Source organism: Amblyomma maculatum, chromosome 2 (genome assembly GCF_055883805.1).
Source record: "Amblyomma maculatum isolate TAMU_Amacu chromosome 2, ASM5588380v1, whole genome shotgun sequence".
Classification (NCBI taxonomy): Eukaryota; Metazoa; Arthropoda; class Arachnida; order Ixodida; family Ixodidae; genus Amblyomma; species Amblyomma maculatum.
In genome coordinates this window covers 194698391-194770479 of record NC_139345.1, presented here as the reverse complement: position 1 = coordinate 194770479, position 72089 = coordinate 194698391, and the positions used below count along the sequence as shown (strand labels likewise).

At 45.4% G+C, this 72089-nt stretch overlaps 3 pseudogenes across 1 annotated transcript; all 3 read right to left on the bottom strand.

The window, feature by feature from the left end:
* Window positions 1-26571: 26571 nt before the first annotated feature.
* LOC146200820 (uncharacterized) lies at window positions 26572-33556 on the bottom strand (annotated as a pseudogene). The gene is made up of 2 exons (XR_014704683.1): window positions 33212-33556; window positions 26572-28757 (listed from the first exon to the last, which is right to left on the bottom strand). The product of XR_014704683.1 is annotated as an uncharacterized LOC146200820 (transcript).
* Window positions 33557-46057: 12501 nt separating this feature from the next.
* LOC146200819 (uncharacterized) lies at window positions 46058-48281 on the bottom strand (annotated as a pseudogene).
* A 21500-nt stretch (window positions 48282-69781) lies between these two features.
* On the bottom strand, window positions 69782-71660 carry LOC146200818 (uncharacterized; annotated as a pseudogene).
* Between the last annotated feature and the right edge of the window lie 429 nt (window positions 71661-72089).

Here is a 72089-nt window from a genome sequence, read left to right as displayed (position 1 = left end):
TCAGTGCTATTGTAGTTATAAAACTCACTTGTCTGAAGCAGAATAATTTTGTGCCGTGCCTCTTGGGGCAGGGAGTCAGCCATGTTCAAAATGTTTCCAAGGGCCTCATGCAGTTTTGTTGCTGAAGTTAAGTTGTATTTTATCTTTCTATTATGCGATTCCACGCGGTTAGTGGTGTTATTTCCACCACTGAATTCGCGGTCACGGAGATGTCGCACCCTCATGAGAGGAATATTGCCCCAGTTCTTGTTGAAATACTTCAAAGTTTCCTGACTGGCGTACTTTGCTATTCTTGTTGCTTGCTTGGCGTTGAAGCATCAACCATTTCCTGGAAGCTAGCCATGTTGTGAAACAGACAAATGTAACGGCTGCAGGCCTCCGTCTTTCCAGCCAGCAGCGACCTTCTCAGAAGAAGCGAAGCCGACAGGAAGCGTCGAACATGAAAAGGGCGTTCCCGGTCGTGGGGAGCAACGGGAGCGCTTTCCACGAAGGCTACTCACCAACGCCGCTCTGTAAACAGCCGCGCTCATAAATTGTGAGACCGCGGCGCCGGCGCAGGGCTGTCGGAGCTGAGGAGGCGAGCGCCGGCAGTGACCGGGAAAGGAGGAAGACGGCGGCCAAGCGTTTCAAGTCGGCGACGCAAGCCAGAAGCTTTTTTGTACCCCGTCCCTTTCGGACGTGCCATGTATTCGTGTGCAATATAGTCATCTGTTTTGTTTTCCTCTAAAAACGTAGTTGTCTCTTTACTTTTGTCTAATGTCGAACCCAAGCTCAAAAGTTATCTCACATATTGGTGCCGAAACCCGGGAATTAGATCAAAGTTTCTTGTGAGCCTTTCATCATTGTGTGTGAGCGGACGACATCGTACCGGCTGCCCCTAGGAAAAGCCTCAACGAAGACAACGGTGAAGTGACCGAGAACCATGGAGAAACTTAAAGTGAAGAGGAGAGCGCGGCGGGGACAAAATACAGTCCTGATCAAGGAGGTCGCAACACCAGTCCAGAGACGGGATGCCAGCGTCGAGACCCTGACAACTCTGTTGTACCGACTAGAATGCAATAACAATGAACTGCGAAAAATCAACGAGGAGTTAGAGGCTTCTATCCCAGAAGAGACGTTCGAGTCGGAATGCATGGAGACCATCCAATACGACGACAGAGCGATTCACGCCATCGGACAGCTAAAAGGAAGAATAGCTGCAGTGGAGACGACTACGGCTTCATCGCGCGACGTGGCCACGACACAAGCGATAACATCAGCGCCGCCACAAACCGGAATCAAGCTTCCAAAGCTGCAACTGCAGACATTTAACGGTGAGCTGTCCAATTGGCAACCATTTTGGGAATGCTACAGGAGCGCTGTGCATGAAAATGAGGGACTCTCCAAAGCTGAGAAAATGCATTATTTGAGAACGTTGCTCTCCGGACCAGCCTTGGCAGCCATCAAGGGACTGCAGGCCACAGAAGCATGCTACAGCGATGCTGTAGAAATACTAGCAAGAAGGTTCGGTGACAAGAGCAGGATTGAGCAGGAGCATCTCTCAAGATTAAGAACATTGCCAGCTGTTTTGTCATCAAGTGATGTACGCTCCGCCGTCTGCATGATCACGTGCAAGCTCACGTTAGCGGACTCAAAGGTCTAGGAGTCAGCCCGTCAACATATGCGGCGGAAATCATTTTGTCGGTTCTGCCGAGAGAGCTAGTGGTCGAATTTCATCGGCAGGCTAGCCGAGCGACAAGGAAAAATGTTGAGCTCGAATTGGCCACTGATTCCTCAGCTACGACAAGCGAAAAAAGCGAGGAAAGACTTAAAGAAGTGTTAGAATTTCTCCTATTGGAAACACAAAGCAGAGAGAGATGCATGGGAAATGACAATGTTGTGCATGAAAGTCACAAACCCAAGCGCAGTACCCAAGACGACCGCCAAACCCGCGTACGGAAATTCTCCCCGACTGCAAGTGCCGCGGTGCTGCATGCTAATTCTTCCAAGGCCGAAAACTGTTTCTTTTGTGCATCTCAAGAGCACAATACAGAAGGCTGCCCATCAGCCCTCTCCATCGGTGAAAAAAGGAACAAACTAGCCAAGGCAAGACGATGCTTTCGCTGCACAAAGTGGGGCCACCAAGCGAAAGACTGCAGACGACAGATTAGTTGCATGCACTGCAAAAAGCGGCACGCGTCGTCAGTTTGCAATCCCAATTGGATATCGGGGAGCAGAACAACGAAAGCAGGAGAGACAAATATGGCACCTGCTCATACCACAGCCAACGTACACGCTGCTATTGGCAAAGAAGAAAATAAAGAAGTGGCTCTGCAGACGTTCCGCGCATGGGCTGTTGGGGACAGTATGCAGGGATACATACGCGGAGTGTTGGATGGAGGAAGTCAGCGCACCTTTATCCGAGAAGACATCTCACGAACGCTGAAACTGAGAGTCTTGGGAGAGAAGGACTTCCAACTAAACACATTCGGCGGTGCTAACGCAGATGTCCGAAAATGTAGAGTTGTCGAGCTTCGCCTGCGGGGACAATACGACCAAAAAGAAACGAAGGTGGACGCTGTCGAAGTACCATTTATATGCAGCGACGTTATGCAGGTCCCAGTGGAGCACAACTTCGTACAAGAGATGGAGAAAAATGGGGCATTGATAGCCGACAAATTTCTATGCACCGGCATGCCAGCAGTGCCTGGCATTGGCATACTAATCGGATCAGACCACCTGTGGAGATTCGTAACAGGAGAACTTCGCCGTTCCAAAGAGGACGAAGGATTAACTGCCGTGAACACCACCTTAGGGTGGACTTTCCAAGGTCCTTTCAACGTCACCAGCGCATTCACTTTGGTAACGAACGTGTGTGTGCTGAAAATTGGAATCGAATCCGCAGACCAAATTACACTACAGAAATCTTGGGAGTTGGATGCAATCGGCATTAATGACAAGCCTGAAAATCAAACATGTGAACCGTCAGTTCTAGATATTGCACGGACAGGCGACCGCTACGAGGTTTCGCTGCCATGGAAAGAAGACTGTGCTGAGCTGGCGGATAACAAAGTTATGGCGGTGCATCGACTAAGCAGCTTGACAAAGCGCCTTAGTCGCAGCAAGGAAAGGATGGAAAAGTACGACTCAGCAATTAGAAGTTACATGGAAGCCGGACACGCGGAAAGAGTTCCTCAGGGAACGAAGACCGGCCAGGTGTATTATATGCCACACCAACCAGTTTTCAGAAATGAATCGACCACTACCAAACTGCGCGTAGTGTTCGATGCCTCATCGCACGCTCCCGGCAAAGAGTCACTGAACGATCATCTAGAAAAAGGGCCGAAACTGATCAGCGACTTGGTGCGCATATTAGTGCGATTCCGCCTGCATGAGGTAGCACTTGTTGCCGATATAGAGAAGGCATTTCTGCAAATCAGTGTCCGACCTGAAGACCGAGATGCATTGAGATTCCTTTGGTACAGCAGCCTACCTATTGCCGGAGAACCATTGCCCAACGTAGAAGAATGGAGAATGTGTAGAGTGCCGTTTGGCACTACAGCAAGCCCCTACCTTCTCACAGCCACACTTCTCCATCACTTCGAGAAGGAAACGGGCGCTCTGAAAGAAACAGCAAACATACTGAAGGAGTCATTCTATGTAGACGACTTGGTAACGGGAACGAAATCAGACGGCGAGGCATTAAAAATAGCAACGGAAGCAGCAGACATAATGAAGAATGCCGGAATGCGCCTGCGAAAGTGGACCTCAAATTCGGTCGCAGTACGAAGTGCCCTGAGCAGTGAGGACTGCGCTGCCTCTGACGAGACACATAAGGTACTTGGCCTTCACTGGGTGCCCGCGAATGACAGCATGACAATATCGCTCACAAGCGTGCTAACAAACGTGAGCACAGGCAACAAAACTAAACGTGCGGTATTGCAGGCGTCATCAAGTGTGTGTGACCCATTGGGCCTTGTGTCTCCATTTGTCGTCCGGGCGAAGATATTGTTTCAGAGAATGTGGGAAAAGGGGTTAAGTTGGGACGAGCCTTTGCCCCTTGATTTGGAAGCTGAGTGGACACATTGGTGTTCAGATCTCGTGAAGCTAAAGCAACTACATTTCCCACGCTGCATCGTGCCCAATAATGGAATTTCTTGGCAGTTGCACATTTTTTGCGATGCAAGCCCACAGGCTTACGGCTCCTGCGCCTACTTGAGGATTCAGGACGACAATGGGAAGGTGAGCGTCAGCCTTCTTTTTGCAAAGTCAAGAGTAGCACCTCTGAAGGCTCTGTCTTTACCTCGACTCGAATTAATGGCAGCCCTGATTGGAACAAGAATGGCAACATATTTGCAAGATATAGTCCTTCAGAAAGTGGAAACGTATTTTTGGTCTGATTCAACAATTTGTCTACATTGGATCAAGAGCTCAGCCAAAAACTGGAAGCCTTTCGTGCGGAATCGAGTTGAAGAAATACAAAGTGCCAGCCACCCAGAACAATGGATCCACTGCCCGGGTGCGGACAATCCAGCCGACTGCCTCACTCGAGGAATGAAAGCGGAGACACTCTTGACAAGCAGATATTGGTGGAACGGTCCTGATTGGCTCGCTAAATCCGCAGGTAACTGGCCATCGAAATGTCTGCTCGAGTGCGACAACGTACTCGTAGATGACGAAAGAAAGAAGCAGTCGAGCCAGCTCCTGATTGAGGCATCGCATCTGCCACCTTTATTACAGGCAGACACTTTCAGCAATTACACTCGCTTGCTGAGAGTCAGTGCATGGGTCATGAGATTTGTGAAAAACTGCCGCACTGAAAACAAAACCACTCATGCATACCTCACAACAGCAGAGATACGTGACGCTGAGAAATACTGGATAAGGAAGGCTCAGCTGGAGTGTTTCCAGTTAGAGATGAATGCTCTGTCTCTTGGGGAGAACATACCGACATCATCGCGGATACTACAGTTCAAGCCCTTCCTTGACGCAGACGGTTTGATACGTGTAACTGGCAGACTTCAGTTTTCACCATTTCCTGAAGATATCAAACACCCAGTGCTTCTTCCAAGAGACCATGCGATCACAAAACTTGTCATACAGGCAGCTCACCTGCGAACCCTCCACGGTGGGCTACAGACAACGATGACGGAACTTCGCGAGAAGTTTTGGATCCAAAGCTGCCGACAAGTAGCGAAGAAGATAATAGCCAGGTGTCCTGTTTGCCTCCGAGACCGAATAAAGCCGGCGACCGCTCCAACAGCGCCTCTCCCAAGTGATAGAGTGAGTGGTGGCCATGCTTTCGATGTCACTGGTATTGACTTTGCAGGACCGTTATACACAACGACCAAGAAAGTTAGCTCCAAAAGCTACATTGCCCTTTTTACCTGCGCTACAACGAGGGCCATTCATTTGGAGCTTGTCTCCAATTTAACTACAGAGTGTTTTCTGCTGGCCTTGAGACGGTTTGTTGCTCGAAGAGGAATGCCATCGGTCATTTATAGCGACAACGCATTGACATTTAAGAAGGCATCAAAGGACGTCAAGACACTGTGGAACATTACTCGCAGTAGAGAAACGCAGGACTACTGCAGTTCACGTCAAATCAGCTGGAAGTTCATAATTGAAAAAGCAGCCTGGTGGGGAGGCTGGTGGGAACGGATGGTTAAATCCGTAAAAATCGCCCTACGGAAAATCCTCGGTCGTCAGAGCCTCTCCTTAGAAGAGCTTGCTACCGTACTGACCGATGTAGAAGCCACCATAAACTCCCGACCGCTAACTTACACGACAAATGATCCGGGTGAGCCACCTATTCTGACGCCGTCACATTTGTTGACTGGCAGGAGGCTGACTTCCCTCCCGGAAACACGCTCAGCCCGTGTTCCGTCGGCCACTGCTTCGGACATTACTCGTCGCTTCAAGTACCGACAATCTATCGTCAACTCATTTTGGAAGCGATGGCGAAGAGAGTACCTCTTGCAACTACGGTCGGCTCACACAACGGCAGCAAGTCCGGCCAACACCCTTCAAGTAGGTGACATCGTCATTGTCCACGACGATAATGCACCAAAGCACATGTGGCATACCGCTCGCGTCGTGGAACTTTTCAAAGGTCGAGATGGCCACGTGCGTTCTTGCGCCATAAAGATGCCATCGGGAACGCAGCTACGGCGACCGGTGCAACTCCTTTACCCTCTAGAGACGAATGTAAAATGAGTATACTCATTTGGAGGGGAGTGTGTTGTGAAACAGACAAATGTAACGGCTGCAGGCCTCCGTCTTTCCAGCCAGCAGCGACCTTCTCAGAAGAAGCGAAGCCGACAGGAAGCGTCGAACATGAAAAGGGCGTTCCCGGTCGTGGGGAGCAACGGGAGCGCTTTCCACGAAGGCTACTCACCAACGCCGCTCTGTAAACAGCCGCGCTCATAAATTGTGAGACCGCGGCGCCGGCGCAGGGCTGTCGGAGCTGAGGAGGCGAGCGCCGGCAGTGACCGGGAAAGGAGGAAGACGGCGGCCAAGCGTTTCAAGTCGGCGACGCAAGCCAGAAGCTTTTTTGTACCCCGTCCCTTTCGGACGTGCCATGTATTCGTGTGCAATATAGTCATCTGTTTTGTTTTCCTCTAAAAACGTAGTTGTCTCTTTACTTTTGTCTAATGTCGAACCCAAGCTCAATAGTTATCTCACAAGCCATTAAGCGTTCCTGGTCTTCTGCTGATTTCGAAAACTGGCTGGCTGCCGACCTAACGCATTCATCACGTGGAATTGGCACAAATGCATTGCTGGCTGGTCTGGAAATGAATTTGTAATGGCGTTAATTTCTGTGAACTCCTTATCTACTATCACCACTTTTGTTTGTTGAGCTTCCTAATTTTCCCTCAAAAACATTTCGAGTAACTGAGAGATAATATGCTGCTGCTCTGATGCCACAAATGCAAAACGCAGCAACTTGGGAACCGCCAGTTCCATATTGAACAACAAAAACAAAAAGCGGCATGCGAAGCTTTTTAGTCCGGTATATGGTATCATGAAGTAGCACTTCGGGGAATCGATCTCATTGCTGATCTCGTATGTTGCGTTTGTTCCAATAGTGTCTCCAGTTCATGGTTTTTGTCGGTTGCCATGGTCACCTTGGCGTCGAACTTTTCTTGGCAGTGCTTTATTTTTCTCATTAGCTGGTCTGCCTTGTCACTTTGATTAAGGTCCATCTTCATATTGTGGATATCTCTTGCCACCGTGCTCTTTCCTGGTGGAAAAGTACAATAAACTATTTGCTTCTTAATCCTTACTTTCATGAAGATAAACCAGTATCGGAACAAGATTGCTTAAATGTAGTGGACCAGACTCCAATATACAAGGCGCGTTAATAAGAACTATGACAGTGACTCTGTGACCATTTTTGTGTGTGTGCTTTCAGGAAGCCGGGCACTAATATTTGAAAATAGGCTTTTTGAGATATAAGTACAGCCTCTGTGACATAATTGTACCAGTGTTAGCCGACATCAAGGAAGAGGAAAATAATGTCCACTAATAAAGTCGGCAACTACTTTTTGACCATTAGCTTTTTAAAAGCTTTTGTAGACTTTTCTGTGTCTAATTTCAATCAATGGTTTGCAGCCAATCATTTGTAGTATTCATATCAGTCTAGAATTTTTAAACCGAGATTACCTTTGGGATTGTGGCTCAAAAAATTGCCTCGGTGGTGAAGTGGTTAGGGCACTAACTACTGAACCCAAGGGATCGAATTGATTTTCGGTGGAAACTAAAAGCAAGGCGCCCGCATAATATTTTGTATCATCCAAAACGCTAAACTGATTTCATTCTTTATTGGCTTTAACACTTCCTCAAAATTTTGCCTGAAAGGTTTCGTGATGCTTTAAATTTCACAAGGTTGAAGGTTATATCCGAATACATTCGAAGCGTGCTTTCACAAAAGCTCCAGACTGTTCCAGTCTAGTAAATTTTCATTAAATTCCTCATTGATAGCATGCATGCTTACGCGCTACGTGAATTTCATTGCTGCTGGTGACACAGTTCTAACGCCGCAATGAAGCAAGCGCACGCAAGAACATCCTCGAAAACGGAACTATGCCGCAGGAGAGCGCGCGGCGGGCAGCACTCTGCTAGCTTGCATTTCGGACGGGTTATGTCCTATCTGGGGTTTCTGTTTTCTTCTCCCGCTTGTTCTTTCCTCATCAGAACTAAACGTTCGCTCTAGTAGACAGTATTTTACAGGACGAAGATGGTTGCCGCGAATTTACGGATAAAGTGCACGTTTGCCGCAGCTTCACCTGCCAGTTTGCATGCGCGGCATGCTTTGCGGAGATCGAAAATAGTAGCAGCACTGGCGTCTGTTCTTACTTTTTATTTTTTTTTATTAGTGCGTTCACGACCACATGCATATGTCAGCCGCATTTCTTCCTGTTTAAACACATCCGCCCAGCACAAATAATTAATTTTAAAAATAATCTTTTAAATCTGTTAAGCCGCGTTCAGACTACGTGGCACGTATCGTTCGTAAGAATCGTAAGCGTAAGCGAAAAAAAAAAACGTAATGTGTCTGTTCAGACTGCTGTCGCAGAGCGTAAATTGCTAACGTCCGCAGCCAACGCCAATGCGCACAGCCGTTTCGGTTTTCCCTTTCCAGTCACGGGGCTTCCGGTCCTCCCAGATTTCGCGCGCAAGCCAGCTAGTAGGCGACATCATCCAGCGCTCCTACTCTGCTGCAGTGTCTCGGCTCGCCGGTGTTACCGGTGTTGTGTCAGTTATTGTGTCTGTCCGCAGCTTGATCATGTGCAGTGCGGAATCTTCTTCGCTGTGGAATTATCAGCCTCTCATTAAAAAAGATCGGCAGAGGCCGGCTCTCTACTACCAGTAGCTGAAATCGCACAGAGAGAAGTGCAAAAATGACGCCTGGCTGCAAATTGCCAGTGCCCCTAGTCAAAGCAGTAAGTGGTTTTTCAATCCCTTTTTTCATGTGCGAACAAGCTCTCAACAAATGCTTCCTCTAGTTTAGAAAAGTGAGGTTATGGAGGCAGGGGATGCCCGCTTCATCTCAGTGCATTCTCGCAGCCCATCGGCTCCGTTGACAAGTGAGGGAACAGTTGGCCTGCAGCGAAAGGCCGATGGGGGGCGACGTTGCGGCGGGCCGCAGAACGGAGCTGGCGCGGACTCATCGTAGTTTGAAAGAAGCTCACCGTAAAAGAGAAAAAGAAAACAGCGTCTTCTGAGGGGGACGAAGTTCCGCAGACGTTTCCGTGTCTGCCGCGCGCCCCGGCTCATTGTTTGGAGTCAGTAGTACGACCTTTGAGTCACCGCCCCGACCCGTCTCCAAGGTTGAGTCACCGCCCCGGCACGTCTCCAAGGTCACTCCGGGGCACTGGTAAAATCGCAAGAAGGGATGCAGGTGGACCGCACGCCGGTACTACTTGCGAGCGGGGGTTGTTGAGAAAAAAAAAAAAAAAAAAAAAGATGCCGCTTTGTTCCATTGACCGAGTTTTGAGGGGTGGCTGCATCAGACGTTTGCAAAAAAAGTATTGGGGAAGCGAGAGGACGGAAGCTGGCGTGCAAGACCACTGTCGGACCATGCGGACAGGCATGCGCTATCGAAGATTTGACAAACCGATATTCTTGTATTATTCGTCGTCTACGTAGGTTGAGCGCAGAGACGTTTGTTAGCGGCTGACTTATTGCGCCGAGAATTCCCGCCTGGGCGGCGGCTGTATGAACCTTGAACCACACGGGAGCGTCTCGTGAGTGCGCCTTTGGAACATGTAAACTGACAACCCCCACCTGCAGCGTGCCTCCGACGAGTCGGCGCCACGGTGGCTGGCGCCGTGCCATCCGTGTTTACCTTGTTTTGGTTGTGACGTTTTGTTTTAGAATGTGTCTAATGCGCAGCGGCGTCCATGCTTTGGTACGAGAGAGGACACCGAGCAGGAGTGCGCGGGGCGTCGACAATGCGAGCGGGCACGTGAAGAAATGTGCGAAGGAGTGAGCGGTGCGTCAGCAGGGTGAGCGGAGGTTTGAAAACTGTGTGCGAGCGTGCGTGTGCGAAACGAAGAAATGTATTTGTAATCGATAGGTAATTTTTATATACCCATTGTACTTTTTCGTATTTTATTTTTGTGTCCAGTCTTTTGTGTCCAGTCTTTTCTTTCACATCTCATTTTGAGCTTGAAGAGCCCCGACCTCCGCTATCAGCCGCTTGCTAACCGGCGGCATGTTGAAAGCTTTAATTGGTCGGTCGTAAAGAACGTACCTTACCGAACGGGTTGAGTGTGGACATCTGCGGTCGCAAGCTACGTAAACGGGAGTTCCAGTCGCTATGCGCACTGCGATAAATACGATGCTTACGACGGATGCGTACGTAGTCTGAACGCGGCTTTACACTTAACGCGTCAAGACTGGAAAAAAAAAAAAAAACGAGTTTACAATATATACACATATATAAATTCACTTACCCGTCTTTTCGCTCAAGTTTTTCCACAATCATATAGGGTGGAACATTGAGTTACACCAGTGGCTCCACAAACTTCTTTTCCGGGCTCCAAGCGGCGGCATTCGGGGTATAATTTTTAATCTCATTAACTTTGTGGTTGTGGTTCAATTCCAGTTTCGTGATTCAAGCTGCTCGCTTAAGCAGAGTGCAGCCAGCACAACTGTTGCAGGACACAGCTTCGTCATAGTTCTACACAAACAACCATACATTATCTCAATAGTGGTTGAAAATCGAGATGAAATTAGCAGGACACTCAAGATTCCCTTAAGAGTGCGCGCGAAAGTGCCCTTACCACCGCATTTTCATTCCGCGAATTTTTCCACTTTTTTTTTTTTTTTTTTACTTGGCTTTTAGGGAAAGAAAGGCACAATACCTGACTCACTTTCCGGTGGATTCCTACACTTGCAATTACAGGCATACAGTAGGAGGCACATATGTGGTCGGTTCGAATCCATGTCGTAAGGTAGTCTTTAGTAGCAGATGGAACCTAGATGGGAAGTGAAATGGTGTGGCAATAACCTGGACAGTGTGCAAAGAACGGTTGCACCACAATTTTTGTATAAAATCAAATTTGTCTATCCGAGTTGATTATCGAGTTGCTGACTTTTCGGAGATATGAGGCCCTTGCATTGTCGCTTAAAACATGTGTCTCAATGTGCCCATGTGCACCAATTTTGGAGGGTTGGTATTGCTGCGACCTTTTCCACTGTTTGCATTTGTGTTAATCCGGATAGCCTATTGCGCTATAGGAAACTACCGGTGTGAAACGAATAACCATGAGTTGGTTTCTACGCGCGTGCACATATGATTGACTAGCGGGTAAATATTCTGTATCTCTTACCTCTGTTGGGGGCGAATCCAAGTTCCTGTGGTCCTCATGGATGTGGTCCTGAACCAATATATTGGGTGAACTACTCTTCATTATTAGCTTGGAGCCTGACTTTATTGTACTCATTTCCCAGGGCACACACACGTATGTAGCATGTATACTTTAGTGTTGAGCCCGCCTTTCGGTTTCATGTATTGGTAGTGAATAATTTCGTGATGTGGCACTTACTTGTACATTCACACATTTGCAACATAATAATCAGAGCCCAATTTTTACTCCACGCAAGAGCGCCCATGCGTACCAAATGCTTTCCTGCAAATGCCAAACGATTAGACGCATCGATCAGATCGCGTTCTGTCAGATTTGGCATGTGAATTTTTTCAAACCAATGCAGTACAGTGGTTTTGCTTCATGTGGTCAAACGGAAGCTTCCATGTCACTTTTGCTAACATGATATCGGACACCATTCAGAGCACAGGAAGTCGAGTTGCTTCAAAACAAGGTTCGAATATAAACGCAACAAATTGGGCGTTGAGACGGCGGGTGTGTGGACGCCTCGGTGACACGGTATCTACCTTACTCGAGATAAGGGCCCCATTCTTTTGGAAACGCGCTGCCTGCCGACGGGCTTTTAGAGCGTTAGCTCTGTTGTTCACTTCGCGAGCGGCGCGTTTTTCTAAGAATCGTAAACAGTGCCATCACCATAGCAACATCGCCGTCTTCGTTGTGCCAGGGCAAACCGGCCCGAACGCTCCACGCCGCCGGCCACAGCGGCAAAGCGCGGTAGCGGGCAATGCTAGGCAGGTATAGCATTAGAGCAAAAATGAACGCCGAACCAGCTCCCTGCCGAATGCATCAACGGTTTACCGTAGACGCCGTAATGCTTCGGACAATCCGCGGCATTGGCTTCGAGATCGAGCAGAGTCGCCACATTGCGGCTCAGCGGCGAAACCTACTCAGTGTGGATGCGTTTTCGCGTCGCGTGCCAGCCCGCAGTGATTTACGCGCGCGCATGCGGCGTGTACAGGAGTGTTTTTGTTTGTTTCGCAGTTCCTACTTGAGCTTTTGCTTACCTATATGCCTCTTGCAAAATAAATATGAACAGTCTATAACCCCCCGCTTCATTAAATATATATATATACTTGTCCGTATCGAGCATGTCATGCTTGGATAAGGACATCATCCATCGCGGTCTTCGGCGGTTGAGATCCTTTGACATGCAATGTCTCAAACGAAGTGGTACTGTCGTTACTGTCGTGTCAAAGCAAAACAGGTCGTTGCCGTGAATAAAAGTTAATGCAAACGCTCAGAAATCGCATATGCTCGTTTCTGTTTGGAATACCGCAGCTACTAAAACATATGCCACCGCAGACTGCTTCATATAGCAGAATGCAGTTTGAACAGACCACTCTATGCCTGCTATGCCGTCTGTATGCACGATAGAGTTGTGTAAGTACTTTTTTTTTAAACTTCTGTCACGGTGTCTCAATGGTAAGGGCGCTTAACAGTTGATTTCGAGAACGGGGGATTCAGTTACAACCGTTTCGAAAGACGTTCCTCTGCTGTGGGATTTGACAGCACAATAAACAATCCCACGTGGTAAATGTGCTGTTAATAATGAAAAAAAAAAAAAAAAAAGACGAAAACCAGCCTCTGCAATCATCCGTCATAGCCGATACCTGCAAGGGTGGAAGAACGGGCTAGTTGGTAAATCATCTTGGAAAGCAAAATAGCGCACTTCAAAACACAGACACAGGAAGGGTACAGCGCTGTGTTGTCGTTCCCTTCCTGTGTCTGTTTTTGAAGTGCGCTATTTTGCTTTCCAAGATAGCCGATACAGCTTTCATGCGTTAAACCCGGGCCAATATGCATTTATTTTCTTTTGTTGTTGAAGGCTTCTGTGCATCCGTAAAATGTTTTAGTGAGCACATTCTGCTTTAGAGAAATGCTCGAATGTTTCGGAAACATATTCCCTGCACCTAATTGTTACCCTAAATATTACATAATACACCTAGATCAATGTACTTTACTGGTAGCCTATTATAATCATTATAATCCCTTTTCGTCCAAGTGCTGACTTCCGACAAAACTCGTGATTTCTGACAAGGAGAGTAAAACAGGTTAATGCGGGCTTAAATATCAGTGTTTAGTTCGGGAATAAATACATTTTTATAGTCGTATGATAAGATGACCTCCATTTCTTTCGCAATAGTTTTATATCCGGCATCTGTTTTAGAAGCAACCCTAATATTTTACTTTGCATAAGATTTAGTCACTGCTAAATAATTAGTGATAAAGAAATTTTCAGCCTGTAAAATTGCTTCCCAGAACATGACAGTGCCCATGCGCAGTTTATAACGATGTCTTCGCAGCGAGTAATTCGTAGCTTGCACTTTAACGTTACTGAAAATTAATCGCTGATTATTGTAAATTCTGTCAAGTGTGTAAAAGTGCTCTGGCAGGGTGAGATTTATTCGCATTGCAAAACAAAATAATTAATCTACTAATTTACCGTTATATATTAACATCACACCATCAGAAATCCCTTATACTTTCCTCGGTTTCAGGAAATCATTTACAGTTAGTTGCGCATGCAGTACATACATATATACATACATACATACATACATACATACATACATACATACATACATACATACATACATACATACATACATACATACATACATACATACATACATACATACATACATACATACATACATACATACATACATACATACATACATACATACATACATACATACATACATACATACATACATACATACATACATACATACATACATACATACATACATACATACATACATGAACTTTATTGCGAGAAATATACATGCAAAAAAATAGCGGGTGCCCGCAGAAGCGCAAGCGCTTGTGGGCGGGCAACGGCAGTCACAGCGGTATGCATTCAATATAAAAAACGCTGATAGTACACAGTCAGTCAAAAAAGAAAAACAAAAACTGGTACAATGCATATATAGTTTTCTCAGTACAATCAATAGCTAAAAGACACTGAAACCTGTAGTCAATAAACGTAATGAAATCGGCAAAAAAAGAAAAAAACTAACATAAATTACAAAGAAGCTTAATAGCTTTCTTCGCGACCTGCAATCCACGCTTTCAGTGCAGATTTAGTAGCCTTCATAGAATCGCAACCCAACACATGTGCTGGTAGTTTGTTGAAATAGTAAGGAATATAAAACTGTCGTGTCTTTTTGCCATAATTGGTATAAACCCTTGGTACCTTGTAACGTGCTATGTGCCTAAGGGACTCTGGTTTTTTATCTGGTTGTTTGAACTGGTTTGAAAAGTAATTTCTTAGAATTACCACTTGCATGTACAAGTCATGCAGGGGACTAACACCTGCTTCAGCCATCCTGGTGTTGTAGTCAGCCTTCTCATAAGCAGTTCCATACAGTAAATTAGTGGAGATTCTGCACAACAACTTATCAACCTTCCTAATCTTACAGGGCGCACACGATCCATAGACAGAAATGCCGTATCTAAGCATAGATTCTCCCAAATATTTATACACAGTCTGACGCAACTTTACAGGTGCAGTGTATTTTATACGATACAGCTGCACAGAAAGGGAACGCAGTCGCTTTAATAAGTGGTCAATTTGAGACGACCAACACATATTAGAATCAAGATACAGGCCGAGATATTTAACACTGTTCGAGTAGGGCAGCAGCGAACAGTCACAATTGGCACAGTCATTACCATGCAAAAGAATCGACGCGGAAAGATCAACATTCTTGTGCGGATTTCGGAAACATATCAACGCAGTTTTCTTTTTGTTTATGTATATTTGATTTCCAGAAAACCAATCTACTATTTTTTTGACATCGTACTGAAGTAGTTTAAGTGCCTGTGGGCTTGATTCATGGGATATTACTAATGCCGTATCATCAGCATACTGAAATAACCTTGCATTTAATTTTAAGTCAACCATATCGTTTACATAGATATTAAACAAGAAGGGCCCCAAAACAGAACCTTGTGGTACGCCGTACTGAATATCAGAAAAGGTACTAAATGATTCATTAATTTTTACTACTTGTTTACGATTAGACAGATAGCTTGCAAAATATTTTTGATATGGACCACGGAATCCAACACTTTCCAATTTTTTAACAAAACAGAGTGTTCTACGGTATCGAATGCTTTCGATAAATCCATAAATAACCCAAAGTAAGTAATACACTATCACATTCTATGACAGTGGCCGCAAAAAGCATCTCGACAAATTCAATCCACTCAGCGATGTACACGTGAACAATCAGCTTTCCTGTGCGGCGAGGTTTCCTGTATAGTGTCGGCGTGATCTCATTTTTGGGGAATACTTTTGCGTGGTTGTCTGGGCCAGAGTTGAGGTGCCCTCAGTGTAAAGCAACTCGCCATGCAGTGCGCTGCCAATGCTACATTTAACCTGCTTAATCCTCGAGCCAATTACGATATAGTGAACCAGGCTGCCTCTTTCAATCTAAATTACTGCAGGTCAGAGCACGAACCTTGTATCTGCATGGGCTTGACACTAAATTCGCCGGTCTCACTCGCATGAGACACGTGCAAACTGTTTAAAAGTCGATAAGAAAAACAAAGCTGTCATTAGGCAGGCCCAAGCATTAGGCGCGTGAGCGCGGCACAACGCAAGAAACGTGCAAAGTAAATCTAGAAGACTGGTGGTTGCGTGCTTTGTTTTCCTAAAATCCGCTGTTCTTCTGCTGCATTGGCGAAATCCTTGGATTTTTTTCTGCAATATTGCAGAAATACTGCAGAAGACACGTTTTCATCGCCAACAAACCCGCCGTAAACTCGGAAGCAGACCTACGCAGCGTGCGTTTCTGCGAGCGCCACCGGTTGCCGATCCACACTACCGGAGTGACGGTGGCGCCACCTCTAGATCAATCTCGCGGCGAATATCCCCCTTCACGAAGCGGAATTGGCTATGAAGAGGACGGAACATCATGCACTTATAAAATAAATAAAATAAGCGCAAATAAAAGCATCGATTGGGAAACCAATTCAGTGTTCTCTGATAAAAAAAAAAGTATATAGGGCCACTGATCAAGTCAAATTATTTGAAGAAGATATAAACGAATGCTTTTTGTATGGTTTTTCTATTGTGAACAATGAAGCTGTAGGGCTTCCGAAACGTTAGTACGTTTTCATGAAATTTTGAATTGGTCAGTGACCCTGTATATTTTTTTTTGCCATCACCTGATCAGACTGCATTTCGTCGAACGCCTGTCACTTGAGCTAAAGCTCGACATTCAGCAGCGTTGAGCCTCATCGTTTTCTTTTTTAAAATTTTTAGTGAGGGGAATGATGGAAATGCAGTGCCAAAACCTGATTCAACATCACAGTTTTGTATTGGAGAAACTTCACAGGGCTGTTTCCTACTTGCCCATTCTCCGAAAACATCCCCGGCAGCTACTGCGGCGCGTTACCTTTACTATTATAACCGGAACACAACATTTGGAAAAAAAAAAAAAACTACTGAAACGCTGGTGATTATCATCGGCGGACCACTATATCCTTTTTTCTCCTTTTCTCTGGAGCCTTCACTGCTTGCGCTATATAGGAACTTCAGTAGGAAGGTTGAAGAGGCATGCTTGTGCATGTTCAGGTTTTCAAGTTGTACTTAGACTGTCGAAACATTTTATCTGTACCAGTAAAGTGGCAGAGAGTACAAGTATTCGTGCAATTTCTCCTAGGGAGACGCTGTTTGAAATTATAATATATTGATTTATGCAGTGTTATAGTTCCGCCCACTACTATTCATTTTATCGTAGGAAGGGGTATATATTTTTTCTTCTTGCCACTGAAAAAAAAAAATGAGTAAATTCCACACCCACACAATATATGCTAACACTGCGAATATCTGAAGATAGCTTTGTGGCGGAGCTAAGACGAGTAATAACCAGCTCCGACAGCGTTCGGGTTCGAACTGTTTTTTTTTTCGCTGCTTGCACTGAGACGCTTAGTGCCAAATTCTTCTTTCTCCAGCGCCGTGCCGTTGCTTGTTATAAGAGCGCGGCGCGAGGGGTGCTACAAGACTACAAAACATAACCAGAAAAAAATTTCAATGTCTCCGGCACGATTATATCTTGCTTAGTAAGAAAGTAGCTAATGACACATTCAGTACAGAATGGGGCGACATGTTTTCCAGCAAGCTTTCAATAAACTGCATCAACAGAGGCAGTGAGAAGTGTTTATTGAAGTCGGTACGAAAATTCGGTCGGTGCCTCCCCACAGAACAGCTTTACTGCGCTGTAACAGGTTTCCTGCTGACAAGGCAGATTTAGCTCCTAATCTCGAAATAACAGAGTATGGTTGAGAGTTGGATACACCTCGCTCAGCGATATCACATCAAGCTGACCACAAGGTAAAGCATATGCTTGCTTATCAGCATGCTGTGGTACAGAACTCTCTCTGCTTGCTTGACATGAATAAGGGTAGTTAGCATGTGTCGCTATTTTAGCCAGGAAGTGTGTTCCTGAATGAAAACAACCAGACAAGATGACAAAAAAAGATCGAATCATAGAGGGGCTTTATTCTGAAACGGTATATATTGCCGCGAAACCTTCAAAACTGTATTTGTTGTTTTTTTAACAGCCGCTGCCCTACGGCCTTATCACTGTGATTCTGGATCGCTTATCAGTTCTGTATTCTTTGCTTGTTAATGCTCGATGTCGCGAGTCACACCTTTATCAGTTTCGTTGTAGCGCAAGATGCACCGAGATCGGTCCCGAAGATTCCGGCCACTCGTGTGTCTTTCTACAATGTTCCAGCTTGTGCTGGTAGCTGTTTGCAACGTTATCTAGATTGTTCTGTGAATTGAGCGTTGACGAGTGTGACGAGCATTCTTTGTTCGACGACCGACGAGCACGTTTGTTGCTACCGCCGCCGCTGAGTTGCTTAGTTCTTTTGCGGGCGCAAGTCAGCCCAATAAAGAATTTTTTCAGTGCAGTCACCGACTCTTAATTTGTGTCATCGACTTTGTCACCACCACGTGACAATATTGTCACGGACAACAGGGCTAGACGTGACTAAAACGATGGGACGAAGCCGAACCAGCAGGCAAAGTTCCGCGCACAGCACGCGAGCCAACTTCGGCGTCTTTTCTTACAGGCGTCACCCAAGAACATCAGGGACACCAGGTGGCATTACTACCCCTCCTAAAAAAAACAAAAAAACGAAAGCACAGACTGGGCGCGAGCGATGGGCGATGCAAGTCAGTACAGAAACCGATAATAAAACGGAAGCGGTGGCCTACACAACTAAACGAGTGCATAGTACACGGCACATTACCGCGTGAAATACGGTTTCACGCGGACAACGTGCACCACCTCTGAGCGTGGTTGCCGACGCGAGGTCTGCACAGTACCCGCTGGAAGGACTTCGTATGTCACTTCTATGACACGGCACAGAACCTTGTAAGGTCCAAAGTAACGCGACATCAGTTTTTCCGACAAGCCGGGCCGGCGCACCGGTGTCCACACCCAAACTTGCTCTCCTGGTTGGTATGTGACGTGTCGATGACGGAGGTTGTAGCGACGCATATCCTTTCCCTGCTGTTGCTGAATGTGGATGCGGGCAAGGTGACGTGCTTCCTCGGCGCGCTGAGCAAACTGTTCAGCGTCTGGGATGAGAGGATTATCCGTGCAGCACAGAAGCATGGCATCTAACATGTCTGAACGTCGCGTCCATAGAGCAGGCGAAATGGCGTAAAACGCGTCGTCTCTTGGATGGCAGTGTTGTAGGCATATGTGACGTACGGGAAAATCTCGTCCCAGGTCTTGTGCTGGGTGTCTATGTACATTGCAATCATGTCGGCGATCGTTTTATTGAGTCTCTCCGTGAGGCCATTTGTCTGTGGGTGATAAGCAGTGGTTTTGCGATGGCTCGTGTGACTCAGCTCAAATACGTCGTGCATAAGTTGTGCCGTAAACGCCATGCCTCGATCGGCGTCAGCAAGTTTAGGCCAGATTTATACACAATGGTGTACTCAAATTCTTGGAGGCGAAGACTCCATCGTGCTAGGCGCCCCGATGGGTCGCGGAGGTTAGCCAGCCAGCACAAGGAATGATGATCGGTGACCGCTTTAAACTGGCGCCCATAGAGGTAAGGCCTAAATTTGATGGTTGCCCACACAACCGCGAGGCATTCCTTTTCCGTAGTGGAGTAGTTTGTCTCGGCGCGGGAAAGCGTGCGGCTGGCATACGCTATTACCTTTTTGACGCCAGCTTGGTGTTGAAGGAGTACAGCGCCAAGGCCGATATTGCTGGCGTCGGTGTGGACTTCGGTGTCAGCGTCTTCATGAAAGTGCGCAAGAATAAGGCTTGTTTGAAGTCGGCTGCGCAGCTCCGCAAAAGCCTCTTGTTGCTCGGCGCCCCACACGAACTGTGTATCATCGCGTGTGAGGCGAGTCAGGGGGGCGGCAACTTTGGAAAAATTGGCGACGAAGCGGCGGTAGTACGTGCAGAGACCCAGGAAGCGTTTCAAACTTCTCTTGTTTGCAGGAACGGGAAATTTGGCGACAGCAGAAGTCTTGTCGGGGTCTGGCCTAACGCCTGCGGCACTCACAAGGTGACCAAGAAACTTCAACTCTTTGTAGCCAAAGTGGCACTTCTCGGCCTTGAGCGTCAAGTCAGCTGACCGGAGGGCATTATACTGCGCGCAGGCGTTCGAGATGTTCTTCAAAAGTTTCAGAGAATACGACAACGTCGTCGAGATAGACTAAGCAGATTTGTCATTTGAGGCCGGCGAGAACGGTGTAAATCATGCCCTGAAAAGTAGCGGGCGCTGAACATAGGCCAAAAGGCAGCACTTCGAACTCGGGGGGACAAAAGCTGTTTTTTCGCGGTCCCGCTCATCGACCTCAATCTGCCAGTACCCGCTCTTCAAGTCAATGGAGGAGAAGTACTGGGCGCGACGACGCTTGTCGAGCGAATCGTCGATACGGAGCAGCGGGTAGACGTCTTTTTTAGTGATGGCATTCAACCTTCGATAATCGACACAGAAGCGAAGGGGACCATCTTTTTTCTTTACCAGCACGACAGGGGATGACCACGGGCTGTTGGATGGTTGTATGACACCATCACAAAGCATCTCTTGAACTTGTGTCTGAATCGCTTCACGTTCCGTCGTTGAGATACGGCACGCCTGCTGGCGGATAGGGCGGGCGTCGTCAGGATAATGATGCGGTGCTTCACGAGAGGCGTTTGGCGTACTTTCGATGATGACGCAAAACAAGTGCTTAACTCCAGTAGGAGGGCACGTAGCTCACTAGTCTGTGTGTCCGCGAGATTCGGACTAATATCAAGACGGTCAAGTGGGGGCTGCACAGTGCTAACAGCCCCAAACGTATAACATTCTGAAACATCCGCTAATGAGTCAGCAAACGCGATGGCAGTAGCACGAAAAAGATTCCGGGGTTCGTTGGTGAAGTTAGTCACCAGGAGCCCTGACCGGCCGTCGCGGAGGTGGATGAGGCTGCACGCTGTACAGATGCCGTGGGTGAGCAAAAGTGACTGGTTGCCTTCCGCGACCGCACGCCCGTCACGCAGTTCGTCGGAAGTAACAGTCACAAAAACACTGGCGCGTGGCGGAATCGAAACGCTCTCGGCGGAAATTCGAAGGGCGGCGCGGCGTTGGCGATTCTTGGTGTCAGTATCAGCAGCTTTCTCTGTTGAAAATGTCACTGTGCGCTTCCGGAGATCGATAATAGCTCCGTACTCCCAAGGATAAAGCTCCAAGGATAAAGTCACGGGAGCAGTCAGGTATAACGAGGTAGCTTACAATAAACGTGGAGCTGCGAATTTGAACTCGTGCCGTGCACAGGCCACTAGGAGTTACGACATGTCCGCCAGCGGTGCGAATCTGCGTGCCCGACCATGGTGTCGTTACTTTTTTAAGAAGCGCTGCTAGCTTCCCGCTTATAATCGAAAAATCCGCGCCAGTGTCCACCAATGCGCTAACCTTATGGCCGTCGAGAACCACGGTAATATCCAGCGAGAGTCGATGTTCATGCGTAGGAACTGTCGTCGGTGCCGTAAAATCCAGATCGCTCACAGGTCTCGTTGTCAGGGGGTCTTCGTCACGTCGATTGCAAGCGGCCTCGCCCTCGGAGGTCGCTGTCTTTAGTTTTCCCGGTGGGGACTTGGCGACCGTCGCTGCGCCATCCAGGATCCTGGGCTGCGGCGATGGTCGGCGTGGGGACGTGGATCGTGACTGCCGCTGAGACGTTGGCGCCATGCGCTGCTGCGCTAAGTAGTCTTCAATCTCTCGGGGTTTTTGGCCTATTGGAGGGCGACGCATGTCGATGGGAAATCCGTGAAGTCCAAGGTGTCGATAGGGGCACTGGCGATAGAGATGACCTGGTTCCCCGCAATAGAAGAGCAGGCGCTGGCGATTTGGGGCGCGCCACAGATCCGCCTTCCGCTGGGGTGGTCTTCGGTTGTCAACGAACGGCTCAGTGTGTGCGGAATACAGTGAGCCTTGATTGGGTGGCGGTAATGGCGCCGAACCAGGGGCAGGGCGTCGCGCCATATCTGCATAAGTTGGACGCAGGTACTCCGTGGGGAAAGGTTGTGGATCAGCGGACGCTACCGAAGGCTTCAACGCTTCGCGCTACCGAAAGCTTCAACAATGCTAGCTACAGAGCCGACCATCGGCTGTGGAGCACCGAAAAGCGTCTGGAGCCCTTCGCGTAAAACTGAGCGGATGATGTCGCGTAAGTTCGGGGTAGCCCCGAAGGCCGAAAACGGCTCCAAAACCGAAGCGGCGACCACCGGCCTGTCGTAAGTGGTAGACCGCTGCTGGAGCATCCTCTCTATTGTGACAGCTTCCGAAAGAAACTCGGCAACCGTCCTTCGTGGATTACGCGGACGCAGCCCGTCTCGGCTGCGGGAGGTGGTTAGTTCGAAACCCACCGCCGGACACCCACCGGTAAAAATGGGTACAAGAGTCCCCCGGCCTGGCGCTCGGCTTTTTCAGGGGTGTGCGTTTGGGCGAAGCTCCGTAAACCCCGCTGCGCGCCCCTCCTCCTCAGTGGGTCCAAACCCAGTTTCGAACCTCGCAGCCTGCAAAGGTGGTTCTGTTTGTCTTGCAAAGGTACTTCCTTTGAGCCCATGAACACGGTAGCTGACACGCCAACGTATGGCATTTAGGCCTTGTCGTCAGCCTTAGGTTCTTCATGCGACATCGTACTTCTTCCTTTCTTGTTCGCTTTTTCCCTGGCCTCAATGGCACTCCTGTTCCATTCCGGGCGGCGCACGTCCATGGAGCGAGCGAGGCGGGAGTCTACAATTTCTGGAAGAATGCAGTCCTTATAGATAGAAACGTACCAGAAACGGCTCCATTTTTTTGTCCAGAAAGTGTCGTCTCGGTGTACTTGCACATGTATCCCTTTCGTTGTGTTTCGAAACCACTTATAGGCAAACAGATCGGCACCCGCCGCCGACATTTTCTCTCTAGCCGCGCTCAGTATGTTAGCGATTGCCTTATTCACTTCCGCGCCGCAGCTCCCGTCAAGGCAGCGGCCATATCTCAGCCCATCTTTTCCTGACCGCGCGCATCGTATGTTTCGCTCGCGGAGGTTATCCGACACCACCCAGCAGCCTTTGGGCATGTGCGTCAACCGAGCCATCTAGCCCTCTTCAGCTTTTGTTTGCTATGTTTTTGCTGTAGGTGGTGTCTGGGTGAGGTGCGTGCTAAGGGCAAGGGTAGGGAATGGAGCCGCGCTATTGGTAAGGTAAGAGAGCGGGGGGAGGGAAGGCGCAGAAAGGAGGGGGGGGGGGTGCCCGGCGAACTAGCACGCACAACGGCACAGAATGCGCCTGCAAAAACACGTATAATCGCTCGCTGCCTTCACAACGCGCTCATGCAGCCTTGTGAATTATATCACCGCACCGACCTTGCTATATAAATCAATTAAGCACCCTTACGACACAATTAATTACACGCATTTCACCATGCAGAACCACGGGATATCGACCAGCTGCAGCTGAACATATTCATCCATCCATATGTTGCGATCCATTGGGAACGTTATGTTAGTTCTTCACATGCGACAGAGCGAATATGTTCTCCTTTGAATATTAGCTTAGGTTATGTCTCACAGCCATGGAAAAAGGCGCGTCGTTAATACGTTTGTACCGCGGCGAAATGGCCGGCAAGCCGACGAGACTGCCTGCCGCGATGGAGACACTGGTGTAAAATCCACTTATGGATAAACAGTTTGGATAGTAAGGGGAAGACAACGAAGGCGCTCAACCTGCAGATTTGTCTTCTCCAGGGGTGGAAGCAGGCTGGAGCATTTTGGAGCAGCTCACGCCGCAATAATAATACCATTTTGGAGCAGCTTTGGAGTAATGAAAGGAGAGTTTTGAGAAATTTAATTATGTTTTACAGCACGCGTTTCTTAGGGAAACCGCTTTCGATAGTTTTCTATTCCTGATATGCAAAATCGCTAATTTGATTCCTTTTGTGCAACATTAAATGCTTTTTCAGATTATGTGTGCATCCCTGACAAAGACAAATGGTCGAAACATGTAAAGATGTTTAAAGTAACACATGCTGACCTAAGGAGCAATTAGGAATAAACTAGTAGTTAATGAAATGCTTGCTTGAGCACTTCATAACTGAACATCATGTTTGACCTATTGGCTTTCCCCATTTTGTTTGTATAGATTCAAATGTGCAGTATATCACTTTAATGCATTCAAGCAACTTCCACTAGATTGAAGACATTTCTGCTCTCTATATTGTGCATGTACTTTTGTAATCCTCACCTCTGCTGATAAATTCCCAAGCGGTAGTGCCTTCAGGAAAGATAGATGGCACTCAAGGGTATACAGCCTTTTCATCATTCAGCTTCTTTACTTCACATTTCTAGCAATTGGCACCTTCTACACACCACCCCATAATACTTCAAGTACATGTATGGTTTTTTGTGACGAAGGTTTGACATGCTTGTCTTTGACAAAGGTGCTTGGTGTTGAAGAACCAGCTTGTTTTCACAGCAAAATTATTAGAATTGCCATTTTATTTGTATTAAGCCCAGCACAAGACGTGTTACACCTCTGCCACCGGTGCACTGCCGTCATTCCCATTTTCAAATAATTTTGATAGCAAAAACATTGTGGCAGTTGCTTCGAGCAATTTTGGAGAAGTATTCTTTTTTGTAGCAGGATAGAGCAGGGAACGGAGTTTGCAGTAGAATGAAGCAAATGGAGCAGTGCTTCCACCCCTGCTTGTCCTAGGAGTTGCAAACACAGAATTTAGCCACACGCATGTTCAAGGTTTGCTTGAGCTGAGCGCACCCCCTCCTCAGACGCTGATGTCACTTGTACGTACACGAGCTGAGATATATCAGTTCTCGCTTGGTAGAAGGTAGAAAATATATGCCTCGCGATTCCATGGAAATAGCCAGGAGTAGCAGTTCAGTGCTACTACTCAAGGACATAATTACTGCAACCAGTACACAATAATCAAAAGACATCATATGTTTCTGTGCACTTCGCAGCACCAACAGCTGCTCGTGCACTCGAAATATACAAACGAGCCTCTATCGCAGACTGAGAAAAGCAGTCGTTAAATTGGATTGAGAATGCTATCGTACCAGAGCCTCAAAGTGTGAGATACATATGTACAAAGGATTAATGATGTAGTGGTGAAAAAATGCACTCGCTCATCAGACATACCTTAACACAGCTTTAAATGAATGAGTTTATTGAGAAAAAGAGGGTGCAGGGCCACTGCATTGCATAATACAAATGTGCAATACAGAAAGAGATGAATGGTAAATACATGGACACCCTTGTAATCTTTCTGAAGAAACAAGCAACACAGATATAAGAACATACATTATTTATGAGGTAAAAACATTGATTCCTGAGTGCACACTTACACACATAAAGAATAGTACTTGTATCAACTTGTAGGCAGTTATTTATGATATCATGCAATAAATGAAATGTCTAAAAATATGAAATCTAATAGAGTACAATGGGGTACAATGGGGGGGGGGGGGGGCTAGTTGGTAATGCGTTATTGAAAAACTGGACTGTGCCAAAAGGACGGCACAAGAGAAGAACTAAGAGCACCGGATGAACGAATATGTTCAACATAGCCAGTGAATTGTCATTAAAGATATGGCTGATGTTACTGTAGCCCATGGCTAAAGCCATGTCCAATATATGCCTGTCATGGTCATGCTGCTTGCTATGCACATGCTCTGTCCAGCAAGTGTATATGCAAGTATACTACTTTCAAGAAGCTGCAAAGGTAATTTTGCCCATTCTTGCACCTTTGCACCCCCCCCCCCCCAAATCATACAGATTGATGGCTTCTCCACAATTGGTTGTGCGCAGTCGGCATGCAACTGATGTATAGCAAGCAAAGACACATTGCTTTTATTTGCCTCCTTCTTTATGCACTCGGTGAACAGTCTTGCAATCTGTCAACTGCATTTACTCACAAACAGTTAATTACCCTAGAAGAACTAGTATTCAATGCCAGTTGTCATTTTCTTGGAAGTGAATTGAGATATAAATAAAGTAGTTGGCACTGCACAACAATTTTGCAACTCGATCCCTTTAATTTTTCTTGTTATGATGTAGCCCAGCACACCATTGTACCCTTGACACCAAACCTTTGAGAAAAATTTGTGATAAATCAGACATTGAAAAACATTGACTTGATATGTCCTACCCACCCAAAGAAAAAATGCATTCGGCCCACCTAACAAACATTTATCAACAGCCTTAGTTAAGTTATATTAATTATAAGAGCAGGCCTTATCTTTGACCAAACGTTATAACCTAAATTAACAAACACAAAACAATCATAGCCGAATCCACATCACAACTGCCAGCCAAACAATTTCATAATTGGCCTAGTATATATTATGGACACAAATGATTCTAAGTTTTGGCATTATAGGTATACACAAATTTGAGTGAAAAGTTCAGGAAGACCGTAGCAATTGCTGGCAGATCATTAATGATAAGTAACAAGTGGACTTTGTGAAAACTCTTCAGTAAAGTAGCATAATGAACACCTGAAAGAAAAACAAGAACAAGAATTTCTTCACTAACCTTAAGTATATTTATTCTCTACTGACATTGCAATTTAACTGTATGTACACTCTTCAAATATCTCCAACATTGCTCTGGCTGCACAGTATGTGCAATATAGATACTAAGTGGATATAGCTACACTGTTCGTTGGCACACATCAAATGGGCTGTCCATGCCACAGAAAATACAAATTAAATCAATGTTTCTAGTTAGATTCCAAAGCATATTCTTCTGGGATATAGCACAATATTGTTGTTCCTGCGCAAAAAAGAGCTATGCATTTTTTTGCTTCAATAGCTCTCACTTCAGAGGTGTCACTGGTTTCTTTAACAGTGACAAAGCGAACGGAGCCACAGCCAACTCCAGAGGCTAAAAAGACATCCACAACATTCAACTTTTGGACTGTGAACAGGACATTATCTCCTGAACTGCAAGAAGGCTCACTGTTCGCAGTCAGAATGTCAATAACTCGTCCGAATTCATTGTCACGAAACATAACAAAGGAATTCCTTCGTCGTGACTTGTCCATTGAACTGACACAATATGTGAAAGCACCAATTGTCGCCTTCTTGTACTTTATAGTGTCCTGTTCTATGCGCCCTTTTCCATAAAGGACTATACTGCCACTGTGGAACCTGGCCCTCCTCAAAGTATAACCCTTCACCAGGGACCAAACAAAGAGCCTAAGTTCATTGTTTTGCCATTTAGTGGTCATAGACAATATTCGTGGCAGACTCTACAAAATTGAAAACTTCTGTATAATCTGTGAGTGGGCATATCGTTCACTAAGCGTACAAGCTTGCCATTGACCGACTCGAATGGAAAAGCTGAGAATCCCCAAAGTGGTCCCCACAGTTTGACATGATCCACCATGTGGGATAGGATGTGAGCATTGTATGTCATGCTCTGGATGCCGTATAGCTGTTCATATTCCTTTAAGAACTCTGTTAACAGCTTTTTGATTTCTTTGATCCTGTCAACGAGAACGGAGGACTGCAAACAGAAATGCATAACCTGCACAAACTTTATCCAATTGCAGTAATATCTGTCTGGCAAGAAATCTTTTAAAACAACTGGAGAAAAATATAGCAGCCAATCCCTCCATTCCGATGCCTTCCAGTATTTCATTTCAGACAAGGATCGTGGTAAACGTGTCATTTCCCAAATGGGTGTTAATTGTCGCAGTCTTGCATCTATTTCTTTAATGTGGCCTCCAAGATAATATTGAAAGCGGCGTTTGCTGCCGAACCACATGAAAGCTGTTGACCTTACAAATCCATTGCATACAGCATGCATGTAGTCAACAACAAACGAATCCGGAAAGCTAAAAAACAGGATGAAGAACAGAACACTAGGGCCTTTAATACCTCTACAAGGTTTCCCTTCTCTCTGTGCCTGCTCTGCTTGACTGACAAAACTCTCTTGAGTTCTTGGTCTCGCAGCACTATCCACCACTGGATAAACACGGCTGTGACCCTTGCCTTTATCAACCACTTCTCCTGTTTGCTCGCACCATGGGCACCCATATGCGGCATTAAATTGCCTCATATTCATTATCATGCATCGCGCAACAGTGTCAACGGTGCACGGCCCTGAGTAAACTTTGCACACCTTGCATTGTCCATCATCTCCTGTCCATGTAATGCCTTTTGTGGAAAGGGTGTTCATTGTTTTTACAAATGGCCTGAGATATGTGTTCATGTTTGGTTTGGCTACACCAAACCATAAACCAAACAGCAGTTGCTTTTGCACTCTGTCTTTATATGGAAGTTCATTCACTTCCAGTAATAATGGCCACACACTGTGCCCCGAAGATTCAAACAGCGGAACACCATCTGTATTCCATGTGACAGAGATATCACCATCTTTTAGCGGCAAGCTACAGTATGCTTGGCTTTTTGTGATATCACAAACATCATAGGCAGCACCACTACGTCTCTCTATTAGCTTGCCACTTAAAAGCACTTCCTTAATTTGAGCCTCAATATCTAGCGTTAAAAAAAAATGACCCAGTTTTCAGGAGCTCAGAAACCTTGTGCACCGAAGTACACTGAGCACATTTTAGTTCAGTGCTTGCACCAGGTAGTGCATTCAAATATTCCAAACAGTTTGGGCAATACATGTGTGTCACATGCTCGGACTCAAAAATAGATGAAAAATTCTTGAAGAACAAAAATTTTGTCTTTGGAAAGTCAGCTCCTTGTGGCATATGTGCTTCAAGCAGTGTAAGCAGGCTTTCCATGCCCTCTTTCGAAGAATGATGCCTTAGTGTGTGTGCCATTACCATGACAATACTTTGGCCTCTTGACAGCTTTGCTGTGGGGTAGAGCAGCTCTTCCTGAAAGAGCCAATAAATAGCATGTAAGATAAAGACTTCAATTTACACAGGCCTGACCAACCATATTCTCAGCACCCAGTCTCGCACATTCTACTAGTTTATAGAGTAATCAAGTATCTAATGTTTTATGTTAAGACCTACAGATTATCCAAACAAATGGACCTGATATCCACAAATCACATATGCAATATGCCCACTGTGATTCTACATAAGACGAAACAAATGATGGTCGGTCGACGTTTTAAATTTATTTTAAATTTTATATTGTTGCCATGATGAGTGTGAAGAAGAGATCTGCAATTGGTTTTGCTGCCAAAAATTTCTTTAAGGTACAGGGAATTATTAATGACGGAAGAGGTGGAGTGCAGCGCTTATCTTCCCTGCCGTTTTAGCAAACTTCGGTTATGAATTACGCAAATTATAATACTACGTAGCTGAACATTTTCTGACTAAATATATGCATGTTTTTGTTGATATTCACTTAATTTTGGCTTTTCTGGGCAGTGGATATTTTTATAAAATTTCTTAGAGTGGGCCCAGGAAACGAAATATTACCTACTTGCATGGCCTTTATCTAAAAGAGTTGTGGCACAGCAGCAATAATCCCGCACTATGTTCTCAGCATTCTTATCTATCAAACTGCAAAAGCTGATATCTATGTAAAGTTTTAATACAGAGGTATATAGGATAATTTCAAGAAAACAGTACGAACAATGAAAATTTCTGAAGACAATTAAAAAAATATCAATTTTTTATATTCCTTAAACTTCGTCCACCTATTCTACTCTGCTTCAGTTTCCAGAATCATTAAAACATATTGTACAATTTTCTTGCATTAGTAATTATGGCGACTTCAACAAGGCACTTGCGCAGCACCACGCGGGTCTGAAATTCTAAGACATTTGTGAATCGCGCACAATTTTTCAATTTCGGCATAACATTGTATGTATATTTATGTCTCGACGTTAAATTAGCTGTGTGAGAAACCGTAGTGAATGACTCGGAATTTTTGCATTTCACCTTCACCAAAATGCGGATTACACAAAAAGACGATAAGAATTAATGAGCCAGCAACGTATTCCAAATAATTTTTAGTGAAATGGAGAAGGTTACGAAAGTTATAGAGAAGTTCCTCACTAAAACACAATGTTTTGGGCTGCAATCATTTATTCGAATCACAACGCACATTGCCTTCATTCCTGTACAGCCGTCCTGATTTTTGATAATAAAACGCGAGCGTCGACCAAACTGCTGGCCAGCGCCTTGTAACCGCGATAAGCGTGCAACACGGCGAGGGTTCGCGCACACGCACGAAGGTAGAGCATCGTCTACTATAGGCTGTTCTGATCGCAAGGACACACGCCCCGCCACAATATCTGTTTACAAAAAAAAAAAAAAGAAACAATGTCGTCCAGTAGAGCACACGTGCTTTGCCTGTTTTTATTTGCCTCTTCTATCATGTGCCCACCTAAGGGCTGCTCAAATCAGAAGGCTCGCTTTCCAGGCAAATGCTTTTCGCGTGCTGGTATTTTTGCTTTGTTTATTTTTTTTTTACATTAACTCAGTTTCGCCAGCGTGGCTTGCCGTAATAGGAAAAAAAAGAGGAAAGTCATGTCTGTTACATCTTATTCTTGTGCATGCACTTTTCGCGAACAGATATTGCGGCAGTGCGTGTGCTCTCGTGCTCGGAATAGCCTAGCAGACGATGTTGTCTCTAGCCGTGTTGTACGCTTATCGCAGTTATAAAGCGCTGACCAACAGCTGCTTGGTCGACGCTCACGCTATATTATTAAATATAAGGATGGCTGTACTAGGGCCATTTGTTTAATTTACACCTGCTACACCAGTGTAGCAAATCTTCTATACCTACAATGGATTTTTGTTGCACTGGTGTAGGTGGTGTAGCTTTAAACAAATGGCCCTACAGTTTCTTCCATGCAGTCCCGGCTATGCGGCATGATGTGTAAAGAGCAGATCGGAACACGCGGCGAAAGACGCAGTCCAGGTCGTCTGTATCTCTCATCCATATCGTCATCTGAGATAAGCGCGTGCATCCGGTTACTGGTAGCTTTGCTTTATTATTATTTTTTTTTTTTTGCGTATTCGATATCCCGCTTTGATATGGACCGCCACGCTCATGCTTTCTACCGATCGCATCTGGCGCAGAGCAGTTTCTCATGTGGCAACGGTTGGCGGCGTGTTGCCCGCGTGCGTGAAGCGGGCGCTCGGAGCTCCCCGATAGCGCTTTGATCTTGCTTCCTTCACCGCCGTGTTATCGGCGTCTAGTTGCGGTGTAAACAAAGGGAGAATAGAATAGCGAAGCTCCAGTGCACATGCGTTGAACAGCCACCCGAGAGGTACCACTGTTTGGAACTCTATCGCTCCGAGGACGCGAAAACGAGCTATCAGTGCCGCCTCTTAAAACAAACATGTGGGATGCGCGCACACCCGCGCGCTCACGGCCGCTCCGGCGGCCAAATCGTCTTCTTTTCCGCACTGTTGGGCTTTTTTCAACAACCTGATATCCAATCCTGCCTGCATTTTATACACTTGGGCAAGACGTCAGATCTACAATTGCTAGTCTCGGCGCAAATTTGCGCAATTTTGTTTATTAAACAATATTATGCAATATGTTTTTGATTTTGAAAGCTGAAGTAGAGGAGAGCAGGTGGACAAGGTTTCAGAAATATCAGAAATGTTTATTTTTTTAATTGCCTTCTGGAATTTTCATTGCTCGCTAGCTCCTTGAAATTATCGCGATCGCATCTATATATATATACGCTCTAGCAGTTTGATGGAGTATGCTGATAACATAGTGCGTGATCATTGCCGCGCTACAAACGTTTCTTGAGACAATTAGGCCTGCAAAGTAGTAAAGTTTCGTTTTCCGAGCCAAATTAGAAAAATATGAAAATATCTACACTACCCAGAAAAGCGAAAAATAACTGAATACAACAAATAAAACCATGTATATATTCAGTCACACAAATTTCAGCTATTTAACTTTATTATATTTTGCGGACTTCATAATCAAAATTTGCCAAAACAGCAGAGAACATAATCGTGGCACTCCACCTTTTCGTCATTATTAATTTCCTGTGCCTCGAAAACAATTTTGGCAGCCAAACCAATTGCAGATCTCTCCTTGAATCCAGTGATCAGGCAACAGTATATAGAATTTTGAAATAAATCTAAAAGGTCGACCAACTAACTTTGTTTGATTTACTTGGAATCAACCAGCTGTCACTATATATGAGTATTGTGGTCTCTTTGAAGCTTAGGAAAGAAAAAAAGTACTGAAAGAGGAAGGCGAGATTGGCCACTAACATTTATTCGAGCAGCATTTGCAGATATATATAAATTGATGTGCAAGTTGCAGGAAACTGGATCCTGCTTAAAATTATGGGATTGCTGCATCGCTCTCTGAAAATGCAATAGCTGTTCAAGGCCAGTACATGGCTATCAAACTCAAGTTTACTCAAGACACTAAACTTATCATGCTAAATTTAAAGCATCTGCTGAAGACAATGTGTTTTGGCTGTAATGCCTCCATCACAGAGCCAAAATCTGTGCAGTACACATCAAGCAACTCATCCTGAATACTGTCATCATTCCATTTTGCTCACATTATTTGTTACAGGTAGGTTAGGCTTGTAATATATGCCAGTGTATATGATTGAAAGGCAATTGCTCCCAAAGCATGACGCATGCCTTTTTTTTTTTTGAATGAGCAGAATTCTAAACCAAAATGAAGAAGCCCTTGTTCCCATCCCTCTACAGCTTACAGAACGTCCAATGGAAGTACCTAACTTAAAATTAAAAATGTCAAACTGTGTATGTTCTCTACAGAATTCTCCATAAAATAAAGGGATTTTATAGACCTTATAGATTTTATATACCTATGTGCCTTCAGCGCAGAAGCCATAATGTTTACATAAGTTTTACCTTCCATCTGACACACACACACACACACACACACACACACACACACACACACACACACACACACACACACACACACACACACACACACACACACACACACACACACGCACGCACGCACGCGCACGCGCGCGCGCGCACGCACGCACGCACGCACGCGCACGCACGCACGCACGCACGCACGCACGCACGCACGCACACACACACACACACACACACACACACACACACACACACACACACACACACACACACACACACACACACACACACACACACATTAGATATGTACTCGTAAGACTTTTTGCTTGAATGGTCAGCAAAACGAAAACTGGTAAGGAATTTCACTAAAATTTATTTCTGGGTGAGTGGTGCATATTGTGCATTATAAAGTTAAAGTAAAAAAAAAAGCGAACTGCGAGGCTGGGCTCTTGCACTCCGCATGGCGCCGAAAACGTAAATGCTACATAGGAAACCTCACTAGCGGTTTATAGATTTGAAATCGAACCTACCAGTTCGTTTCTTGCACCAGATATTTCCTCGGCTCCATAGTCACAGTCATCCTCATCGCTTGTCGATGAAGAATCTTGCGAGGAGCTGTCGTCAAGATGTTGATTCGCGGCTGTCGAACTTCCGTGGTCCGAAAGCGTTGTTGCACTGTAACTTTCCCGGGCTTCGGAGTAACTGTCTTCTTCAATCACTGCAACATCATGCGCGCTCGGTTCTGTTGTCTGGAGAGGGCCAGATGTCGATGCGTTTCCCTCAGAGTCTGATTCAGAGGTAGAGGAGTCGACCTGTGCCGCTGGAGGAGCACTGCGTCCCGCTTCTTCGCATTTCTGCCTATGTTTTGTCCGCATTGGTACATCACAAGCAGAATCGTAAAGATATCGCTTATACTTTCTTTTCGGCATGTCTGCGGGAGGTTCTTACGACTGACTTACGACTGAACTGCCGACCAGCCTACTGAACAGATACCTGACGTGATCTGTCGGGAGCACGCGCGGTGCGATCGAAGTCCGCGTACTCCACCTCACGCTACTGTGTAACGAGAGATCATTTAAAGGCGTCAAAACCAGACGCACGCACATCAATACAAGAGAAGAAAAAAAGAACAACGAGAGATATCGAGAGCGCGCGCGGAGCGAACGAAGTCCACGCACTCCACCTCAAACTGCCTGTAACGGGAGATGCACGCGCGTCGGCGGTGAGCATACACACGGAGCGGCATCGCTCGCATTCGGGTGCTTGGTTTCGCTGAGCCGCGCACCTCTACGTTGACTGATTCATGACTGATTTATAAGTGCAATCGAGATAAGACACTATGGCTCGATAACGCAACGAACGTGCGCAATGGAGCCAGAGAACACGGTTTAAGAGTTACAGTTTCGGTTTCACAAAACGGATATTATCAGTACTTGTGCTGCATGCAACTTTATTGGTGTTGACAAGATACAGTTATAAACTTCTAGCGAATGAAATAAAAGCACAATTTTCTCCACCATACCTAATGACCTAACATTTTGTAACATAAAATTCACGGAAACGAAACCAGACCAAATGAAATCCTATCCAGCATCCAGTAGCCTCAAGCCGTTATACGGATTCAATATCTAAACTTTTGTCTTGTGTCGCTGTGCTGACTGTGCTACGCTGTGCCAAGTGCTGTCACAATGCTGCACATTTTAGTGAAGTGGATCAAGGAAGATTCCTGGGATGTGTATCCCCTGCGGCACGTAGCCGACCCAGCTATTGGACTGGATATAACGAACGACCCTAAGGGCGCTTTGCAGCGGCTGCACGATGTTGCTGTCGACGTGATGTGGAAGGCAGGAGAAGCGCCCGCTCCCGCCAAAATACTAGCCGTGGGTAAGTAGATATGCTTTTCATCACAAAGACGTTTTCGCTGCGCTCTTAATTGTGCTTAGCTCGGACGTTACTCAATTTCAGGTATGTTGACGACACATGAGCACGTTATCGTGTATATGCTTTGACTATAGCTGGGAGATTTTTACCTTCATCGACTGTTACTGGCTCTTTGTTACGCAGTGTTCCGTATAGATGCATGTGTTGTTCTGCTTCGGCGTATTGTGCTTGCTGCCAACTTGCACGTAGGTTAAGTGCTGTACAGGTGCCGTAAAAAGTAAATTAATGGAAGGCGACTTCGTCGAAAAAAAATTTACCTTCTTTGAATCCAAAGCCCGTGGTGCATAGTTACCGGTGCCCTGTGCTATTCTTTCAATGGCCGTTGGCGCATGTACTTTCAAAAACAAAGTGCGAATAAATCGTTTCGCTAATATTGTCTTCCGTTAATTTATTTCAGCGTATGTGATCCGATTATAGAACTCGATCAATCTGAATACGAATTTATCGCCGCTCGGTGTTCATGTAATCAGTCATGAGTAGGGTAGGTGGGCATAACAAAGTTTATAAATCATCACTTCAATGTCATTTTTTGAATTTACCGCCCTCGAAGGGACAGTTTGGAACGGTTAAGTACGTGCAGGGTAGGCTCACCAGGAATCGTCAGTACAACAGCTCGAAGCAGGACTAATGCAACAATTTCATTTCATATTGTTTAGTTTCCCGCTCTTCGTCACTTTATTATATGCTGTTCCTTCCCCACAACTGTTCAATTTATATGCAGCGTCCTCGGCTAATGTGCCCGACTGAGGTGTACTGGGTGTACACGGTGCGCAGGAAATGACGTCAAAACAACGCGTGCTGCACGCGTTCGATCGAGTAGGACCCCCCTGCCGGATGTTCGGAAACTCGCACTGCCCCCCTCCCCATTCTGTCGATGGGCTCGAAGATTTCGGGGACCATTTTATTGTTTGTATAAACGCCGCATTTGCTTAAAACATGACCGCTTGAAATTCTTCGCCGTTTTTCCCCCTTTCGTTGGAGCTTGGATGGATAGATAGAATTAACTGTGTTGATATCGGCCGCCGTCGAGAAATGCCGCAGCGTCTGCAAGCGTGCTATACAACGGGAATGCGCCGCGCTCTGTCGTCGGTGGCAAGATGCGGCGCACTCATGCCTTGCATGTCCTGTCTAGGAGGTGTCCCAGCCTAACGCACGCCACTGCACGAGTTGCGGCCAGTTTTCAGTTACAACCCGTTCGAAATTTTTCGCTCTTTTAACAGCTGTCGCTTGCTGCTGAGTTGTAGAAAACGTTCTGGGTACCACAGTTGAACGCGCAATAACAAAAACGCCGACTCCATCAGGGGGGGTGGGCTTGCGCAAGCGCACCCCACAAGCCACACCAGACCTTGCCCCCCCCCCCCCCCCAATTGCTTTCCGCCAAAATCCCGCGGCCGCCGATGAACAAAACGCAGTTTGGTGGGAATCAAAGTTGAGGATCGCATTAGTTAATGCAGCAAGGCGGGAAATACAGACATAGAATGGAATCGGTTTCAGGATTGTTCTATTGATTACGCAACTCGAATTTTTTATGCCTAAACAAATTGGAAAGAGTTGCATTGCTTCTTTAGACATTTTGTTCAGGATGCGCGTAATAAACAACTTATGTGATGAGGTTTCCAAAACCAGAACCTGAAGAACTTTTTCCCCTCTTGCTGGTACCAAATTGATGCAATAATTTAACTATTTTTTGCATTTTGTTCTGTGATTGGCACCTGCAGTATACTGTTAACAGTTGGCATACTTTTAATTTTGTTCTTTTGCTGAGTTCTTCTAATGTATGTTTTTCTTAAGTGCCCTGATTAGCAACACATCCAGGTGCCATGGCATTTCCAGAATTACTTATATGGACATAATGCACTACTCTGTACAGTCCAGTCACGTGAATGTAGGGCTAGGCACATACCTTAGAATGTTTTTGAAAGTATTGGCAGTACAGAAGCCTCCACACACAGGCTCTGAGTTGCTTTGCTTTTTAGGATTGGTTTGGTTTGGGGGTTTAACATCCCAAAGTGACTCGGTCTATGAGAGACGTCATAGTGAAAGACTCCAGAAATTTCGACCACCTGGAGTTCTTTAACATACACTCACGTCGCACAGCACATAGGTGCCTTGCTTTTCACTTTGAACGAAAAGTGGCCACCGAGACTGGGGGCTTGATCCCCCATCCTTGAGCAAAGTACTCGAGCGCCCTAACCACTGTGCCATCACGGCGGGAGCTCTTTAGTAAATGCGATTAATGTTAGCATGTAGTGTTTGCGTAAAACTTGTTGCTGTGCCAGTTGGTTCATGATTGTACGGAAGAAAAGTTACAGTAAAACAGACGAACACATGAGGCAGAGTGGACAACATGCTACTGGCAAATGATTCTTTTATTGAAGGACACACATAATATATAGGGATACTGTCACACCACCTATCAGCTAGCGTAGGCATCATAAAGCTGTGCAGTAATCTAATAATAAAGGGATACATACATATGTTTAACGTAAGGTGGGCTAAAGCCAATACACATGACCGACAGTTCCTTAAAAACAAAATGCACGTGGTAAAAGGACCAAAGTAACATTTTGGAAGGGATCAGAAGACACATAATCGAAAGGCAAAAAAAAAAAAATGGCAACCCCATCAGAAATTTATAACCAAACCATATAACATCTTAAACCTTCGTCAATGCATTGTGCACTAATCACCTTGTGCCACTGCAGAACAGGCAAACAAAAAAGCCCTGTGATGATTGGGACACAGTGATAGGTTTGGGGGGTTGTAAAGGCAAGATACCGGATAAAAAAAAATTGAAAGCATACAAACCAGAAACAAACACATGTAACTGCGTAATACATTCACAAAGAGTTTCGTCCTCTTCGTACAAGAAGTATAGTAGCACTACTCGTACACTTGTTATTTGCTCAGCTTAATCTTTCTAAAAAGCTTTCTTCACTCTAGGGGAACGACTACATAATTTTGACTCTTTATCCTAATTCAAAAAGCTTCTTTCAGTGCACAGGCAATGCATTTGCGGTTTTTAGCTCTGTAAAACCACCATCTTTTCTAGAATGAGTTTTTACTGGCTTAGATTACAGTCATTGCAATGCAGCGGCAGATTAGACTCCATTCCAGAGTCCATTGAGCATTCATGCTCCCTTAACCTTTTGTTCAAATAGCATCCATTTGCCCAATGTACGTTTTACCTTAAGTCAGAGGAAACTCATAAATAACCCCTTTATTACACTCTATGTACCTATGCCCATGCTTTGTTCCGCAGGCTTTTTTTTTTCTGTGTTTATATCAGGACACAACGCGGCCAGTTTACAGGGGGCCGAGAAAACTCCTCGCACTTTAAAATTTGCAGCTACTTTCTTGAAGGTATTAGCTACTCGATGGCTTTAGAGAATAACAACTGGCCTTTTTATTTTGGCATTGGAATTAGACTGTTTATTTCTCTTTGCTTTTATGATTTCTCTTTCCTTTACGCAAGCTTCCAGCTACAGATAGCTATAGGCTTCAAAATGCAGGCTTCCCTCAATCAGTCATGATGGGAGTAGTGAAGTCGCTTCTTCAAAGCATAAAGGGAAAAAGAAGTAAACAGTATAATCACGATCTCAAAATAAATAGGCCAATGGGTATTCCCTACAGCCATCTAGTAGCACATAACTTGGAAAAAGTAGCTTCAAATTTTGACGTGTTGGAAGCTTTCTCTGCCCCCTGTAAACTGGCAGCTTTGTGTCCTCATATAAACATTGAAAAACAGAAAAAAAGACCCTGCAGAATAGAGCATGGGCATAGGTATATAGTGTAATTAAGTGGTTATTTATGAGGTTTCTCTCACTCTGGTGAGACTTACATTGGGCAAAGCCCCACTGGGGTGTTTAAATGGTTATAATAGCACTTCATAGCTGAACACGAGGGCACACGTTCATATCCCACCTAGAGGCCACTTTTTGATGATGCAAAGAGCAAGTCATCCCTGTACTGTGCAGTGTCAGTGCACATTAAACATGCTATGATGGTCAAAATTTCCAGAGCTCTCCTCTACAGCATTACCTATAGCCTGATCCGTTTTGGGACATTAAACCCTATGAAAAGAAACAAAATCTAAACTTTCTTCTAGAAGCTAATATTTATTAAGCTGACTGATTACTTAACAAATAAACTGTCTCTCTAGAAAAAAAAAATATGGCGAACCAGCTAGGCCACATGACTCTCAACAGTACTTTCACTTGCCTAAGACACCCCGCCTTCTTTAAACTCTTGATTGCTGTTAACTGGGAGACATATCCATTGTCCACAAATAAAACACAGCTAATTGTTAAGAACTGATCATATTAATGCAGTGTACCATCTCGCCCTGTTTTGTACTGTAAATTGTGACATGGACCCTCACGTGATGTTGGACACATTCCAGGCAGCCGTTCCTCAATGGAAAAAAAACGTACGCGTTTAGAGTCTTCATCTATGGAAAGTCAGCAGGCAAGCAGTACTTTTTGTTCTCTTTCCCTCTTTCTGAGGTAAATGCCGGTCATTAATCAAGAAGTTTCAATGAAGAATGAATTGGTGTTTTAACAGGAATGTTGTATATGTTGTCGTCTGCAAAGTGATATGTGCCCTGTCAGGCTGTTCTTTTTTTTTTAGTTTACATGGTGTGAAGTGCTGATATTTTGCTAGGTAGTAGTAGCTTTCAAGTATGATTAATCCATCACTTTTTGCATGATAACATGCCTACTGATGTATCGTTCAGCATGTGGCAGTGATCTGCCTTGGTGCAGAAGGAAGTAATATTAATTGGTTTCACAGAGATAGTTGCACCTTGTCACCGATAAATTTGATATTGTCACTTATTTCATGTTTTCCAAATGCTAAACCAAAACTCTCAGTGTTTTGAAATTTAACTTATTGCACAAAGTCTGCAGTGCTACTTGTTATTACATCTAATTATTGGTTGTGACAGTGTTTCAGCAAGAACCTAATTTGTTTCCATACTGTTGGCATTGGGCATCTTAAGCAATGAATATCACAGCAAACCTCCTCTTTGTTTCTCCCTGGTTTAATGCTGTTTCGTTATGATCAGCCCAGCTACAATCACTGCAGCAGAAGGGCCTCTCCCACTGAATTACAATTAGCTGTGTCCTGTGCTCAGTGCAGCCGTTTATCTCAAACCTCTTAATTTCATCTGCCTTCCTCATTCTTTGCCACTGCCTGCTATATGAGCCTTTTTTTCCAAAGCACCTCATTGCCTATAAATTAGCCATCAATATCTCCCATTCATGTCACAGGCTTTATGCTAATCTTTTTTTCTTGATTTCAGGTAGCACATCATTATATCCATTTACTCTTCTTTCTTCTAGCCTTAATAATACTTGCTGGGGGCCATTTTGTGCATGTTCACTTGAACGAAGTGCGAAAACAGATCATAGAGAAAAAGATAGACAGGACAGGGGCAACTTAAAACGGTTTATTCACACCACATGGAAGTGAATATAAGGCAAGAGAATCAAGATAGAGAGGAGAAATCAAAACATGTGTGCGAGATGTAGACAATGTGATCAAAGCACCGGATCTAGGCATGCATGTGTCTCACCGTGTTGTATCTAAAAATCTCTTCCTTATTATGCATGGAAATGGATGGTGTGCTTACACAATCACTACCTTTTCCTTTGGTATCGCATATCTCCAGCAGTTCCCGGGCTAGCTTAGCCCTACTCCTGTTTTTGTTTCTTTCAGCCTGGCTTCACGGAACTTCCTGTCTTTTCCTCTGCAAACTTGCTGTGCTAAATGGAATCCTGGCCCATTCTTCAAATCTCGTTATGCTCTGCTAGGTGATCATCAATACATCGGCCAGTCTTGCCAATGTACATCTTCCATCTGATACATCTAGTAGGCATCTGATGCACGATTCCTACGGCATAGTTCATAAACCAATCTGTATGCTTTTTCACATTCTTTTTTCTTGATCCTAAACGTTGGGGTCAAAGTACCCGTGGTGTTGTCTGCCTCCAAAAATCTTGCTTTCTTGTGTTGCCAAACTGTTCTTAATAAGATCAAGAAACAATTGTGTAAAAAAAAGCATGCAGATTCATTTGTGAAGGGCACTGTCGGCATCGTGCATCAGCTAGGTGCCTTTAACATGTGGGAAGATGTACAGTTGACGTCACCCTTGTGTAGGGCACTCGAGCAACACGTATCGGGCTACAAAAGTCGAAAATAGACTCCAGCTCCAGACTTCTGGGCCAGGTGCTAGTGTCCACCTTGGTTGCTCTGTAACAGTTGCTCTGTAACAGTAACATAGTAGCTCTGAGTCGGGACACATAAGATATAATGGGTGACCTGTTGGTCAGAACGAAGCCTTTACAGCGACTGCCAAGGTTCCTTCTGAAAGAAGGCAGTCCCCTTCTTGTTTTGATCACCTGTGTTTGGAATTAATGGTTTCATTCTCAATGCATATAGGAGATGCCGGAGAGTGAAGTGGCGGAGCTTAAAAGAAAGAATAATGAGCTCCAAGAAGAAAATGAAGAGTTAAAGCAAGCCAACTGCCAACTGAAATACGAACTTCAGCAGGCTCGAGATTCTCTTGGTAAGCCCAAATTAGAAGAAACATTGTTTTAAACGTGATTTTTTTCATTACAAGGTAACAGAAATTTGACAGTATTCTATATTTTCCTTTATTTTAATGATAGATTACTTAGTATAGGTATTCCATGCTGTGTAGCCAGGGCTATTTCATACTATTGTGAGTAAAAATGTTTTTGTCTCAATTAGTGGTAACTGGACATGACTGGTAAATAATTTGCAATAGCCTGTTTTCCAGTTATGAGGAGGCAGTGTTTTGTATAAAGTTTTCTGGAATTCTACGAGCATCTCAAACACCTTTTTACTAGCAATGAAATTTCCCCAAAATGAGTCATTACAGTTTCAAAACCTCAGGATTTTATCCTTGGAAACTACACATGCCACCATATACAAGCTCAGAACAAATAAGCCGATTTTCCTATCTTCACCCATTTCATCTAAGCTTGGTAAGAGAGCTTTCGTGAACCTTTGCGTATCTAATGCTTTGAAGAATCATACATACATGCCACTGCATTCAATATTCCTTATCAAAGATTTTTCCAGCATGAGATGTTTTATTGGTGTCTATAGATGAGCACCTCAAACTGAAAGTAGAATCTCTCCAATAGCCATCATCATGTCCAAACTGCAAGTACTTGAAAGGCTGTGGCTGTTCCTTACATTCACAGTTTATCACATTAGTTGAAAAAATTCGCCGTTGAGCTAAAGTAGATATGTTTTCTCTACACATGAATAGCCAATGGATCTGCATAGACATGCCAAGTGAGAGTGGGCTGAAAACTCAGTTTGCACTAGACACTGTCACAGTTGCTTCTTAGAGTATGCAGAGGGCTTGTTTGCCTAATTCCTTGACCTGCGGCAATGTTTACATCTGCCAAATTGGCCTGTGTAGCCATGAGAATATGAAAGATTATTATAATGATGTATACAGAGCTCACTTAGTCGACAGTGCTTCAGTGCCGAAAATTCTTGCATTTTATTGTTCACGAAGAAAGCTGGTGCTTTTTAATGGTTTGTACCCTTCATTTTTGTAGTTGTTCGCACTCACACAGGATGCCTTTTCTTTGTTGCTTCCTAGGTTGCTCACATATACCATATACATAATGTGCTACTTAAAAAACTTTTGCTGAGAGCCAGTGCTTGTGTCATATTGATGTCATTATAGAAGCCATTTGTGTGCTGCCTCACCCAACATAAGCTGCTTACAAGCCCAAACATCTATTATTAAAAACATTTATAGGCACATAAGCTTTGCCTTTACAGGCTCGATGTAAAAAGAATAGTGGCTCCCATCTGTTATTTCTCTCAGATCCTCGTTCATGTATACATGCACTTTTCTCTTTGTTAAATAACTGATTTCTTAATTTGTGGCCTTATTATCCCATGCATACTCGTAAGCTACCACATCATGTGAAAGGCCAACCAACATAGATATGAATGAAGCCCACTTTCACTGATTCATCCAAATGTGCCTGCATGGTCCATGAGCTGAGAGTATAAGAGTTTGACTCGGGATGAAAAGACCAACTATTATCTTACCTTCCCATCTCAAAATCCATACCATGTGGTTTAGTGACATTGTACAACCCGCAGACAGATCGGTGCCTGGCCAAATCACCTGCCAGCAGTGGCATAACCAGCAAATTTGTTTGGGAGGGGCTTCAGAAGAAGAATGCTGGGGGAGGAGGGGTGTTGATTAACAATTAGCGGAACCTTCCCCCCCCCCCCTCTTCTTTGCTATGCCCCTGCTTGCCATAGGCATGTTTATGGTCTTTTGTGCTCACATGACCACCACTAGATTTTCTGCAGAATGCGGCCTTTAACACTGGCACAGGTTATCCAGCTCTAAGTTAGCTTTGCAAGGGCTTTGTGTAGTTGCATAAGCAACTGGCTTGTAGGGAAAAAAAGTAAAACTGGCTACAAACATGGAAGGAAGGTGGTGTAGTCTGTTGAGAAAGTGAAAGAGTAAAATTGCAGTAAAGTAGATAGGGTAAGTAATGGCCAAAAGATTGCAGAAATGGCAGCACAAAGCACAATTAAGGTGGCAATGGCAAAAAGTGGAGGTGTGGCATGTGCGGTTCAGCCGCACTTCTCTGTGTGCTTTTCAGAACTATAAAACATCATCGTTTTATGCGAAGCTTTGGTTTTTCATGTGAAATGAGACTCGCATCGTCTTCATAGCCATGCAGTATTCATGCTAAAGTGGTACTTCCAGAAAATGCTAGTTTAAAATGTGAAAACTAACAGAATTCACACATGATGATAACAGAAAAGTGGTGAGCATTTCAGTGTTTCTTTTATAAATCAACAAGATGTGGCTACGAAGGGGCCATTTAATTACCAGAAAGCATCATCGGAGATTAAATATATATATATATATATATATATATATATATATATATATATATATATATATATATATATATATATATATATATATATATACCTAGGCGAGTAGCAGGGGGGACAGCGGCCGATGTAGCTCAGTTGGAAGAGCATCGGACGCGCTATTCGGAGGTCTAGGGTTCGGTTCCCATCATCGGCACGTTGTTTTTTCTTCTACTTTGTGTTTAATTATCTTTCCCCTAAACAGATTACATTACTAATTTCTGTGATTATCTAAGCAAACATCAAAGAAAAAAAAAGAAAGACATAAAGTACCATCCCCGACGCTTTCCTCGGCCTCGCTGACTGTTGGCTTCTTTCCTTCATATATATATATATACATGAAGACCTTTGTGGCTTACAACTATTTAATGTTTCAGCCTGGGACCTGCCTTCATCAGAAAAAGCATGAATGCTTAGCAGCATCCTAAATGTAGGTTGGCGATATCAACATGGCATGAAAATAACAAAAATAGAAATATGTCCCAAAAAGGCATATGCCAAAGCAGTAAAATGAAACTGCAATGGAGCAAACAAGCTGTGATTACATATAGTGATTCCAGGTCGGGCATTCAAACAAATCAGTGAAGGCGAAATGCAAACATAGCACAGTACGATATAGAGCATGCAGTGGTTATATGAAAGCCAAAAAATGGATGTACAAGAATGATGCACAGTAGTGAAAAAAGAAAATATGAGGTTACTGAGAAATTAATTAATACAGAAAAAAATGTGCATAGCAAAATCACAATTGAACGCTTACTTGGTTTGAAAATAAGATACCAGTCACGGCCTCATTGATATTTCCAAGGTCGTCGAACGGGGCAAATTAAGACAGGCAGGTTAATTTTTCAATGCTTTCATTATTGCCTGGTGAGGCAGCTTTAAATTTATGGATTAAGAATGATTCCTAGACTTCTCAGTTGTGGTGTGATTTATATCCTGATTCTAAAATTGTCACCTTTAGTTTATGAAATGAGTGACCCTGAATTCTTACATGCTTGTTGTGGTGTGATTTATATCCTGATTCTAAAACTGTCACCTTTAGTTGATGAAATGAGTGACCCTGAATGCTTACATGCTTGGATAAGGTAAAGAGAAAAGGCGATTACACACGTGACATCAAAAGTGTAGTCTATCTTCTTGAATACTCTGTCTGCCGGTATCAGTAAATCGGGCAAACTATGACATAATTTTGGGTGCGTTTTAATAACCACAAAGGTCATAGCACCAGCCTTTAGCATTCAGGGTCACTCATTTGAAACTAAAGGCTACAGTTTTGGAATCAGGATTTAGATGACACCACGACCGAGAAGTCGGGGTCAGTCAGAAATCGGTCACGACCAAGAAGTAGTAGTTTGAACTACTACTCCTGCAAAACTCATTGCCCCACTGTGAAATTTGCAAGGGGGCATAATGTTTTCTTAGCAGACGTTCTTGCTACGGTAATCGAGGCAAAATCATGGGCGTTTGCTTTTTCACTAATATTTAATGATCCAATGAAACAGTCTGAGCAAATGGCTGGCATTTTGAATTCATGCTTTCAGTGAATGGAACTTGTACTGACCAATCAGTCCACTAATTGTAGTCATTAAACACTACTTTTGATGAATATTAGTTTTGGTATATCATGGGCTGGCTTTTATCAACACAGATTTCTAGGGCAAGATATAAATAATTGCTGTAAAATAACTGCTGCTGTTTTTCTGCATCCTTTTTTTTAGATGCTGCAAAAATGGTGAAGCGGCTCAAGCGAATGATGGACAGCTATGCCCTCCCAGAATCAACTACTGTGGTGCCAGCACCAACAGTAAGGTTTTCTTTGCTTATTTTGGCACTAGAACTCTATTCTGACTGTTTAGCACATTAGTGAAGACAAAGTGAAAGTATGGTTATGTTTAAACAACTTCATAAGTTTAATAGGCAGTGAAATTTGTTGGCTGCAATAAGTGTTTTGATTGCTTTCTCTGTGCCTGTTAATGCAGAACAGTGTACCAGTATTCAGTTAATGAAGTGTGGCGTCACTTGATTTTTAAAAAGATTAGCTGAGGGGCTTGGTACTTCTTCATAGAGTGAAGTATAGTTTTTAAGTAATTTACATGCATTGCAAAATGATTTCCAGTTTTTTCCTGAATATTCATACTGGCATGTACATTAAAGGAGTGTATAGGCACCTATAGAATTCTATGTTGCATGTTTCGTTCTTTGTATTGATGCATAAGGCACTCTAATACACAGATCACCCTGTGTTATTTATTGATAACTGCTAAATAATTTATAGCCAAATTTGTTTTCTGACATGTTTGTTTCATTAGACAGCAATAGCTATATCAAAGTCCAGGTCACAAGGTGGATGAAAAAACAAATGTGTCATAATCACTAGTTTATGTCAGTTCATTAAAGCACTAAGCCAACCTTCTTTTAAAGAAAGAATCACTATGAGTGAAGATATGCTTATATCGAAGTTTTTCATCCTACCACATGACCTAGACTTTTTTTACGTCATGCCAATCATCATCTTCATCATCAGCCTGATTATACCCACTGCAGGGCAAAGGCCTCTCCCATATTTCTCCACGTAACCCGGTTCTGTGCTAGCTGCATCCACTTGACCCCTGCGAACTTCTTAATCTCATCCGCCTACCTAACTTTCTGCCGTACCCTGCTACGCTTTCCTTCCCTTGGAATCCAGTTTGTTACCCTCAGCGACCATCGGTTATCCTCTCTTCGCACTACATGTCCTGCCCATGTCCATTTCTTCTTAATTTCTACTAGAATGTTGGTAACTTGAGTTATTTCTCTGACCCACTCTGCACGCTTTCTATCTCTTAATGTTACCCCTACCATTTTTCGTTCCATAGCCCTCTGGGTTGTCCTCAACTTAAGTAGAACTCTCTTGGTTAGCCTCCACGTTTCAGCCCCATAGGTGAGTACAGGCAAGATGCAACTGTTGTATACTTTCCTCTTGAGCGATACCGGTAAGCTGCTTGTCATAATCTGCGAGTGCTTGCCAAATGCGCTCCATCCCAATCGTATTCTTCTTGTTATTTCCTTTTCGTGGTCTGGATCTGCGGTTACTACCTGTCCTAAGTAGACATATTCGCCTACTACTTCTAATATTTCGCTACCTAATGTAAAGTGCTGTTCCTTCCCGAGGCTGTTGAACATTACCTTAGTCTTCTGCATATTGATTTTCAAGCCTACCTTTCTACTTTTCCTGTCTAGGTCATCAATCATTATTTGCAGTTCATCCCCCCAGTTGCTTAGCAATGCAATGTCATCAGCAAATCGCAGATTACTGAGGTATTCTCCATCTACCCTTATCCCTAACTGCTCCCATTCCAAGTCTCTGAATACTTCCTCTAAACAAGCTGTGAATAGTACTGGGGAGATTGTGTCTCCTTGCCTAACACCTTTCTTTGTGGGAATTTTGTTACTTTCTTTATGCAGAACTATGGTTGCTGTGGAGCCACTATATATATCTTCCAGCACTTTCACATACGGCTCGTCTACCCCCTGATTTCGCAATGCCTGCATCACCGGCGAGGTTTCAACTGATTACGAAAATGCTTTTTGGTAATCAATGAATGATATGTATAAGGGCTGGTTATATTCCGAGCATTTTTCTATCACCTGATTGATGGTATGGATATGATCGATAGTAGAGTACCGTTTCCGAAACCCTGCTTGATCCTTTGCTTGATTGCAGTCTAAGGTTGTCCTGATTCTATTAGCGATTACCTTAGTAAATACCTTATACGTAACAGACAGTAAGCTGATTGGTCTGTAATTTTTAAGGTCCTTAGAGTCCCCTTTCTTGTGAACGAGGATAATGTCTGCATTCTTCCATGGTTCCGGTACCGTCGATGACACCAGGCACTGCGTATACAGGGTGGCCAGTTTTTATAGCACGATATCCCCCCCCCCGTCCTTCAGCAAATCTGTAGTTATCTGATCCTCTCCAGCTGATTTCCCACTTTTCATAGTTTCTAGTGCTTTCTTGACCTCGTCCTTCGTCACTGGTGGAACGTCTGACTGTTTTTCCCTACCGTCAATCTCATTACGGTCCTGACTACTTTTGCTACCGTAGAGATCTCTATAGAACTCCTAAGCTACAGTGACTATCTTTTCAATATTAGTGATGACGTTGCCCGCCTTGTCCTTTATCGCATACATCTGGTTTTTGCCTATGCCCAATTTCTTCTTTACCGCTTTAAGGCTTCCCCCGTTCTTTACAGCATGCTAAATTTTCTCCATGTTATACTTCCTTATATCGGCCACCTTGTGCTTATTGATTAGCTTTGATATCTCGGCCAATTCGATCTGGTCTGTTGGAATCGAAGCTTTCATACTCTGGCGTTTCTTAATCAAATCTTTCGTCTCCTTAGACAGCTTGCCGGTATCCTCTCTAACTATCCTACCGCCTACTTCTACCGGGCACTCAGTAATGATATCTTTGAAATTATTGTTCCTTGCCTCTAGGGTAACGTCGCCATCCTCAGTTAGAGCTGAAAACCTATTCTGTAGCGAGATCCTGAACTCTTCTGCCCTCCCCCTCACCGCTAATTCGTTGATGGGTTTCTTTTTTACTAATCTGTTGCGTTCCTTCTTCAGATTTAGGCTAATTCGGGACCTCACCATCCTGTGGTCACTGCATCGCACTTTCCCGATTACCTCTACATCTTGCATAATGGCGGGGGTTGAACACATTATGAAGTCGATTTCATTTTTAGTCTCCACGTTAAGACTTTTCCATGTCCATTTCCGGTTCTTCCGTTTGCTGAAGAAGGTATTCATGATTCGTAAGTTATTGCTTTCTGCAAACTCAACTAGTAACTCCCCCCTGCTATTCCTAGAACCAATGCCATAGTCACCTACTGCCTTGTCTCCTGCCTGTTTTTTCCCTACCTTGGCATTGAAATCGCCCATTAGTAAAGTATACTGCGTCTTTACGTTTCGCATTGCCGATTCTACATCTTCATAGAAGCTTTCAACTGCCTGGTCATCATAACTACATGTAGGTGCATAGGCCTGTACAACCTTCAGTTTATACCTCTTATTAAGCCTAATTACGATGCCTGCCACCCTCTCATTAATACTATAGAATTCATCTATATTACCTGCTATATACTTATTGACAAGGAAACCTACTCCTAGTTGTCGCCGCTCTGGTAAGCCTCGATAACACAGTACATGCCCATCCTTCAGTACAGTATATGCTTCATTCGGCCTCCTAGCCTCACTAAGCCCTATGACATCCCATTTCATGCCCTCTAGTTCCTATAACAGCACTGCTAAGCTAGCTTCACTGGCTAGGGTTCTAGCATTAAACGTTGCCAAGTTCAGTTTCCAATGGCGGCCTGTCCAGCGGAGCCAGGCTTTCTTAGCACCCCCTGCTGCGTCACAGGTCTGACCGCCGCCGTGGTCAGTTGTTCCGCAGCCGCTGGTGACTGAGGGCTGGGGTTTTATGGAGCTTATCATAGGAGGTTGCGGCCAATTACTGCACCAGGGTGGCCAACTCCTGTTCTGGTGAGGGAGTGCGTTGCCGGAGGTGTTCACCGGCATCAGGTCGCACCCCAAACCTGTTTATGCAATTCCATCGACACGCGGATTTTTTTTTTCTTTTTCATCCGGTGGAGAATTGCGCGGCACCGGGATTTGAACCCCGGTCCTCTTGCATGCGAGGCGGATGTTCTACCGCTATGCCACCGCTGCCAATCACTTGGTTATTAAAATCAGAACCAAAATAAGAGAAAATATTTTGGTATGGATTATCTACTAATGTTAGGTAAAAACAGTACTGACCTTTGCATAGTAATATCTTCTCATTAGTAAAAAATGCAAACTAAATTTTGGTGTCTACACTCCTTTAGCTTCCTTAAAATTTTTTATGTTTGCTGTTCTGTCAACTTTTTACCCGGTGGCTATATATTTTATAGTGTCTGTGCAGACTTTAACTCATCCCAACTTGCACTAAAACTACTCAGTGATGTCAGAGACTGTGTGTCACCCTCTTCGAACTTATTCGAAGTAACCACTTAGAGATTACATTGGCAGTTACACAATTTCATAGTCTGAGCAAGCATAACTCATAACTTTATACAATCACATTGTAAGGTCCGGCGCGTTGCCGTTTGTATTTTTGGCATCCTTGACTGGGAAGGAATGTCTCGGCGGGGTGCCGTGGTGCGAACTGCGCGTCTGGTCTGTTTTCTAACGCTTACTTCCTAGAAGGAGACCATTAGTTCAAAAGCGCAGGCTCTTCGTTCAGACCCCCGCCACACGTGTCCCTTTGTTACGGGAGACGGGAGAGACCCTCCGCTTCCCTCGAGCCGGACCTCATTAACGCGGCCTCCAGCGGTCTTGTCGCCCGAGTGAGAACGGCCGGGGGCCATAAATCCCGCGAGAGGGGTCTGGCTTTCGTCCCGCTGCATAACGTGTAGCTTGCTAGTGCACGACTGTCAGTAAGCGAAACGGTCGAACAGGCTACGACGAGTGGCCCACATACGCGGAGAAGAGCTACAGTTACTGTGTTTTTATATTTTTACGTGTGGAAAGGGGCGCGCTCTCGGCTCACCTCTGGAGCGCGGGACGGGCCCCGAGTGTCTTTTGCTGGAGCTACTCCTTGCGATAGGACGCTCGCGCTGGCGAGCGCCGCGAGTAGCTAGTGGTTGCTTTGGAGCTGGGGCAAGAGGCGCCAGCTCGACTGCGGGGACGCGGAGTCCCTTGTCGCTCTGTATAGCGGCCGGCGCGGCCGACCACGGCTAGTTTTCCTTTGTGAATATAACTCTTGTACCTCTTATTCTTTTGTATAAAGTTCTCCGGTTGTTTACCAAGTTGCTCCACCAACTTACTGGCTTGATCCACCATCCAGTCACCTATCAACATCCGAACCAAAAACTTTACTGGCGCAGTCGCGACAGGATTGGTGTGCTGCACTCAACCGAGAGACAAGGAGCGTGAAGCATCGGGCGTTGATACGCCGAAGACAACGAGCAGGTACAAGAGGGTGCGTCAAGCATCGGGCGTCAAGGCGCCGAAGACGAGGACGTCAACGAGCAGCGATACGAGCGACACAGAAGCTTGCAAGCGCAAGTGGACGCGGCCGTCGACGGACGCGAGCGGAGCCCTCGAGTAGCAACAACAGCGGACGACTTCATGCGGCGCCACTCTGACGATCGACGCCAATCCAGTGCGAAAAGATGACCCGGCGGGCAGCACAGAGTGAGTTCCCTGGTCCCTTTGGTTTTCTTGGCGTTCACTGTTTGATGTGGCTGGTGTAGTTAATGCTGACCAGATTTAGGCATCTTAACCCCGACAAGGCACTGACAATGGATAGCGACGGTGACGGGGGGGACGGTGGCGACAAGGGCAGCACTGAGGCGCCGAGACCTCAGTGTGGCCGAAACAATGAAAAGGAGTCAGAGTTGTATGAAAAGAAGATAAGGGCTTTAGAGCTCCAGATGCAACTCATGCTGGCTAACGGGCAAAGTGCGGCGCCTTCGGAGAACGATCGTCTGAGGCAGTACGCTAAGCTACTCGCCGGCGCGTTTTCCAAATTACTAGCGGATGGTGAAGTGCCGGTCTGGTTTGAGTCGGTGGAATGCTTGCTCGAGGCTTACAGCGTTCAGAAGGAACACTGGGCGCAGCTCGTGTTCCCGATGCTGGCCGAGCGAGTGACCTACTTGTCAACTCGGTTCACCGCCGAGCAGCACCGGGACTACGACAAGCTGAAGGCGGTCGTCCTAGAGGAGCTAAAACTTTCAGCCGCAGAGTACAAAAGGCGGTTTTCTGGGGCCACCAAGCGCCGCGAAGAAACCTGGAAGGCATTTGTCACCCGCCTCCAGAGTTATCTAAATTTTGATTTAAAGTCTCGATGCGTGTCATCATTAGATGAACTTGTAAGGCTATTGGTAGCCGATCAGCTCAAGGCGGGGCTGTCAGAGGAAGCCAACAAATATGTAAAGCTGCGCGAAGTAGAGAAGCGGCTGAATGCGGACGAGATAGCCGCGCTGCTACAAACATATGAGGAAGCCGCTGGAAAGGGCAGCGCTCAGAGGAAAGACGACAGCTTTAAATCCCCTGACACGCGTCCAAGGGCCAGAACCGATGCCGCACCTTTGCAGAATTCAGGGTCGGAGCGAGCAGAGAGAACTGGAGGCAGGACAGGAGGAGAAAGGAAAAGGCCATCGCGATCGAGTGGCTGTTTCCGATGCGGGAGCTGGAGACATTTTGTTGCGAATTGTCCATACAGTGGTGAGAACCCAGCTGACAAGCGAGATGATCCGCCACGCGAGGATAAGCTAACGGCACGCGTGTCGACCCACGAAGAGCAAACCGCACGTCCTGCGCTCAGGGACATTAAACTCAGCTGTCGGGAAGCTGTTATCAGCGTCATGGTAGACACTGGCGCTGACATCACTGTCTTGCGTGAGCGCATGGTGCCTGAGGAGTTTGTAACCGCACAGGGGACAATCGATCTCATTTCTGCTTTCGGAGAGAAGGTAGAGGCGAAGCTGGCCATCGTCCCGTTGAGTTTGTATCGTGGTAATTCGTTAATCGAAGCCGGGGAATATTCGACACCGGTGAAGTGCGCGCTCACCGACAAGCTCACGCATACAGATTGCCTAATCTCCGCAGATGCCTGGGAACAGCTGCAGGACTCGGGCGAAATTGGCAGCGAGAGTTGCGTGCAGGCAGCGGTAACGGTGCCGACACCGGATGAAATACCAGATGAATGTGGGCTAGAAGCTGGCGCGGAGCCCGTCTTGGTGTCAGAGAATGAAATGCTGCCGGATCAGACAGTGGTCATTAATGCGGTGGAGGAATCACAAGATGACAACGTTATTACTGAGCGTAGCGGGGTGCGGAGGTTTCGGGAGGAGCAGCACGAGGATGAGACCCTGCGTCAGGCCTGGCAGAATGCTAGGCAAGGGAAGGCTGGCATGTCAATTGTAGAGGGAGTCTTGTGTCATAGAGACCAGGGGTTAGGTCAAAGGGTGCAGCAGTTAGTACAGCCAGAATTACGACGCAAGGCCGCACTGAGTCTGGCACATGAGTCCTATTGGGGCGGACACATTGGCTTTCGGAAGACTAAGCTCGCCTAAAGTTAAGTTTCTATTGGCCTGAAATGGAGGCGGACATCCACAAACACTGCGACAGCTGCCACAGTTGTACAGTTCGGTCCGACCGCCGACAAACCGACAGGGTATCGATAGCGCCTCCCCCACGCAAACAGACCTGGACGGGAGATATCGAGGTACCTGGGGAGCTAGCGGAGGCCCCCTATGAGTACTTGAAAAACCTTAAACCGCAGCTCGAGATCGCGGCCGACATCGCGGAGCTAAGGAGCAGCAAACAGAAAGAGGCGCACGCGTTTCACTACAACAGGCACGCGATGGTGAAAACCTTTCGTGAAGGTGAGGCGGTTCTCGTCTTTGATGACAAGAGGCCAAGGAAATTGTATCCGAGGTGTCTCGAGCCGGCGGTAGTGGAAAAGAGATACCGCGAGCACTCGTACTATGTACCAATGAGTGACGATCGCCGCATGCTAGTACATGCAGATAAGTTACGTCCTTACATCGGCAGGGTAGACTCAGTGATAGTCATATTTCAGGATGACAGAGACATTGGTGAAGTCGAGTATACTCCGCAGGGTTATGTTCTCAATTTTGCAGATATCGCTCTGCCACTGACAAGCCTAACGTGGAAAGGCTCACATAAGATACCGTGGCCAGATGATGCGGACAAAGCCTTCAGCGCCTTAAAGAAAGCTCTATGCGAGGCTGTTTTGGTGGCCACTCCAGACCCGCGAAAGCCGTATCTGCTTTTAACGGACGCGGCGGCAGTGGCTGCCGGAGCCTGTTTGGCGCAGCTTTCTGACGACGACACGGAGGCGCCCATAGCCTTCGCCAGTCACACGTTCGCTCTAATGCGATGGGCTGCAATCGAAAGGGAGGTTTACACCGTAATATGGACGTTAAAGAAATTTGAGATGTGGGTGTTTGCTGCCACCGTACCCGTTGTCACCGATAGCATCCTCTCTCATTCCTTACGAGTAGTATGCCCCAAAGCGCGAAGCTTACTCGCAGATGCCTTGTCTGAAACCCCCAACGCTTGTTGGAACAGGCCACCGGCTGACATCCCGCAGTGACCGCTGGGGACAGTGGGCCAGGGAATGGTGCGCGAGCAACAAACTGGAATCATTGGATTCGAAGTGTGCACGCCAAGGCCGAACTCAGTAATCCTGGGGACCATCTGTGTGTGTTTATTTTTTTTTTTTCGCATCATGTGTTTGTGTATGTATGTGATGAAGGGTCGCGCAGCCATGCTCATCGGCTTCCACAGCTGGCGTGAGCTTCAGGACTCAACCGCCACTTGCCGAACCTTTTTCTTGTTTTGTCTCGGCTTCTCTTTCAATAGATCAACCGAGTCTTGGGGGGAAGGTGTAAGGTCCGGCGCGTTGTCGTTTGTATTTTTGGCATCCTTGACTGGGAAGGAATGTCTCGGCGGAGTGCCGTGGTGCGAACTGCGCGTCTGGTCTGTTTTCAAACGCTTACTTCCTAGAAGGAGACCATTAGTTCAAAAGCGCAGGCTCTTCGTTCAGGCCCCCGCCACACGTGTCTCTTTGTTACGGGAGACGGGAGAGACCCTCCGCTTCCCTCGAGCCGGACCTCATTAACGCGGCCTCCAGCGGTCCCGTCGCCCGAGTGAGAACGGCCGGGGGCCATAAATACCGCGAGAGGGGTCTGGCTCTCGTCCCGCTGCATAACGTGTAGCTTGCTAGTGCACGACTGTCAGTAAGCGAAACGGTCGAACAGGCTACGACGAGTGGCCCACATACGCGGAGAAGAGCTACAGTTACTAGAGAGATTTAGCTTACCGTGATCCGCGATCCGCCACCGTGGCTCTCTACCGCGCGTGGGCGGGGCGGTCAAGCTGATTGGTCCCGACGCGGCAGGTCTGTGTGCCGACATCCAGTATGTGGCGCCATCTGACGGTGTCAAGGGGTGTCTGGGCATGCGCAGTGGAACGCGCGGTGGCGGATCACGGTAGCGGATCGCGGATCACGGTAAGCTAAAACTCTCAACTGTGTTTTTATATTTTTACGTGTGGAAAGGGGTGCGCTCTCGGCTCACCTCTGGAGCGCGGGACAGGCCCCGAGTGTCTTTTGCTGGAGCTACTCATTGCGATAAGACGCTCGCGCTGGCGAGCGCCGCGAGTAGCTAGTGGTTGCTTTGGAGCTGGGGCAAGAGGCGCCAGCTCGACTGCGGGGACGCGGAGTCCCTTGTCGTTCTGTTTAGCGGTCGGCGCGGCCGATCACGGCTAGTTTTCCTTTGTGAATATAACTGTTGTACCTCTTATTCTTTTGTATAAAGTTCTCCGGTTGTTTACCAAGTTGCTCCACCAACTTACTGGCTTGCTCCACCATCCAGTCACCTATCAACATCCGAACCAAAAACTTTACTCACATTCATGGAACTTCCATGATGTAACCTCTTCAAAAATGTTTGAAAATTCAGTGACAGTAGCTTCTTGGCCATCAACAAGGAACATGCATCTGTTTCTGATGTGACTTTCAACAGTTTTTAGAGCAGTAGCTCTGCACATTGCAAAAGCAGCTCACCAAGATGTGTCTGATTTGACCTTGATTTGACATTTAAAAAGCACAGTGTAGCAAACATGGGCACGGCTCTGGCAGACAGTAATTAGCAGGTGACGTGGTCAAGAGAGGTATTCTATCTGCCGCTATCAGAAAGATAGTGGAAGAGCAGACTGTAGGATAGTTAGGATACCAGTAAATTATCAAAGGGGATCGACGAATGATTTGATTAATACCAAAGTATGAAAGCTTCCAACCCAGCAGACAGGATAGAACTGGCAGAGATATTAAAGCTAATCTATAAAAATAAAGTGGATGTCATAAGGAAGTATAACACGGGGAAAATTGAGCATGCTCTAAAGGACGGGGGCAGCCTTAAAGCGGTAAAGAAGAAATTGGTCATAGGCAAAAATCAAATGTATGCACTAAGGGACAAGGAGGGAAATGTCATCGCAAATATGGACAAGGTAGTCAAAGCAGCCGAGAAGTTCTGCACTCATCTATAGAGTAGTCAAGTAGTCAGGACAATAATGAGATTGGCAGTAGTCAAAAATTCCGACCCTCTGCCAGTGACGAAGGATGAGGTTAATAAAGCTTTAGAAACTATGAAAATGAGAAAATCAGCTGGGGAGGATCATGCTCTTAGAGCAGTACGTATTCCAAAAGGTGCTGTGAGTTCGGTTGATATGTACAGACGTTTGGCTACCTTTGCCGGGCTGCGTACGCGCGTCAAGCTAAGCTTGACCATAGGTTAAGCCCTGCATGCGTTTTGATAGTGCGTTCAGTTGATATGTACAGGTGTTTGGCTACCTTTGCCGAGCTGCGTATGCTCGACCATAGGTTAAGCCCTGCATGCGTTTTGATAGTCACAGGATAAAAAGTGGGCCGTTACTAAAATTCAGTTTCTCATTTATTGCGAATGATTTCGCACCAGCCTTTTATTTCTTGAAATAGTAATCATCCTATTGCATTTAACACACTAATGATTTTTCCAATTCTTAAGTGCAGACTATACCCTGCCTGTTGGTAAGTATATGATGTGCCTTTTTTTTCATTTATCTGTATCATCTCCCGAAAGTGCCAAGCTCTCAATTTCATAAGAACTCCCCCCCCCCCCCCCCTCCTTTCTCAAAAAAAAAAAAAACTTAATGGCATAGAATCCTGTATCAGTCGACGACCAGTTGGGACTTGATAGAGACATCAGAAACGTCTAAAAGGGGGCAGTCCAAAAAATTAAAATTTATGGAAAAAAATCTCGACATAATATTCCAACTGCCACTTTGGTCGAGAATGACATCAGCAGTTTTGTGCTCATTCTGGTATTTGACTCTGACTAGCCCAAGTCAGGTCAAAGAGACAAGTCGATTAAGCCTGTTGAGTAAAAAAAAAACAGTTGTAGAGTTCATGTACAGTTTTTGTCAAAAGTTTAGAGCCCAGGGGGTCTGCTTCTGAGCCATACCATAGTATGAAGGAGCACTGAACAAGGGTAACGGGGGTATCAGTTCGCAGGTCAAGCTAACGTTTCGACAAGTGGACTTGTGTTCGTCTGGGCAAAGCGATCATCACTGGCAGGGGTTTAAATATGCTTTTGCTTCCGAAGAAGAAAAGCTGGGGAGGGGGAAAGTGGGTGAGAAGAAAGTAGGTCAAGGAGTGTGGAGAGAGAGAATGGGTGAGAAGAAAGAAGGTCGTGGAGTAAAAAAAAATGTTTCTTTAGTATGCATTACTCAGCCTTGAACCAGGGATACAGTGGCCTGCAAAAGAAATAAAAGTGGCTGTACCAGGAAAAACTACAATACTGGGTAGATGATTAGTCACCCAACTAATCATCAAGTTCAGGAACGTTAGAATCCCTTAATTATATTCCCTCCGCATCATAAATATTTGGAAAAACAATCCCATATAGCGTTAATTGTACAGTTTACTCACAGCACATGTACACTATTCCCCTCAGCAATAGCATAAGCTGCACATGTTTCGCCAAACGCATTCCCTCCTTATCACTTGTTACTTGAGCTTGCCCTCGAACTTTCTTTTTTTTTGCATGTCAGTTGTGGTTCACGTTGCAGTTATTATTCTGTGCTTTGTCCTTCTCCCCCCCCCCCCCCACCCCAATTTGAAGAAAGTTTAAGAATTGTCCCCCTTATCAGGTCCCTTTTGCAAAGCCTGTTCCTTTGTAAGGTGTATCTACACCAAACCTGCTTAAGCGGTGACATCATCTACTGGGTATTGTAGTTTTTCCTGGTATTGCTGTTTTTATTCCTTGTGGAGGCCACAGGATCCTTGGTTCCATGCTGAGTAATACATACTGAAGAAACATTTTTTTTTACTCCATGACCTTTCTTCTCACCCATCCTCTCCCTCCACACTCGACCTATTTTCTTCTCACCCACTTTCCTCCTTTCCAGCTTTTCTTCTTCAGAAGCAAAATCATATTTAAACCCCTGCCAGTGGTGATCGCTTTGCCCAGATGAAGACAAGTCCCCTTGTCGAAACGTTGGCTTGACCAGCGAACTGGGGCCCTTTATCCTTATTCAATGCTCCTTCATACCGTGCAAAACATCTTCTTCCTCTCATTCTACCTGAACCATACCATGTGGCTGATAATGCATTCCCATGGTTTCCAAACTTGCTTAAGGCAAGAAGGTATTTTTTCCTACCCTCTCCAGTGGCTAGGACTTCCACGATTGTTAAAGAAGTAATGATATACGGCTTAAACGCAAACTCTCTGGGCTCTAAACTTATGACAAAGGCGGTACATGCAGTCGGGTCAAGTGAAGTAGGTGGCGGAGCAGGTAGAGTTCACTCGGTTCACCCACTTGTCTAAAGGTGTGTAGACGCTACCGAGTCAGGGAGTCGGAGTTAGGGGGGTACTATTGGATCTAAAAGCTTCTGGAGCGGCTTTGAACCTCGAAAAAAATCAATGCATTTTAGCACTCATCAGCGGCAAGAAGTAATGATTAAAACTCTTGATCGTTACATGCAGTGGAATCAAACACGAGCAGGAATCTCGCGCAATAACTTTGAATCACGATGCTAGGCACTGCTGCTATGTTTACTCTCTAGAAGCGAGTTCATGTAGACACCAAGTGCGTCGAGTAAGGGTGACCTGGCTTATTTGCCGCTGACTCGACTCCGTGCTGCCATTCCTTGTAGGCAGGGCTACTGCGCAGTGTTGACACAGACAGCAGGCAGTAACCAGTGTTCAATGGCTGTAGTGTTGTCGGCACATAGCTAGATAAGGTATGGGTTTGGACAAAATCCAGATGCGAAAGCAATCCTTTCACTGCGCGTTTGCTGAACCCCCATGTTTTGATGTTGCTTCACTGTATAGTCCTCAATCTGTGCTGAAGCATCCCAATACACATTGGGGTCATTGTGAAGAATGCTACTGCGGTGTACTGCAAAAGTCCCCTGCATCTATACGCGTTTCTTTCTTGAATGTTGCTCTATTTGATTACATTTTCTATGCCTCCCATTCTACTATTGGTATTTAATGGCGGCTTGGCTCTTGTCATTTGTGCTCTGGTGAATGCGAATAGTCTCAAAAATCAAGCAATGATTTGTGATGCATCCAAAATATCGGGTGCTCCTGTACATTATTTCTATGAAGAATCTTGTGTCACTAAAATTTCTGAGTAATCATGGATATCCGAAAAATCAAGAGCATGAATTTTTGCTTGGCAGCTGTATGCCACTCGGCCAAATCATGACAGATGTTACCCTCAGGTTGCGAAGCCTTGGGTCACCGTGCTGGTACTTCTGTTATGAAGCCAGGTTAGCCATATACTTGCTCTTACAAAACTTAGTAGTGATGTAGAAGGTATGGCTCAAATAACAGTTCTATAAAGTAGTAGCGATACAGAAAGTATTCCTCAAATAACATTTTTAAACAAGCATACAATAACAGCATAAGCTTCAAATGCAATTTTTTTCTTTTCTTGTCCACAGGTTGACCTTGGCAATGGTGTCCTGATTGATGAAGGGACACTAGCTAGGACCAAGGCTGATGCAAAGAACTCTGGCACAAAATTTGCTCGTTCTTTATTGCGGGCATTGTTTACGCCAGAGGAGTGTGCCGGCAAGTCGCTGTATGGCAAAAAATCAAATGCCCACAAGGATGTTGACCAGAAGGAGCCGCTGGATCAAGTGAGGGTTGATGTCATAATAGGTATGTTTTCGGATTTCTCTTTTTTATTCATGTAGTGGTAAGGAACACTGAAGGGGAGCAATATATAACCTGTATATAAAAAGTAAGTTCTTCATAAGGACCTAAAAGCATTCTTTATTTGCTTTAAAAAAATTTTTTTGGTATCCATTCAGTCACATGGATAAGTCATTATGGCAATAGGGTTGGCTTCCATTCATGAAAAATTATGCACTTAAAGCATGAAAAAGGCTTTTGTATGACGTTAACATGATGCCAACATTCCATTTATGGACGATCTGGTAAAAAAAATAGTGATTTATGCTACCCTTAAAAAGCTTAAACTTTCAAATACTCTCTTCTCTTCACACGTAGGATATCAGCTTGGTTGATAGCTCAAATTTTATTTGGGCCTGCCAAGTGGTTTGATACGGTTGAAGATGCAGGTGGATGAGCAGATGGGCGACAAGCCCACAGGCCGCCGCTCTACGTGACTGGAAACTTTAGGGCTGCAGCAGCCTTCAAGGCCCAGATGTCACTCTTAATTATCTTCTTTTACCGGTATACTGGTCATGGAAGGCTAATAACATCTTGCATAATTAACATTTATGTGATACAAGACATTCTTCTCATTCTTAGTAAATTGAAAGGTAGGAGGTCTAGTTTATTGTCACAATGACATGCGCAATAATGTATTCTTCTGAAAATTCCTTAAGGGATTTCTTTCGAAGTATGTGTTCTGGCAGCATACTTTGGTTTCCAAAATTCAATATATTGCTTCTTCATTGTACAAACTCATGGCATATTTATATAAGAGCAAAAAAAGATTGCACAGTCTTTTGCAGCTCCAGTGACATTGCACATATGTTTATTAACATCACCTGAAAGCTTGATACCTACATCATTTTAGACTTTCAATGTAGGTTTTGTCTTTTCTTAACCTTTTCATTCTCTCCACAGACCTTGAAATCTGTATTGTTAACCCTGTAACAGTTTATGTAGACACTGGTTTACTTTGAGGAGTTTACCCATTATATAGAGGCTAGAAATGAAATACAAACAGTTATGTTTGTGTGTTGTGAGAAGAGTTCAACGCTGCTGAACCGAATATCTGCGGGAAGCAATAGCTGCGGGTGACCGAGCATTCTTGTTCCTCAGCCCTCACATAAAGCCCCGCTTTAACCAAGCCATATGAATGTGCCTAGTGGTTTATAGGGTAACGAAATGCCAAGGTTCACCCATTATATAGAGGCTAGAAATGAAATACAAACAGTTATGTTTGTGTGTTGTGAGAAGAGTTCAACGCTGCTGAACCGAATATCTGCGGGAAGCAATAGCTGCGGGTGACCGAGCATTCTTCTTCCTCAGCCCTCACATAAAGCCCCGCTTTAACCAAGCCATATGAATGTGCCTAGTGATTTATAGGGTAACGAAATGCCAAGGTTCTGGCAGGCTTATTCTAACATAAGCGTACCCCATGTGAAACGACAGACCCAAGTTGGCAGTTAGCTCCTGCCAGCCCACATATAAAGCCCATCTTTAACCAAGCCGTATGAACGCGCCTTATTGGGCTATAGAAGTAACGTGACTGCCAGGGTCCTGGCAGGCTGATTCTGACATAACCGCCCATGGGTAACGAGATACTCAAGTTGGCAGCTCCTGCCAGCTTGGGGTCGTCTACGGGGTCGTCTAAAGGTCAAAGATGAAATGTCGTTACCGCCAGGACCACACTGACGGCTTGAAAGTGTGATGTAGTATTGCTTTCGCAATAAAAAACATGCTGCATGACACTTATCTAAATGTGTACATCCGGCCATTTTGCGTACCACAACTGTCCTTTATAATCAACTACTCTTCAAGCTTGTACTATAGAAGGGTGTTCCACTATATTATTTTATTGTCAAGGGGCATTTTTTGGTGATCTGGACTTGTCTAAATTGATATTCCCAGCAAAACCTAGAAAGCAAACCTGGCTTGATTTCCTACTGTTATGCTATGCTGAGCAGTGTGTTGGTGCACTTTCATGCACATGCATTACAAGTATTTGAATTATGCAGTTCTATGCTGAACAGATTAATGCTTTCAGTGCAGAGTTTTTTTGGGACTGCTGCACACTCCCTGCTGGCTTAATCTGCGTGGTAGCTGGGATTTTTTCATGTTCTGTGAAAATTTTAAGTTAGTAATATACTACAATGTTCTGCAGGACATGGTTGTTTAATATTTTTATTACGCTCGCAGTTTTCTGCTTGTTGCCCGTTTTTATGTGCAGGATCGATTCCTTTCTTTGTTCGGCAAGCTTTCAGCTCAGCTGCTGAATTGTTATCACTTTCATTTGAGCAAGAATTGGGAGTTGTTCATTTTGTTCGCTCATAAAACCGTGGATGCACATGGCCGGTACTGTGTCACTATGTATGCAGTGTTAACATCGAGAGTTATATGGGGTTTATAGTGATGCAGGGAGAGAACCATCCGATTCATAGGTTGTTTCAAATTTACCCTGCAAGATTTATGCATTCATACAGCTTCTCCAGAGATGGCACGACATGTTTGCATCGTTACGCAAGCGTATTGGAGTGGCAGGGAGTGAGTTACAATGGCAACACGAGTATACTCGGTAACGGGAGGGGTCGTGCATGTATTGACTCCCAAGATATCTCGGGAGGGAAAGGGCTGAAGGTGACCAATGTGTATTATATATGTGTATGTGATGGAGTGATGAAACCTCTGATAACTTTCCCCAGGTGTGTATATAGGGCTTGGCAGAGTATATAGCCAGACAATTTGATTGTCTATATATAACCAGTTATTTTTTCTTTCAGGGTACACCATCAGAAATTTTGACGTGGGTGCTCTACACGTGAAGAACACGTTGGCGTCTCTGCTAGCAAGAGGATTTTGAATTCTTTCTGTACCTCTTCCAATAAATGGACGTAAGAGTTTTAATTTCTCTTCTGTTCTTCACACAGTACATATTCACAAATGTTTTTGAAGCCATTTAAACAGTGTTGTCATATACACACATATATATGTGTGTGAATGTATGAAAGCTCGGAAGGTCATATATATACAGTGCATATAAAGCAGTCAATACGCAAATCATACGAGGTATAAATACGTTTAATGAATACGATTCTTTTGAATAACGGTGGCCAATTATCGGAAGGTGGTCCATAGGACAAGATCAATAAGGTAATCATATGAGGTATAAAGACATCATATGAACGTAAAGCCTTTTGAATCACGGTGGCCAATTGTCGGAAGGGAGGTCACACATAGATCATACATGTTCTAAAGACATTCTTTTGATGGTCGATAGCTTCTATTATCATTTTGCCTAAAGACATCACATAAAGTGATCATAGATATTTTTGTAAGGGCACTGCGCAGCGGAGCGAGCGCTCGTTCGCCGTCGACGGATCCCTAGAAATCGTTGCACTTTAGACGGCGTGTTCGCCATGCGCTCTATAGCGCAGAGGATGGCGGCGATCGCGATCCATTAGCTGGCGTCGTGCATAGGGTCTAATTCCAGCACACTTTTCGGTAGGAGGACATCGTCGTCCGCAGCACTGAAACGCTTGTGCGTGACGTATTCTTGATGCGGGCAAGGGCATTGCAGCATTTGATGACGCCATTCCTTTATTTTTTCCCTTCGGGATGCTTTGGAAAACTATGTGAAAACGGGAGAACTATGAGGCCTGCTGCGCAGCAGCAGCACTCGTAGCACCACCTGTCGGCTCTGCTTGGCTTCCCTCATCCTCTCTGTGCTGAAATCTCGTAAGATCTCGCGAGATTACGTTAAGCTGGACGTCTGGCGGCATACGTCTCCGGAGTACGTCTCCAGCGGTTGAACATACTGGCAGTTTGCACGCATGCGCAGTAGGTGTCGTATATTTATGTCTGTACGCCTCCGGCAAGCTAAATATCTAATGACACACCGACCTTACTAAGCCTAGCGAAGTCCTGAGGCTGGAAGAAAACTATGCTGATACCGAAGGTTTAAAAATCAGTGGTGTGAGCGAGCGCGTCGACGAAGGGGAAGGAGCCAGTTGAGCTAAAACAGGTCAGCGCAGCTCTGCCTAGACAGGACAGCGTGGAACCTCGTATTAGAAGGCAGTGTTTCAAGTCTCAGGCTCGAACACTTGGCTAAGTGTTTCCCAAGAAAGCACACCGCGGGAAAGCCAGAGGCGAGGGGTGGGCGCACAGATGAGAAATCGGTAGTCGCCCCAATCTCTATCCCTTCCAAGAAAAGGATGTACTGCAGAGCTCCGCAGAAGTATAGCTCGCCAGCAAGAAAGCTAGCTGGTGGCATTGCTGAGTAGCCGCAATCTCATCAGTGCGCGAATTGATTCAGGGTCCGACATAAAGGTTATCTCTAGATCGCTCCTACCATGAATGCGCTGCGTCTACAATAAAGCTCACGGGCGCTTTTGGGAAACAGGTCGTTGCGGAGCTAACGTAAGTTGCATTGGTGGCAACTCAGGGTGCACCGCTGGTGTCATTCGACCCCTCGGAGCGGGGCCAATCACTCCTGAAGACTACAAGCAGCTTCTCGAAGGTTATGTGCAGGCTGTAGAGGAAGAAGTTGTGATTTCACACGTAGAAAGTGATGAGAGTGGGGAGTGATGATCGGAAGACCGGCGCTATAGTGCTCTATAATATTGGGCAGTGTGACGACCGCGCGCGAAATGCATGGGGGCGGGGGGCCGCATTTGCGATGACGGAGGCGCCGCAGCGCAGAGGGCGCCACCAGCAGCTGGTGTGTCAGCCGTCCGGGCGCCCGCGTATGCGCGCTGTGCGGCGGGGCGGATACCGGGCGGACTCTACGTCCTTGTTTGCTTGTGCGCCGTCTCGAGCTGTTCGCGACAAGATTTTACTAATATGCCGGTTAACGGTGCTCAGTACTGTTAGCAATCACCTAATTTATTTTTCATTTTGGCCGTCAGCAACACCTCGGGGAAGTAACATGACAGGAGTTGGCTCCGAAGAAAACAGCTTGGAGAGGGCGGGCGTACGACTCGCACAGCACGCTTCACTCGCCGTACAGCTTGCTTTAGCATTCCTAAAGCACCTAATTCCCGTCCAGAAATGTAGTCGTTTTGAAAAGAGGGCAGTGTGAAGGCAGGATGTATGAAGAAGTGAAACATACAACACGTGCGTTCGAGCACTGACTAAAACTGGTCACAGTAACCCCATTATCAAAACAGTCCAAAATGGCATATTCCGTTGTTTCCCACGCCAACTATGCCGACTACAGTACGTCACTGAAGCCACAAGAGAAGTCGGCATTCAGTTGGAATGAATTAAATGGGGACTACCCCGCATGGAGGTAGAGATGACCTAATTCTGCAAGAAAATGTTTCCATTCTAGGGTGCGCAAGCCACCGGTAATATGCAAGTCATTGCCTCCAGAAGATAGCTCTAGTCCTGTTTTATGTACAGCCTCGTCCACTTCTAGCTATAACACGTTCACTGCTTTCAAGGTGTCATTGCATCCGACCCGGCCACGCAGTAATCTAAAGTGGCTGGCCATGTGAAGCAGCACATCCGTGTCTCTGTGTGCTTGAATCGCTTTGCATCGATATCTGCCTGCGTCAGATACAATGTTGCTTTAAAAGCAGTGACCGTGTTCTAGCTAGAAGTGGACGACCCTGTACATACAAAAAAAAAAAAAACGAATAGCTTTGAAAAAGAAATAAGGACGGAAAATAGAGGACGCAGAGGCTATAGGGTACGCTTATTCGCTTCTGCTAGAACATCCTTCTGCGAAAGAGAGGTTGTGAGGCCGGCACGGTTTCTCACCACGAACAAAAATAGCGCTATAGGTTCGAAGCTAGGTCGCAATTTACTCAAAAATTTGGCTCGGATGCAAGGTCCTTTTCGACTGCTTTGCACTTCAGATTTTGCAAACTTCCTGTAAAATGTGAAGGTTCAAAAAGTTTGCCTACTTGGAGCACCAGAAAAGCTCCCACTTGAAGCAATGAAATTTACTGTGTTTTTGCGGCTTCGCTCTTTGCGAAGTAAGCGAATCACGACAAGAGTTCCCGAAGGGAAAATAATTAAAATCCCTTGGAAGTATTTCACGTGTAATATCAACCTTGTTAACAATTATAGTCTGGTTAGTATTGCAAAGAGCACCCGCGGCAAGTAGCCCGATTATATATAGTCCGGTAAGCAGTAGTTGCAAGTATATCCAGTCGATTACTCATATTTCATACCACACACTCAAAGAATAAACACGCATTATGTCCGCATTTGATTTCGGCATTATATTAATTGCTTGCGTATTAGGTGCTCGTCATCTTGTTCGCATTTTTCCGCTTTCTCTCCGCGCGCGCCAAGAACTCCATCATACCTGCCAATTCGACGTGCAATTATCAGTGCTTTTATTTTTTGTTTGTTTGCTCTGTACCATTTGATGCCAGTAAAGCGTCCGCACTCATGTGCCCACTATGAACGTATTACGTATGTGACAGGTTTAATTTTTCACATTTTATTTGAAGTAATGCCGTAACTGTACTTGACTTTTTGTTTTTTTGTTTGTTTTTTTTTTCATCGAAACAGCTGGTTCACCCTTTGGTTAGTGGCACGCAAACAAATGTCCGTGATATACGTATATGTTAATCACGAACAAAAAATAAATGCTTGAGTCGCGTATACCTTGTTTATTGTTTTTTTTTTTGCCGGTAAATACCACAGTGCTTTAAATTAGTACGGTAGTGAATAAATGTGTTTTGCTCGCACACTGTATTTGTAATTTATATAAGCGGTGATTAGGGCACATAAAGAACACCTATTAAAGAGATATATTACAGATTACTGGTGATTTAAGATAAACGTTGTTATGTATTAATAAGCGCAAGCTGCAAAATGTAAGCAGGTGTTCGTAAATAAGGTTTGTAAAAAATAGGTGTTCCTAAAGAGGCCTTACAAAGCACAAGCTTTGATTCGCATATGTACACTGTTTTTCTCCGCATGTTAATAGCGCTCCTGGGCAGTAGCCTTTATTCCTTACGGGAAAAACGAATGCAAAACACCACGCTTCGTTGCAAACATTAAGTACAAATTGCTCATCTGGACGATTTGTGACTGTTCGCAGGAAGAAATGTTGAGAGTTTCAGTTAACGATTCAAACATCGCGCGCTGCTCCGAAGGACAACCCAAGCGTGCACGATGTCTCCAGATAGATGTAAAAGAACGGCAGGGATCATTTTAAGCACCTGGAATAAGTCGCCTCTTTATTAATTATCACACTAATTGCGTAGCGTCTGAAAATCGCTCTAAAGAGAACCGCACCCCTCTTCTGTACGCCCGCTATCCCGCGGCCGCTATGCGCCGAGCGGCGAACGTGGCACCCCTGTTGCACGTCGCGCCCTCTCGCGGGAGTCGGTTCGTGTCATCGCAAAAGCGGCCCGCTCTCCGGCGCCGGTCGTCACACTGCCCAATATTCTAGAGCACTATACCGGCGCCTAGGACTTCATTGCAAGGCGTTGAGGAAGGCTGACGACGGCAGTTGTTCAATGAAAAAGTAAACTGGAAATTTATTTTGCAAATTTATAACATATGTCCAAACGGGCAAGCACGCAAAATGGAGGAACTTAGCTCTTAAACAACTGCGAGCACAGGCCAATCACACTAAAGCAGCCCTCGTAGGCTGCCTAAATGCTTTTTTCAGTCCAAGATCCCAATAATTATGGAAACCGCAGCTTCCCAATCCTCCAACGGGCGCTGAGCCACTTCTTTTGGGTCCGGCCAACTGTCCTATCTGCACATCACGAACAAACGAGCACACATACATACACCTCCTGGCACTTGAAAGGAGAAGACTGTAGACCAGTGCAGAATAGCCAGACCGCCCCTGTTTCTCTATGAGGTGGAGATGTCCCCGCTGGCTCCAGTCGTAACTCGTGTTTCACATGGCGCCGCGGCTAGGGAATGGCAGGTGGTGAGTTTCTCACATGGTGGGTTTAGCTGGGCTTCTTATCTTGGGTTTTGTGACATCATCGATTGTAAACCGATGAGGGTCCTCTTGGCTAGAGGCAGTGTTTACATGTAGGGTGTCTTCGAGATTTTCTAAACTTCTATGCAAACAATTGGTTCTTGCTTTTCGCTGGCCTGGTGTTTTTGGTTAATGTTAAAGGTAGTGACATTATCCGTTTTATTTTTGTATGCGTTCCTTTTGATGCTTAGTCTGCAGAATGGCCCTTAGGCTCAAAGGTAAATCGACAAAACTCTGGTCGAAAAATTTAATTTAAGAGAAAGCTGAATCACCGTAGCCAAGTTCTTTTATAGAAACACGAACTTTCAGAACCGGCTTGGTTCTTTATTGTTTGGCTACATGACGAATGAAGCGAGCATGTTCCGAAATTAATGTCGTTATTTTTTGTAATAAAACGTGAAGTGATTCTCCTTTGTCTGAAAAAAACAAAACAACAACAACAACAAAAAAAAAACAAGGACCCTTGCTGTGGTTGTAGTGCATAGGTTGTGGATTTGAATAGACCATTGTGCTTTCAATTCTGCGTCAAGGATCGGCGCTCAGAGTAATGTCAAGTGACGCCGAGTGATTTGAGCGCTGTTTTTTTCGCGACCGGCAGTTATCAGGAGCATTCGCGTTATAGCAGTTTTACGCGAGCCACTGCGTGCACTATAAGGGTGATAGTTGTGCGAGTTGGCACAACTGTCAATGGGTCTCGTTCCCCGATTCCCTATGAAAGTGAGCCGCAGTAAACCGGACTTTTCGCGGCGCGGCCGGATTCACCGTCGCATCAGGTGCTTGGATGGCTCATGCTGAAGAGGACACGTGTCACTCAGCCCTCAGAATGGTCCTCAGAGAGCAGGGAGCCTACATGGTATCTGGCGCAGCGTATGAGCTACCTAGCCGGGATTTAGCCAGGAGCCTATCGCCGCGCATTCCCCCCTTGAACATGCCTGGGGAGGCACACGACGGTTCGCGCATGTGCGTTCCTTCTTACCTGCCAACATGCCATTTCACGCTCGCAGCCGCCACTCATCGGTTGTCTGTGGCGCGCCGCGACGTGCCACTGTGGTACTGACGCGCTCATCGGCTTTGAAAGGCGTTTCGCGCTGTTCGTCTTGTTGCTTGAACACACCATTATACCACTTTTGAGTACTGCTTAGGATAAGACGATGACAAAAGATTAGTTGGTGGTTTAATTTTGGTTAAGCTTGGAGGCAAGCGAATGCTTCATGTACCTACATGGCTACGATGATTGCCAGGCTTGGATTAAATACATTGTGGGCTTCTCCGAACGTAAAGCCCGTTCTTCATCGGTCTCTTTGGCATGTCGCCTTTTCAGAGGCTCATTCCGACGCGCTACTGTAGCAGGTTAGCCGTTTCACTGCAGCCTGTGTCCGACAGCTACTCGTATAGAGCACCTGCACGTGCCTTAATTATTTACCCTTTTTCGTTAGCCGCCCAAGCCCGCACCGAGTTTTTTGTATCTAGACCCGGACCCGGCCCGGCCCGCCCCACCCCTCTAGGTGGACAGGCCCGACTTAGGCCCTGAAACCCGAGTGCTACGTGCGCATCGGTAAAGCTAAAATCTTTTGTTACTACGAATCTCAATAAAAAACACCTTGATAACTTCAAAAATTGAAAAACGCAAACACTACACTCTGCAGAGATAGCAGCAGTTGAATAACTGTGGCTTCATTACTTTTTCTGGTAAGTGGTAATCTAATAAATTACTCTGGTATAGTTAGCAATATAATCAATTACTTTAGTAATTTCGTAGCAAAAGTAACGAGTTCTTTTCGAGACTGCTTATACTAAATGCAGCTTTACTCTTTATAAACAAAAGTAGGAACGAAGAGTGGTAGTCTTGGGCCAGCGTAAAGGACCAGTAAGAAGGGGCGAAAATGAGAACTGACCTTCTCTGAAGGGCCGCCGAAGAGGCAGGTATAGCACAGGACGGAGATAGCACTGAGCAGCGCTTTGTGGCACTCCCTAAACTCCGCGACAACTTTTTTTGGCACCGCTAGCGAAGCTACGGGGGAGGAGCATCTGTAAATGTGTCCCTCCGCCATGTAGTTCGGAGGGTCGGCCTCCACGGAGCCTCTCACTACAGTTTCAGTTTCGTTTCTGCCGCCAGAGAGAAACGCTTTCCGCAGCTTACTTGTTGGAGTCCGATATTTTTTTTTTGATAGGTTCACGCGCGCTTTATAGCCACCATTAATGACGAGGAGCCAGACGAGAACGTACAGACATTGCTGTTTTCTTTTATACGTGCAATCAACCGTGCGCAACAACTTTCAGTAAGGCATTATAACTCTTGGCTCGCACATTTTTCACTAACGAAGCAAAATAGATAGCTTACCTATTTTTTAGCACTAGAAGCCAACACTAACGTGCGGTAATGCGCGATATATTGTTCCGTGAGAAATAAAAAGTAAATTGCGAAGAAGAGACAGCGCCTAAAATGATCTTTGCTAATGCTCGTAGAAACTATATATCTGCTGTATGTTTGTCTAAGTAAGCATTCAATGAATGCTTGCACCAGTAGATCACACCACGTATTTTCATATAGCACAGAAAGCTACAGCAGGTAGTTTTTCTGCGTAAACACAGCACTGTAGTCGAATAAATTAACAAAAATATATGGATGCTCCACATCACTGTCATCACACAAAGTGACAATAGTTTTCAGCGGAAATAATAAGAAATTCCTCTGAATCAGCAATCTTGATGTCCCCCTTCCAATTCTTCCACGCCACTCATTTCGCTGCTTTCGCTGGATGAGCTAGATTCCGAGTCCAGAGAAATTATAATGGCATCCAGCTGCGTGTCAATTACTCTATCGCGTTCCCATGCTTCTTCTTCAAGGCGTACAACATGGGCACAGTCCCGTGACCAATTCTCTTTTGTAACGCGGGAGACCCCTCCGTTAATTCACGAGTTTTTCTACTGCGGACAGAGTGAGCGTAGTGTTGTTGGCAGCGACGTAGCCTTTCACTTGACTCCACACCAGCTCAATTGGATTAAATTCACAATGATAAGGAGGCAGCCGGACTACGTCGTGGCCAGCACTCTTTGCCAGAGCATCAATGCGGTACCCAGAATATCGATGCTTGTGTTGGTTTACAACCTGCAACAGTTCCGCCTTTAGCTGGTCGCCCGAAAACGGAATGTTTTTTTCTGTCAACCAAGATTCAATGTCGCTTTTTCGAGTACGCGAAGTTGGTACTTTTTCCAGTTGCACACTATGGTACGGAGCGTTATCCCTCACTATTACACTGTTTTGATCAATGTGCGACGCTAATTGTTCCATGAACCGCTTTTCGAATCGATCACCGTCCATTTCGGTGTGGTAATCGGCAGTTCCTTTTGTAGCGCAAAAGATCAGGCACGCGTTTTCGACGAATCCATTCTCACTGCCGGCGTGAACCACGATCAATCTGCCGCCTTTGCCGCTTGGTGCACGAAGTCCAGTTGTTAGGCCTTGGCGAAAGGCATCTTCCCTTGACGCCACTGTGGTGTCTGTCCAAACTTTATCTTTAACGAGGCCTGCATTAACCCAGGTCTCATCAAGCTAGTAAACTGTCCTGCAAAAGGAAGTGAATTTATGTGGCACGCGCTTTTCTGCATCCATTGCTAGTTGAAAGCTAAATACTACTACTACTACTACTACTACTACTACTACTACTACTATTACTACTACTACTACTGCTACTACTACTACTACTACCAATAATAATAATAATAATAATAATAATAATAATTATAATAATAATAATAATAATAATAATAATAATAAACAACGATCCCAAAGTGATTTTGACGCGATCTTCGATTTAGGACGGACACAGGTTTAAAAAAAAAGCATACAGACTCATACATGCAGCCCCGAAGCGGCCCCGTCGCTATAAGTGATCGCAGGGTACGTGAGACGATGCACCTGGACGGTTTTCATCGCGATCACATGACACGACGAAGCCGGCAGCGCAAGGCACTCAACTTACGTATGACCGTATCACTTCGTCTATTACACGCCTGCCTCTCCAGGTTCATCCGAACCGCTTCCGACACTGCACAGCGCTTTTCCATTGTAATTGTCTTACAGCTCTGCAATTACAGAACGATACATGTTTCATCCTTGCCTTCTCACATAATGCATGCAGTTACATGTCCAAAAATACCTAACAAAAAGCGTACTTTCCTCTGCTTCTTTCTCATTTTCGTCCGGAGGTACTTTCGTCGCCACACGACGATGTCGTCTCTTTCCAGAAGGGAAGAGTTCCGCTTGCGCTTCCGGAACGCAAACCCGATATCGTTTAGTATCCTCTGCAACGTACGGACACTTATATTCGGCATATCTATATCGTGATCATTTACTACGTCCTCCCGTAGCTTTGCGGCAGTCGGCACTTCGTTGCGCATACAATACTGATGCACTTTGACCTCAGAGCAGCGAGAGTGAAAGTGTCGTACCTTTCAAGCCGCGTCTTGAAAGGTGACGACTTCAGCCTTCTTCGCTTTGGAGATTTAAGGAGATTTAATACGGGAGACGGCACGCTCACTCACACCGGTGAGCTCGCTGACTTTGCGGCGCACGGATGATATAGAAAGCTGAGGCTGACTGCTCCTTACGCCAGCGTACACGTTGCACACCATCTCTTTTGCCTGCTTGGACAATCATCGGTTTTTCAGTCTCACTTGCATCTTCTTTGGCGAAAGAAGAGGTATAGTTTCGGAAGAACCCGACGCGGCGCAATGAGCAGACGCCATCCTCTTTCAGCGCGCTCGGTGTTTTGA